General features: G+C 36.8%; 2 protein-coding genes across 2 annotated transcripts; both read right to left on the bottom strand.

Moving 5' to 3' along the window:
- Positions 1–15126: 15126 nt before the first annotated feature.
- Positions 15127–34182, bottom strand: LOC129259081 (dnaJ homolog subfamily C member 8-like). Its single transcript, XM_054897349.2, has 8 exons — positions 33896–34182; positions 27888–27989; positions 24789–24845; positions 23315–23381; positions 20952–21046; positions 20556–20627; positions 19293–19460; positions 15127–17769 (listed from the first exon to the last, which is right to left on the bottom strand). Exons 1-8 carry the CDS (start codon positions 33971–33973, stop codon positions 17650–17652), a joined length of 759 nt encoding a protein of 252 aa, XP_054753324.2. The 5' UTR covers positions 33974–34182; the 3' UTR covers positions 15127–17649.
- A 7568-nt stretch (positions 34183–41750) lies between these two features.
- On the bottom strand, positions 41751–46285 carry LOC135153868 (uncharacterized). The gene has a single exon (XM_064098307.1). The coding sequence runs from the start codon at positions 45655–45657 to the stop codon at positions 43717–43719; it is 1941 nt and encodes a 646-aa protein (XP_063954377.1). The 5' UTR covers positions 45658–46285; the 3' UTR covers positions 41751–43716.
- Positions 46286–72089: the final 25804 nt, after the last annotated feature.

Below are 72089 nucleotides of genomic sequence, written 5' to 3'. Positions count from 1 at the left end.
TTTGTGCTATAGCACGATAGGATTAATGATATAACCCCCCCCCCCCCTTTGGATCCACATTATCATTACGATTATTAGAAGCTTTCTTCAGTTGGCCTATATAATATTGATATTTTTCTCACTCACGGTGTTGGCTCTTGAAATCCATATTCTAGGGACCCGTTCATGGGCGGAAATCCCAAGGGGACGCGTCCCCCTACCCAAAATAGTAGGAGGAGGGCACAATATCAAATGTCCCCCTACTATTTTTGGTCTTTTATGATGGAAACAAATACATTATTCAAAATCGAAATAAAACTTGTATTTTTGACGAGATGACCTTATTTTTGGGGTGATAACTTTTTTTTTTGCTTGTTAAATTTTTCAGCCCCTGGTCCCCTCTACCTTTGGGGAGAGATTTCCGCCCTTGGACCCGTTGCATAAAACTTTTGTCATAAAAAACTCTGGCAAACCTATTGCCACTCTTTTTATGTGTAATTTTCAATGGCATAATTTTGTTTGTTTTGTTTTTATGGCAAAAGATTTATGCAACGGGTCCCAGATGATTTCTGGCAGCTATCCCTTTCTAGTAGCATGGTGTAGAGTATTGTGAGGTGTCGGTTATCCTCGAATTATACTGAAGATGTAGGTCCCCATATATTTTTCGGATTACGACAGTACATTGATTTTGTCTGTTGATCATCCGCTTGTCGGTAGATAAAAAAAATGATTTGAACGATCATTTTTTTCTAAATAAACTAGGATGGCCCATGGTTTTGCTTTTCCTATATCTTTTCTTTCCTTTTTTTTTTTGGGGGGGGGCAACTAAAAGTAAAGCAGTTGCTGATATTACATCGTTGGCGAGGGATCGAATCCTTCCTTTTTTCCAATTTACCCCCTCCCCCCGTTTCCACCCCCCCTCTCTCTCTCCTTCCACCCCTCTTTCTTCCTGTCTCATTCTTTGTCTTTGAATATCTGCCAAGATAATTCTAAGAAAACCGGCAGTACGTGACATTCCAATTGTATAGTCAGAGAGAATCCAAAGAATCGTGGAAGAGATTATTGTTCATAATCACCGAACAGCCCTGAGATATGACGCATAATTTCCTTTCTTTCAAATCTTCAAAAGACACTAAGAACTAAAAATAATAAAAAAATCAGCCGTGAAACAGTATGGACACCTTTCCTGAGACCCCCCTCACTTCGGAAGCTAGATGATAACACCAAAAAAATATGTGAATAAAATATATCGTTTGGTACGAAACATGATGAAAACAAAATTTATCTTACCAAGTCCAAAGTCACTTATGATATCGAGTAATTCCATTATAAATCCAGGGTTTGTTTAGAAAATGGAAGCAATGTTCGAAATCACTAATGGAGTTTTAAAAATATTTGTAAACATAATCATGAGCAATATTGTTATAGCCATATCGCTTGGTTACACAGCCATGCGCGCGCATCAAATGCGTCAAGATTTTGTTGCGTCATAAGGCAAAAAGTTATTACGTCACAATTAAGGTTTGGAAATTTTGGGCAAGCCCATGGAAAATCAACTCTTTTTCGTCTAGTATTCAATTATCATGATTACAATCATTGTTGCTTTAGCCAAAGTTTTGATTAATCTTGCCATTTTACTGAAATTCATTCAAAATGATATCAGTGATGATTTTCGATTCAATCTTGCCACCCCGCTGTCGAAAGGTGAAATAAACTTAACCATCAGGCGGCACGAAAAGTGACATTTTTTCATAATATTTTATGAACACTTGATACTTCTTTGTGAAAATTTGATATCCAGAAACTAGTTTGGAGAGTACTGGGGGGGGGGGGGGGCAAAATTACCTACTTGTCCCCCAAAGTGTGTACAGCCTACTGAGAAAGAAAATGGTAGTATGATGTAACCCCCTTTTCTCTCAAACATAGACAAATGAGCAGATTTATAAAACGCCCCCCCCCAAAAAAAAAAAAAAAAAAAAAAAAAAAAAAACGCATCATTTCAAGTGCCCGAACTAGCAACAACATGAAAAATTTATTGTCAGATACCGATTTTTTCTTATTTTTTTATTTTTACGAATCAGTTTTCTCTTTTTCCTCCATCGACTGGCGGGGATCCATCAGAGAAAAACGGTGGTATGAACTTAAAAGACCAATAGACATGATATATTGAAAAAAGGGGGGGGGGTAGAGCTGTCGGATGTGGTACAGTCTGAATTCACATGAACATGGCGAAGGGTACCACACAACAACCGCGAAATAACATCAATATCATGAATATAGAATCTGATTCACAGTGAAATATGGTTGTAATTAGACCACTGTTCTAGATTTTAAGGACTATGATCATCCGGTGGTCATAGATCCGATACCATCTTGAAAATGCAGACAAAAGGGATGAACAATCTTACAATAGATCTAAGAGCACATTTTATCCTGATTAATATTATCAAAACAAAAGATTAGCATATAGGCTGGTTGTCAGGTACAGTGGCTCAATGAGGGGTAGGAGGCGACGAACAAGGGAAATGTTTGAAAAGTCGTGAAAGGGCAGATGCAGCCGCGAGCAAGAGAAAGAATGACCTTTTTGAAATGGAAATATCCAGGAAATAAGTCAATATTTCCTCCTACCATTTACCCCCCGCCCCATCGATCGTGGAACTTTTTTGGTGGGAAGGGGAGGGGGGGGGGGCAACGGTCCCTGAGTCCCACTATCTGTACACCAGTAATAATAATATATGGACATTATAATCGTGTTAACAAACATAACTTTGATCAAGAACAAAATGAGTTACGTTATACTGGTGATCAGGAAAAGGGTCTGGATACTATGGAAAGTTATTTTTTCCCCTTTGGACTTAGGACATTTATCATGTAGTACGACAGGAGCTTACGTATGCTTTTTCCGACAACTTAATTCCTTCAGTTTTATTCAATTCCTAATATATTTCAGAAAACCAGACTTTGTACATGTCTTCAAAGCATGAACCTCATGATGTGTTTTACATGAGGTATTTGTTTACCATTACCATGGGTTTGGGGCTTCCTCTGTCATTATAATACAAACAAGCCATAGAAACAGACAGGAAATGTCACTATTCTCAAATAAATACCAAATGTAAACTTCGAGCCCATCCAGAACTTGCCCCTGACCCGTCAGCCCTTTCCGCCCCAACTATCGGGGTTCATTAATGTCTCATCACCGTGAGAGAGGAGTGGGTCCAGTTCAGTAGCACTTTCTGCATTCATTGCATTGGAAGAAATGCTTGTATGAATGAACATCTCCGTTTCATCATTTCTAATTATCACATTCGCACAAAGTCCCTCTCTATATCTCTCTAACGTTAATCATTTGACAGATAAGCAAATAAATGATGAATCGTATGAGTAGGTGAATGAATTAAATAACTAAATGAAATATTGAAGCAAATTGCTAAATGAAAGAAAGAAATAATGAATGAATGAATGAATACACAGTTGGATTCATTAGGCTGATATTAGTGTGTGTAAATGCCAATAAGTTGTATGACACACGGAATACGCAGTAAAATAGCTATTGTGTAACATTTTATAAATACATGAACTACATTAACTCGTTTAAAAAGAAGTTATCAACACTATTAATTCGAGAAAAGTTTTAATGTCTGAGACATAATTGTCTTTAGACACGTTCCGCCTTATGAAGCAATCAGTTTGCAAACTTCTAAACATACATCTTAACATGTTTATGAAAAGCTCGAAAAAATAAAAGGGACTTCCAAAACCATGCAGGAGGGAATAACTTGTGATAAGTTTTCATGATCTAATAATGTGTTTAAGCGTGTATAGCTTTGCATAAAAGTGTTTATAAGATATACTTTACAGGTTTTACCCCAATGTGAGTCTTTGGGACTCATGCTAGATAGGTTGCCGTGACTTTTCCCCCTTTTGGCATGCCTGCATGTTCGACACAAAAAAAACCTGCGCAATGCCGTGTGTCGGAAATGGGACCCACAAGTTTCGCAATCGAGGAAGTCGAAACAAGTAATTGGAATAAATGATTGAATTTCAAATACGAACTTGGAAAATTATGATTTATCATACAAATTTCAATTTTAATTTGCATGATTGGTGACTCAAAAATGTATTAAAATTGTTATTTTTTTTTTTACAAACCGTGTATTCATGAGTAACCAATGCAACGGGGTGAATATCATTACAGTTTCATTACTAAAAGCTTGTTTAGTAATTTTATTCAAACATGATGTTTATTACAGAACTCGGTCAAAATTTCTCTGCCCGGTTGAAATGGGATTTAACAGGAAGTGTCCCGCAGCCTAAATAGATGTGTCATAAAATCATCGGTTTTCATCGCGCCAAAGATTTGACACGAAATGCGAGGAAGGGGTGTTGTGAAATGGATGAATACATCGATTACTTGCAGCATGGACCTACTTGCAGGGCCCAGGAAAACTCCTGACCGATTGAAGAATTTTTTAAAAGAATTTATTCAAAGCTAAGTAAACATGAAAATGAAGCAGAATTATGGGACTTTTGCAGGGGCGTCGATCTATTTTCCGGATTTGCAGGGGGTGGCAAATATGAAAAAAAATCGGCTCTCTCTCTCTCTCTGCGCATCAAATTATGATACAGACTTTTGAGCACAAAGTGCGCCGAAAAAGCATTGTATATTATGAAGTTTTTGAGATTTCAATTTTTTCAGATCGCCTCTGGACTTTTGATAATACCCCTTTCAACCATGCAGGATACTTAATTTTACATCAAGGGAAAAAACAAAACAAAAAGACAAATCCGTCAAAATCCGTCAAATATTTAGTTTAACAAATCACATGATCATTTTTATTCTGAGGTACGAGTTTGTGTTTTTTAACTTGCAGAAATAAATGATAATCAAATCGAGAGATACTTTTTTTTAAAAACAAGTTCACACCTAGTTACCAATAATGCATATAGCATTTCCATTTATTTGAAAGCAGGATAAAAGAGCATTGCTCACGGGCATAGCTGCCGCGGCCGGGGATCGAACTCCGGACTTTTTCATGTATAGCCAGGCGCCTATATAGACCACTCGGCCACGGCACCTCGGCCATGGCGCAAAACATCGATTACATCGATTTTATTTTTTATTTTTTTAAAAACGTTATGTGTCCTCTCCTTGTTAGAGAGCACCTGGGAACAATTTGCTAGACAGGATATCACTATATCCCCTCAAACGAGAGGAGTGATATTTTCATATATACATGTTCTTAGGAATGCATTATTTTGGTGAATCTGTTTCAGTATAGCTAGGATTAAGAGGGGTGCTATCACCCTTCGATAGAGATCAAGAGATCGATTTGATCTTAATTAGCCAAACGAATTTTGTGGGGCTACATATCTAAAATGGATTGCGATTAAGAATGAGAGGTAATTTAGGGGAAACGAACTTGGGTGCAAGTAGGGGGCGTGTGTTAAAAAGGGAAAGATATGCATACGAAATAGATACAGACATGGAAGATAGACCTGATATATAGAGGGAAGGTACGGGTGAAAAATAAGAGCCATATTAGGATGTCATGCTAAAACACAAATAAATCATGCCGTTGGATCGAAAAGGAATGACCCCCCACACACACCCACACCCACACGCATATTATTGAAGAATAAAAAATATCATATCGATAAGTTAGAGCGAGCAAAATCAAATATGTACATGTAGGTTTATGTTTTCTTCGTCTTTCTTTTCTTTTTGCGAGTAGCCACTTTCTGTGAAGAACAACATTCGGGCTAACGGAGATGGGAGGGGTATAATTTTACACCCCTTCATCCGGAGTGTCGATCCGGACCCAGAATCGATCTGCTCTTATGCAGTTAACACCAATATAATATTGATATTAATACAGGCAATGCCCTTAAGCTCTGCGTCATTGTACACACATCTGTATTGAATTCTAGCTTACCCCTCTGCTTCCCCCTCTTGATCGGTTGTACTTTATACAGTCACCCAAATCAGAGGGAATAAATAAAGCAGTCTCTTGAAGACACACTAACAACACATTAGGAAGTAATGAATTGCTTCTGCCTAAAATATTACATTGACGTGAATGAATGATTTTTGACATTATTATCAACATGATCAACATGGAAGGTGATGACTCTTCCCTTCTTGAAGGAATTGATTTAATGCACGTATGACGTCATCATGACGACACTCTTCTCCAAAATAATGTTCATTGATCTAAATAAGATGGTGGTAATGAGGATGCCACTTGTCTTTTCAAATGATGATCCAATGTGGTGAAACATGTGCAGAAGGGCGAAAAAAGCTCAACAAGAAAGATGAATTAAAAGGGAGCGAAAAAATAAGAAAAAGCACGGTGAAAATAGCGCAAGAAGAAGATTACATGGTGGAAATAGAGCAAGAAAAGAAAAGTGAGAAGAGGCGAAAGAAGGAGAAGATAAATACATGATGGAAATAACAGAAGAAATGAATTGTGACCATTAATAGCACGAGAAGGGCAAGAAGCACATGATGAAAAAACCGAGAGACAAAATGCACTGTTTTGGTGGATATATCACAACAGGAAGAAATACATGATGAACATTTTCTCGGGAAGAAGAAATGCATGGGAAGATTGCGCAAGAAGAAACATATGGTGAAAATAGCGCACGAAGAAAAACATGATGGAAATGACGAGAGGAGAAGAAATATACGATGAAAATAGCGCATGAAGAAATACATGTGAAAATAGCGCAAGAAGAAGAAATACACAGTAAAAATGGCGTACGAAGAAGCAGCACAGACGATAAAATTACCGCCCCAAAAACATGGTAAAATAGCACAACAGGAAGAAAAAGCATACATCGTGAAAATACCGCAAGAAGATGAAGACACTATATCCAATGTAACAAAACACAACAAAAAGCGAATAAATTCAGAACATAAGATTCAATTTCCCTACATGATTTGCTCACCTCAAGAAGATGCTTACACAGTTACGTGACTATAAAGAAAATATAATTTTGAAGGATAATATTAAGATAGGGAAACCGATAAAACTGACTCACCGGTATGAGGGGAGACCTTATACTTATTATCATTCTCGAGTTTGCTGATTTCTATCTTTTTTCCATTGGTTAAGGACGACATCATCTCAAATTCTTCTCAAGGAGTTGTTTCTCACCTTCACACAAGAACCGCCGCGGATATTGAATCACAGCCGGGAGGGGTGAGGCCTCGACACATCTCATATACTTGTTCACATTGCCATTGATGAATGGGTGGCACTACCATATTAATATACCATATACCATATTTATTTAATTTCATATATGTATTTTTTCCTTCCATTTCATAGACCTCTTCATTTTTGTACACATATATTCTTACAAAACAAAATTATGTTTTTTTTTTCAAGATGGCGTAGATCCCTGAGCGGCAAAAGCTAATAGTGGAGGATACGCCTGTATACATAATTATACAGTACAAAAATACCCAATAAAAAGAAGGGCTAGAAAATTGACAGGAAGAAGAAGGAGAAGTGAAGAAGAAAAGAAGGGAGGGAATATGAAACAAAACAAACCATCGAAAATTACAACAATATACACTGCAGTACAATTTATGAACATAAATGAATTAAAAACAAACCCCTAAGGATAGGCATATTAACTTTCATATTATTATAGAAAATAATCATGGTGATTTTTTTGGGACCATCGTAGAAAAGGTAAGACGGGCTTCGGCACATCAGGGGAGGGCATGTTTGCTCCCCTCCATTACACTGAATACATTATTCAGTGTAATGGTTGGGGTGCAAAACCTTTTTCAACGCACCGATTTTTGACACCGCCCCTCATTTGTGATGCGGTTGCATTTTTAAGACAAGCCTAATTTCCAGGATCCCCAGCACCCCCGTTTCCCAAGGGACACGGAGCTGGGGAGAAGTCCTCTGGGAATTTGTCATTTGGGATCTGTGTGTCGGGCATTCAGTGGAATGGTATCGGTGGAGTTGTCCTCCCGGGGTAGTTGTCCTGTTACAGTCACTGGCGGATCTAGGGGACTGGGGGAGGCAAAGCCGGCCCGTGCCCCCCATTTTGAGAAGCACAATTAGAATTTGTAATGTGAAAATGTCGTTGAAACAGAAGTGTGCCCCCCCCCCCTTTGAAGTGAAGACCTTTTTTTTTTGCATGTCAATTTTTTTCGTGGGCGAAATGTCCTTATTTTTGGCTGAAAACCTTTTTTTGGGGGGGAGGGAGGCTTCTCAATTTTTTCCTCGGGAAAATGTGCCCCCCCCCCTTTTGGAAAATCCTGGATCCACCCCTGGTTACAGTAACTCCACGTTACCACTATTACACCGAATTTATTCAGGGAAAAGATAGAATTGTTTTACAAAACAATTTTGTTCCAAATACTAGAAAAATAAAAATATCAAAGACACGCAAAAATATCGTCTATTACATCCCTATGGATAAAAGATGAAAAAAATATATATGAATAAAGGAAAGAAAGAAAGAAAGGAAGGAATGACTGACTGACTAACTAACTAACTAACTAACTAACTAACTAACTAACTAACTAACTAACTAACTAACTAACTAACTAACTAACTAACTTACTAACTAACTAACTAACTAACTAACTAACTAACTAAATAAATAAATAAATTAATAAGTAAATAAATAAATAAATTAATTAATTAATTGCTAAAAAAATAAGCAGGTGGTAAATACACCCATTTCTGATTTCATTGCATCCTCCGACATGGAGATGAGAATTTTTAATGAAATTGAAACTCGGCGAATCTTTATTAAGCCCCCTAGAGCATTTCTGTCAGTGAGAAATATCCTGTAATAGGTCGGAAATGGGTTCACTTGGTTGTCATGGAAACAGGAAAAACTGGAACGCGCCCTAGTGAGGAGCAATCTTAAACTTGTCAATTTCCCATCGTCTTTCAGGGGAAAACGGAACGATGAAAATGCCAACCAAGAACTGAAGTGCTCCAGGGTTTTACAGGTTGATTTCGTAATACGTGACGTCATCATTCTTTACCTCCGGTCAAAGTCGGATTATGACGTGTCTTTGGCAATTTTTAGATAAATCCTTGGCAAAGTAATGTCTCTGAACATCTCCCGTCTCCCGCTTACTCTTCATTGCACCCCCTCTCTCTTTATTGCCCTTGCTCATCCTATCTTGGCTACCCCTCTCTCTAACAAACCCGTTTGGAGAATCATAGAATTTATCTCCCAAAACATGATCTTAATTTACAACCATGACATGTTTCAAGAAGTGGATAATCACTTTTGTCGTAAGATCATCACTGATATAATTTCGAGAGTATATGAACTGACAATTTGTAATCTCTTTTTGGCTATTAGCATGCATTTAATACTTACATTACAAAATGAGAATCTTATAGGGACGCAGGGGCGGATCCAGCTTTTTATAAAGGGGGGGTCGGGGTGGTATGCGAGGGAGCGTAGCGACCGAGTCCAAGCGAGCGGAGCGAGCGAGGGGGGAGGGTGTGGGAGGGGGGTGTCCCCCCTCCCACAGTAGGGAAAATTTTTGAAAATCTGTGTGTGAAAATGGCGTTTTCAACCCCCCCCCTCCCCCAAAAAGAAATAATAATAATAATAATAAATGAAATAAATACATAGAAATAGAATAAAATAAAATTACAAGTTTAAAAAAAAAGATAAGATTTAAAAAAATGGTCCCCGGATTTTTTTTTTGGGGGGGGGTTGCAACCCCCCAACCCCCCCTCTAGATCCGCTTCTGGGACGTTCGTAAAAAAAAATGCTGGTAATTTTGAGTAACTAGTCATACAGTGCAATACTGTAGTCTCTGTAAAACCATTAAAAAAATCCAGAAAAAGAAATACAGATAGACAAGAAAAGTCTGCTACGAGCGAGTGAAAGAAGACAATTTTAGATGTTGTTACAAAAGGCTGCATAATACCCTAACTCTTTACCCGATAAGGTCAAATTATTGACATACAAAAAAGTTATATGCAGCAACAAAAGAGATACATATCAATTATCCGCGTCACACTGTTTTTGTAAAAGTATTGTGACGTAACAACGATAAAGGGCCTATACACACGTGAGAGATGGCGCGCATGAAAATTCATAGCAACACATTAAATTCAGCAAGATACACATTATCCATAACAGGAGACTATTTTTCCATGCCATATAGCGCAGGATTACATGTATGGATTTATAAAGGAAATAATTCTGGAAATAAGCAGCTAGCATTCATCGCACAACGATAAGGTAAAGTTAGATAATATTAAGAATTAATTATTATATTATATTTATTCTCATTCAGGGGCAGAGAATTAAAGGCTATAGATCTAGAGGTAAAGCGTGGGCTGAATGACAACATAATGGACTTCATTTCGATCTCTCATTCTTATATCACTTTCAGTGGCGTATAATGAGCCAGTAATTTTGAGATGGAGGGGGTGGGGGATGGAACATGGTGTATGGGGCAAATTTTATTGAAAAGTGGCGAGTGAAGCAGGCAAGCAAAAAAAATCTTGACCCTCTTAATATGAAAGCTAATGAATACTATATACACTACTCAAAAAAAGTTAAGGACCACTTTTTAAAACGTACATAAAGATTTTATACAAGGTGTTTTATTTCTGGAAATACCTCAGTACAACTGTCCTAAATGTCCTTAAACACGCTGTAATCAATTTCACGCATGGGTGGTTTCAGTTGTTGCACAATGTCTCTCGCATCACTGCACATCCTGAAAAGTGGGCTCCGAGGGGTATCAGCTACCGACATGAAGTGGTAAAAACGAATGTCTGAGTGTCTTTCAGGCAGTTCAGTAACGAGTGTGACCACCTCCTGCAGCAATAACGGCTTCACAGCGCTGTCTCATGGAGCTGATGAGGCGATTGATGTCTCTGACGTCCAGTGCATCCCATGCAGCCTCCAGAGCCACACCCAGCTGCTGCAGTCCAAGTGGATGGGCTTCGAGCTGGTCGAGACTCCTCCCCATCATGTCCCAGACGTGCTCTATCGGGTTTAAGTCCGGGGACCTCGCTGGCCACTCCATACGCTCAATCCCCTGGCCCTCAAGGAACTCGGTCACCACCCTAGCTCGGTGGGCACGGGCATTGTCATCCATGAAAATGATGTTTTGTCCCACATTTTCTGCAAATGGCACCACTATAGGTTCAAGGACCTCATCCCTGTACCTCACTCCTGTCATTGCTCCCCCTGGGACCACGTAGAGACGAGTACGGTTGGCGTAGGTGATGCCTCCCCACACCATGACGCTGCCTCCCCCATAACGGTCATGTTCTGCAATACAGGGGTCTGCAAATCTCTCTCCTGGTCGCCTCCAGACTCTCGAACGTCCATCATTGTGGTCAAGGGAAAATCTGCTCTTACTGTGAACAGAACTCTACGCCATTGCTGTCTGGTCCATCTGACATGCTCCCGGGCCCAGTTGAGACGAATTCTTCTGTGAGCAGGGGTGAGTGGGACACACTGAGCTGGCCGTCTGGCATGCATATTGGCTCTGTGAAGTCGGTTACGGATTGTTTGAGTGGAAACAATCACTCCAGTTGCTGCAGCGAAGTCATTGTTGAGGCGGCGTGCACTGTGAAAGCGGTTGCGGAGGCTGAGATTCGTCAAGTAGCGATCATCTCTAGGGGTTGTCGAAACTGGTCGGCCACTGCGGGGTCTCTCGGAGTATAGCCCTGTCTCTCGGTGTCTTTGATTTGCTCTGCTAATGACACTGTGTGACACGCCCATCATTCTGGCTACTCTTCGCTGACTGAGGCCAGCTTCCAGCATCCCTAGGGCTCTGGCTACATCTGTTTCACTTAGGTGGTGTCTTGGCATTGCTTTTGTAGGCAAGTTGTTGATTGTACAGACTAAAGACGGAAAATGCTTTGGAAGACACTTGTCTTATGGCCCACTGCAATGATGCCAGAGACATCATGAAAGAACTGCATGTGTGAAATTGATGTCATTGTGTTTGATGGCATTCTGGACAGCTGTATCTTGGCATTGCTATTGTCAGCAAGTTGTTGATTGTAGAGACTAAAGACAGAAAATGCTTTGGAAGCCACTTTTGTACGGGCACATGATGCAAGAGACATGTTGATTACAAAGGGACTCTTATCCATCATTACTTGGTTATATACACTACTCAAACACACATGAAGTTCTTTCATGTCTCTTGCATCATTGCAATGTGCCCGTACAAAAGTGGCTTCCAAAGCATTTTCTGTCTTTAGTCTCTACAATCAACAACTTGCTGACAATAGCAATGCCAAGATACAGCTGTCCAGAATTCCATCAAACACAATGACATCAATTTCACACATGCAGTTCTTTCATGATGTCTCTGGCATCATTGCAGTGGGCCATAAGACAAGTGTCTTCCAAAGCATTTTCCGTCTTTAGTCTGTACAATCAACAACTTGCCTACAACAGCAATGCCAAGACACCACCTAAGTGAAACAGATGTAGCCAGAGCCCTAGGGATGCTGGAAGCTGGCCTCAGTCAGCGAAGAGTAGCCAGAATGATGGGCGTGTCACACAGTGTCATTAGCAGAGCAAATCAAAGACACCGAGAGACAGGGCTATACTCCGAGAGACCCCGCAGTGGCCGACCAGTTTCGACAACCCCTAGAGATGATCGCTACTTGACGAATCTCAGCCTCCGCAACCGCTTTCACAGTGCACGCCGCCTCAACAATGACTTCGCTGCAGCAACTGGAGTGATTGTTTCCACTCAAACAATCCGTAACCGACTTCACAGAGCCAATATGCATGCCAGACGGCCAGCTCAGTGTATCCCACTCACCCCTGCTCACAGAAGAATTCGTCTCAACTGGGCCCGGGAGCATGTCAGATGGACCAGACAGCAATGGCGTAGAGTTCTGTTCACAGATGAGAGCAGATTTTCCCTTGACCACAATGATGGACGTTCGAGAGTCTGGAGGCGACCAGGAGAGAGATTTGCAGACCCCTGTATTGCAGAACATGACCGTTATGGGGAGGCAGCGTCATGGTGTGGGGAGGCATCACCTACGCCAACCGTACTCGTCTCTACGTGGTCCCAGGGGGAGCAATGACAGGAGTGAGGTACAGGGATGAGGTCCTTGAACCTATAGTGGTGCCATTTGCAGAAAATGTGGGACAAAACATCATTTTCATGGATGACAATGCCCGTGCCCACCGAGCTAGGGTGGTGACCGAGTTCCTTGAGGGCCAGGGGATTGAGCGTATGGAGTGGCCAGCGAGGTCCCCGGACTTAAACCCGATAGAGCACGTCTGGGACATGATGGGGAGGAGTCTCGACCAGCTCGAAGCCCATCCACTTGGACTGCAGCAGCTGGGTGTGGCTCTGGAGGCTGCATGGGATGCACTGGACGTCAGAGACATCAATCGCCTCATCAGCTCCATGAGACAGCGCTGTGAAGCCGTTATTGCTGCAGGAGGTGGTCACACTCGTTACTGAACTGCCTGAAAGACACTCAGACATTCGTTTTTACCACTTCATGTCGGTAGCTGATACCCCTCGGGGCCCACTTTTCAGGATGTGCAGTGATGCGAGAGACATTGTGCAACAACTGAAACCACCCATGCGTGAAATTGATTACAGCATGTTTAAGGACATTTAGGACAGTTGTACTGAGGTATTTCCAGAAATAAAACACCTTGTATAAAATCTTTATGTACGTTTTAAAAAGTGGTCCTTAACTTTTTTTGAGTAGTGTATTATATATTTAGACCAAAAAAATACATTTCACCTATTTTTCCCTTCCTTTTATTTTTAGATTTTTTTTCATAGTGACAAAACTTTTTTTTTTTTTTTTTTTTTTTGGGGGGGGGGGGGTGGCAAACCCATTTATTCGGCAGTGATGTCTTTAAGATACATCTCACGAGTAATCACTACCAGTTTACCGAATCCTAACTGGACATGGTAGCCAATCAAAAGTTCAAATAATATACGTTTTCCTATACTCTATGGGCCTTAATCTTTTTCAAGATTGTTTTATATTTTGTTGTCCTATAAATAAGGATGAGTATACTCATCCTTATTTATAGGATAACAAAATATAAATCAATCTCGAAAAAGAATAATATTAGAAATTAATGAGAGTTGTAGGTCTAATAATTATAACATATGCCTACGTTTAAACTTGGATGCCTTGATGGGTGTTTCAAAGAGAGAAGTAATGCTGGCCCACCTTTGCGTTTCAAATTCTTAATCAAATTCATGTTGTCATTTCCTCGTTCCATGTAGAGGCATATGAATGCAAAAGAAAAAAAAAAGGAGTTCCGAAAATGGCATATTCTCTGTATATTCTCCCTAGTATGTTACATGTACTTAGGCTCTGATTTACTCTATTTGCTTAACCACAGAGTTGGCACATTAAAACTTGAAATTTCTTTCTTGACACATTCATTCCACTTTTTCATTCTTGTTTGTGTATTTCTGAGGCTGGACAAGATTGAGACAATCCTGCAGGCCCAAGACCTGTTTCATAAGAACCTCTGGTATACCGTTTATCATTCATTTCCAACATGTATAGACATGATTACTGGCCTGGGGTATATGAATGCTGCAAGCTTTCCTGTGGGCATACATTGAATGATACATCAACTCTTTATCTCCGAGTCTGCGCTGTATCAACGTATGTCCGTGCCATATACTAGTATATTATCATGGCACTGTGTTCCATGATGTTGTATCAGTGCAGTTACATACTGAGACTGCGCCATCTCTCGTTGACTGTTGGAACAACTTATGCCAGTAAACTGATTGGCATTAATTCATAATGGATGTAAGATACATTAAATAAAATTGAGAAAACTACCCCAACATCTACATGTTAGTTGAACTATTTGTACAAGGATATTCACAAGGTTTCTACAAAAAATTCACCCAGTTTTAATGATCAATTATAATAGTAGGGCCCGCTGGGAGAACAGTTTTCGAAACTGAAGTGGCTACCCTGGGTAAATACACCGTTATTATTATCAAATCGAAATGTAAATTATCAAAATATGCAAGGTTTTAGAAATAAAACCTAGAAGAACAATAGAAACTTCAGTTTTTAATATGAAATTATATCAAACTAGAATAATGCAATTACAGAACTCAGAAAAAGTAATGTACAACAAAAAAGCATGGCATTCTTTTCATCCATTCTTGTAATGACATTTATTTTACAAAACAAGATACATCTTAACAATATTTTGGAGAAGGGCTTTCCATACATGTACAGGAGACTGCGACCTTAAGATTAACCCTAACTTAACAATCCCAACCCTATTCCACATTGTCAACATACAATTTTGCAACAAGCACATATCTGACAAAACACTTTCATTTTAATTAATTAATATTAATATTGAAATTAAAATTTAATTTAAAAAAAGGTCAAACAAAATATGTATGCAATGATAAAATAAATAGAAAACTTACTAACCATCTCTACTAGTTGATGTTATAGCTTTTTTTAATGTTGTTTCAAAATGCATTCACTTTTAACATACTGTTGGCCTGAAATAGAACAAATTGATACATAATAATACACCTACATGTATTACGGATATTTGCAATACATAGCACTTTTGATATAACTCACCAAACACTAAATTTGAATAAAACATATATTACCTGAGAAAATCAAAATAGAAATAAAATGATATTCAAATAAAATTTTAATCAAAAAGAGTGTATATTGACCAATTTCATGTGTTTTCCTCTTCCCTATTCCATGAAATATTTCTAGGTTTCCTTTAACCAATCTGGGGACTTTAACTAAGTGAAAAAGTGCCATGTTAGAATATCTGAGGTGCATATTGTAAAGAAATTTTGCAATATACAATACTAATAGTGGCAAAGTGTGCAAATCCCACTCTCAGTGCTTATGGCACTTCAAGAAAGTAAATGTGCATGTGAACAATAATTGAATAGGAATAGAGCTTGTATTCTCCTGACTACACAACTAAATGGATAGATCGTTAATGCTCTCACTAATGCAGTAGGTATTGAAAGAACAGTATACAAAAAGTGAATAGGCATGAGTGCGATAGCACACACAAGATTTCGTATGAGGTGAATGAAAGATGGCCAATTTAACGAGGCATAGCCGGGTTGAATAGAGTGCCATTCTTTCAACCAATGCAGATCTCATACCAGGGAATAATTTTCCTGGTATCCCATCGCAATTTGCTTCACATAATTTTATGACCGCTACACAAAATTTCACTTGTGTAGCAATTTTTTACATAGAACTCTTAAGAGCATACTTGAAAGCTTTTCTATAACAACCACAAATGCTAATCAAATTAGAGAAGTAAAATTATTCCCTGCATACCATTGCACAAATAAGAATATGCACCTTCTGTGCACTGTACAATGCCTCAGAACTTATATTTTTTCCCTCCGCTCATCCATGATTATATTATTGAAAGCAAGAGGCAACATCTCTCCGAGATTCAAGCGCACATCATATCTGCAGCAGTGCACATTTAGCCAGTAGGCCCTATGCCTGCATTAAGCACAATAAATTGAATCGTCTTGTGATGTAATCTAACCATGCAACGCTACGCGTTGGACAATGCATGGTCAGTACATGTGCGATGGTATATACATGTATGTCGGGTGTTAAGCCCCCCATTTGATTGCGTACAACTAGGCATTGTAAAATAAGAGTTAATCAAACTTACATCTGCAACTGATCTGAAACATGAACAACTCTGTATAAGATGTGATGCAAGAACGTATCATCTCAAAGAAGGAAATACATTTATTATAATCTATTCTATGAAATACACAGTAGGAGGATTTTCAGTCAGGCACTTTGATAGTTGCTGCCATTCACTCGACATTTGACAGCTCACATAAAACATGAACCATGCTAATAATCTCTGGGCAAGCAGAACTGTGACTTTATCATTATCAACTTGAAAAAGAGATACCATACAGTATATGAGCATTGGAAATCTGCATAAACTAGGAAACATAAACAAAAAGTTGTGGACATTACAAGAGATTGATAGATAACAATGTGATAGAATATGTAAATGCATACAGTTGGGCATCTCTTGAAAAAAAAAGAAAAACATTTCAACTGGTCTTGATTAATTAACAGAGGCTTGACCTGAAACTTGTGGAGTCTCCTTTGATAATGAGTTTGTTGAATCAGAGCTGTCTTTGTAGTGCAGGTTACTATTTGGTTTGAAAATTCGCTTTGAACTTGGCGATTATCCGACTACGAGAAGGTTGACTTTACTGTATGTCGCAATGAGGTTTGCGTCATGGGTCTGAGAGCTACTTTTTGGTTCATTCACTGTCTTTCAAGTCTGGCATCTGTAACACTCCATCTCCTTCTCTTACAAAGATTCGTCATGAGAAAAGGTCACGTGTTTTCAAAGAGGGTTACAACAACACTAACTAAACAGATCTTGTAGAAGGGCACTCTCCAGATAAGACATTCAAAGACACAATGTCCAGTTTCCTGCCGTTTCAATCTAAAATACCAATTAACATCTGTACAGCTACAAGGACCAAGAAGGTTTTATACCTGACCAAAAAAAAGGCGATGTCCTGGAGTTCATGTCTTTATCCAGTGGGTTTTTTCCATTAAAAGCCAATCTCAATCCTCATTGTTCTATTATACACATGTGGAATTGTTCATAATAGTTAGTCTATCTCTGCTCAAGCTTAGGCTTTGGGGGCTTGAAGGTCATTCTGTTTTTCTTCTTTTTCTTGGCGGTGTTGTGGTCGGTGAAGTCCCTCCAATTGTGAACCCTCTTGTCCCTTCCATCCTGTTCATTAAAAAGAAATAATATAAACTTTATTATCATTTTCTAGAGTAATTTTCACAAGAAAATTATGAAAATTCACTGATTCTGAATTTGATATAACCCTAAATTGCATTTCATTTCCCTTAACCTGATTTTAACTGGGCTATTTCAGATTAGGTTCAGCCTTAAAAGAGCAAACGAATAGCCACATGAATTCCCCACCTTAAATAGTTCTGAACTACATGTAAAATTGTAAAATTTGATAAAGTTTACATGGATTTTAATCTAAAAAGACTGGGCTATTCAACGCCTAAGAAGACTGGGGTGGGGGTTGGGCTGCCGCGATCGCGACAAAAATCAGGATGCACGTTACCCATGGCATAATCTACAAAACTGTTTTAAATGAAATTCTTCAAAAAATCTCATTGCTAATTAATTTGTCTAATTCATGCATAAAATACAAAATTTGCTCTAATTGAGTAAAGGCCCCGAACATGCTTATTTTTGGTTTCATAGACTCTTTATAGGATTCTGATCAAATGTCCTAAAAAAATCAATATCACATTTATTTTTCATGTATTCTATTATTTTCTAAATTTCTTATTTCTTTGTTTTGTTTTTTTTTCAATGGAAATTGTCAGTGACTTTATGTTGACCATAAACAAGATGAATTAATTGAGTTTAATCAGTAAAAGTAAAAATAATGTTACATTTATGAATTTTGGCTAAAGACACTACTTGTCTTAGATTTGTACACAATTTCAAGTTTTTGAGCAATTTTGGGTCTGCATGCACTTTATACAAAATTAAAATATCCAGGGGTTGCGCGAGAATTGAAAGTAAAAAGTCAGTGAGCGACGTGGTCAAAAAATTTTGTGAAGCGGATTTACCGCGAAAAAATGTCGAGGGGGGGGGGGCTGAATCAATGTCTTTTTTTGCATGTATGGAATATTTAGATACTAAATTAACTCTGGCTGATGTGGTTTACGGTACACCATGTGGAGTGTTATAGAAACAGTGGAAAGAAGAAAAGGAAATGGATACGCGAGAAAGTGGAGATTTGAGAGTAGAGTATTCTTTTCTTGAATGTAGTCCTGAAAAGGACTGTAAACCAGAAGAGATTTATCAGCCCGAAACGTTGCGTCTCTCTACTGCTTCTACTCATCATCTCTACTCGCCAACTCAAGCCAGCATCTCCTCATCCATCCTACTACTCAAGCTGTTTTTTCAACTCATCAATCTATTCTGGTTTACAGTCCTTTTCAGGACTACATTCAAGAAAAGAATACTCTTCTCTCAAATCTCCACTTTATCGCCTATCCATTTCCTTTCTTCTTCTTTCCACTGTTTCTATAACACTCCACATGGTGTAACGTAAACCACATCAGCGATTGTACATGCCACCATGCAAACCTTCAAACAACATCTAAATAAACTCTGTGCATAAAATGCTGAAAATGACATGGATTTTATTTAAACTGTGGAATGTCCCAAGATCTTGTAGATATAAATTCCCAAGATCTTGTAGATATAAATCCACCTACCTCCCAGTCTTTTTGCCATTCTTTCTGTTTCTTGCTCTTGTCTTCCTCCTTGATCTCTTCTTCTCTTTCTCTCTTCTTAATCCTTGCCTCCTTCTCTTCAATCTCCTTCCTCCTGATGGCGTAGTCGGCAAACAACTTCACTGTTGTCTTGTGGAGTGTCTCCTTGTACTAGATTGCATGGAGAAAAATTGAATCAGTCAGTTCATTTCCCTTTAAAAAAATATGGTAATTATCTTTGCGTTACATGGTGGTTTTGCAAATGCATCGCTTTTTGAACTTCAAATTCTTTCTCTCACCAAGTATACACTGAATGATAGTGAAAGTAAACATTATTTTGTCTGAAAGAAAATTTCACAAGAAACCCAAATATGCACTCAGAAATAAACTGTATTTCTTTACAGAATGGATTCCCAAAATGAACTCCAGGAAAGGTCAATGATTCACAAGTTTCACAGGTCATTGTATTTGGAATATTCTCCCCAGCAACTTTCAAGTCATGTCCTTCAGTATAATAATTAAGAACAAACTAAACACCATCCTTATCATGTATTGTAAGCACTTGGAGAACATGAGTATTCTGTTATTTAATATTGGAAAGCACTTTGGGCATATTCATATGGAAAAATGCTACCTTAGCATCCAAAAATGATGAAATGTATGTGCATGTATATGTATAAAAGCCAATCAACATCTCACCAATAACCTGAAAATGTGCTTTTTTTTAAAATATACATACAACTTTTTAAGCAAAAGTTTAGCTTTTTGTTGAGTTAATCAAACATAGTAATGTTTCAATGTCAGTACATAATAAATTCATGTACCATCATGATCGGAAAATACCCTACAATGTAAATAGCAAATCAATAAAACAATAAACCTAGAGGTCAGGTGTTGTTTCTTAGCCTAGGTTACACATGACTTCATGCACAGTTTAGGCACAACTGGTATAGTGGTAACCCATTTTTGTGCTAAATGACATACATGTATTCTGATGTAGCGGACTCAGCACCTAACAACACGTTCCAATCTGGCATAAAGTATATTAAGGAGGCGCGAGAGCTCAGTCGGTAGAGCGGGGGGTTCGGATTTCGGTGGCCCGGGTTCGATTCCCAAGTGGTGCGCTAGTGCCCTTTGGTAAGGCATTTATCCTCATTACCAGGTCCCTCGGAGAGGACCTTAAGCCGTTGGTCCCCTGGTTGCTTGCTCACAGGCTTCGTGCTTTCTTAGCAGTCAGGTAAAAAAAACATCGGTATATCAACATACCTTGAGGGGGTCATCTTCTTCTATTGCAGTAGGTTTGCCTTCACGTTTCAATTGCTTTCTCTTCTCTCCGAGCTGAAAAAATAGAAAACGTCCAGTGTATTGATGCTATAAACATAACAATAATGGTGAAGAAAACATCACCTTCAAACATGCAAAAGGATATTTTCGGATTCAGGAAAGTCAAACGTTTCATCCAAACAATTACAACCTGTATTTCAACATCTTTTTCAGTACTTCATAGATTATTTATCAAGCATTAGAGGAAATCTCTTACCAGGAATTCAGTCTTCTACTTGGCTTTATGAAATTTGTAGTATTATTGTACTTTTCAAGTAAATTTTGTTTGTTTCAGTATATTAAAAAAGATTATTCATCACGAATAAGAAAATCTCGTACCAGGAATTCAGTCTTCTGTCTGGCTTCTTCAATCGTGTCTAGGACACTCTTTCTGCTTGTTTCATCTTCCAGAATCTTCATAGCAGTGCTCAGAGCTGAAAACAAATGAAATTGAAAAGAATAGGAAGGAAATGAGATGGTTTTAAACCTCACTGGAAAATTCAATTGTATCACTCTCATTGAGAGTTTACTTGGTTCTCCCAAGAAGAGTATCAGTAGGTGGTTTCGGACCGCCTCGAAGTTCGTCAGTTTCAGGTATTCTCTGATCGGGAAATTTACCCCGATCAGAAAATACCAGGTATTTTGGTAATGTGAAAGCAAACTACGCGTAATTTCCCCGAAAGAAAATACCCGCTAAATAGTAGGTACTTGGCGAAATTAGGAGAACTTTCGCTGGGATTTTTCCAAGGTCGCAGGTATTTTGGCAATGTGAAAGCAATTTACGGGAACTTTTAGCCCAGCGTGTCGTTGGGCGCGGGCGCCGTGGGTGGCTGCTGGGCTAGTGGTTTTGAATCTCGCGCCTTGCCTGCTTATTAGACCATACTGCGCATGCTCCTAACTTCAGGAATTTATCCCGAAAGGTATGTTTCGGGTCGGTGTGAATGCAGGAATAATTAATGGGTATTTTTTAGCCTAAAAATGTTCTCGTAATTTAACGGGGATTCTTGTGATCGAGGCGGTTTGAAACCGCCTAGTGACCAGTTGATTCAAGTTTGGCATTGACAGCTGGTATTGTTGCTAGAAAATTGTGTACCAGTTTGCACGAGGATGGTGCTAGGACTGACAACATCTAGGGGTATTGCCAAAAGGGTAAAGTGTGACTTAGACTCGCACTTAAATTCTAGTTGAGTGTGGTAATAACATACTTCCGCATTGGTCAGATTATGCACACTATCACGGACCAATGAATCTGATTATGTGTTTAAAAAATATCTGCTTGGTGGCATTTGAACACGACTCTACAGTGCATATAGATTACACTCATAAATATTCCTGTAAAAATAATATATTTCTAATATCCTGAAGCTTTTTCCACATTTAAACATTGGTACAGATCTCTTTATAAAGCAAATGACGATATAACTGTCAAAAAATCTTTCTGCGTAAGTGAGCACCACTTACTTTTGAAAAGTTGGAAAACTTGGAAATTGTTAAATGGATAAAAGTAGACGTTAATCAGAAGGAACACATGAATTTTAGCAAGGAAGATTGATTTTCATATTTCTTTTACCTGTTTAACTTGTTTCCTTGCCCAAAACATTTCATAGAGCGCCATTGCCCCCCCCCCCTCCCCAAGCAGCGAGGCCATTGTGATGATATCTGTTTACATGGAGCTGTGATTCACATGATGGCTTTGGCTTAATTTTTGTTTTCTTAATCATTGTCAATCTTTGGAAAGGTGTAGAGAAGCAAGTATTAATTGAAATTTAAACCCACTTTACATGATAAAAACTTAGCGAAAAAATGCTGGAGATGTCTGGAATAAACTTTTGTTTACATTCAGTTATGTCCTCAGATCCATTAGGCACAAAAAGGTAAATGTTGTGCTTACCTAAGGTTAAAATGTTAATTTGTGTGGCAAAGTTGTTACAAAATGTTTAATTGCATATTTATTTATTTTGATTGTCTAAAAATGCAAGAACATCGTATGAGAAATGTTCCCCGCGGACATTTTGATTTCACCTTTTTTCCTTGACACAGCGTGAAAATTAGCATTTCTGCACAAACCGATTTCTGTGAGCGTTAAAAAATGGACAGTGCTCATTCAAGTGTAACATTCTGTCAAAATTTTTACTTTCATTTGATACAAGAGACCCAAACCCAAGAATAAATGTGAAAAAATTATCCCCATGTTGTATATTTTTCATTTCCCTGGACTTTTACAAAGTGTAAACTTTTATTGATACACACTTTACATTACACTTAACTCTCTGTGAATTTTTATTTTACCATTTTTAAAACAGAAATAGAATAAACTTTGTAAAATTCTCATCAAATCTTGACAAATAACAAAGTTTGAAGTCAAAAGTTGGCAACTGATTAGAATTTTAATCTAATAAGATTTGATATAAACCACCCATTAGAGTTGATTTTGAAATTGCTGACGTAAAATGATGCAGGTAGATGGTTTAAATTAAACTACCTTGGTGAATTATATGAAGACAAATAATTATTATAGGAAAACATGAAAGTCCTGCGTCCATACTAGCAATGATATAGAAGCATGATAATGACAAAGCCATTGGTCGCATGGACACAGGATTTTGAAGCTTTGATGTAATATTTTGATATTATTTATATCAGATCCAATTGTGAAATTAAAAAGTGAGCAATCTTTTACAACATCAGCAAAATGAGTTTACCATCGAAGGCCTTTTGTGCTCGATCTCTGTCATCCATGTTCTTGTCCGGATGCACCAGTATGGATAGCTGAAGAAAGAGAGAGAGAGATGAACAAACAATCAATTATTACATGATGAAAATTATCAATGACTTGAAGTTCTTTGGCAATAATCAATGTGCTTTGTTCAGATGTCTAGGTGGCGTTTTATTCTGTATCATGGTGAGGATTGGGATCAAAATGAGGCACCCAAGCCTGTGAAAGATAACAATGTAGCTTTTCCTGCACTTGACTAGAGCGAGTAATCCCCATCAAAATCTATACAAGCAATTTTCTAGAGATGTTTCAAAATTGAAAATCATGCATTTTCAATTCAATTCAATGCAATTTCAATTTATTTGCTCATAAAAATCCATACATAAACATTACATATATACAAAGAATCATATTCACAAAGTAGAAAAAAAAATACAACTAAACATTGGATTAGATATGAGAGGGACAGCAAGAAAGCCTTGTGATTTTAGCAACAGTACAAATTAGCTGAAAAAATATTGTGCGATGTGATGTCATGTGTAACAAAATAGTAAAAAGTAAATACCACAGCACAGACTTTTTGGTCTTCATTACAGGAATAGCAAACCTTTGAAAGAGTTACCAGCATGCGATATTGACATCACCATTATAGCGCCCTCTTCAGTTTCATTGAAAACACATCTACATGTATTCTTGCTTGGAGCTTCTCTTTGCTTCAAACCACTGAAACACACAATTTCTGCAGATGGAATGGTCTCTTTGAATTTGCTGTCAATAACCTTACAGCGTCCTCTTGTGCTTCAGATCTGCATTACCCAATGTGGTTTATAATCTAGAGTTACATGTGTAAGGCCTCATTGTCTCTCATTTTCAAGTCATTCAGACATATTGACCACATACCACAATTATACAGGAAACACAAAATTTGCCTTTCCTTCTGAACTAATACAAGAAACTCCTATACTGAGAGAACAGTTCAGACATGATATATTACTAAATTATACAAATGTACAGGTAAGCACCCTAATTAATTGAAATGTAAGTACTTAAAATTCTGTGAATTCATCCTTGAAACCAAACAAACATTTACGTTCTGCGGTAATCGTGTGAACGCAAGTACCTTATTTATTCTACCCTGTGTTATAGGGAATGATTCTGTGCTATATGTAATTTTTCAATGGATGGAGAAACATTTGGAATAATCCTCTCCTCACAACTAAACAAAGGCATTACATTCCAATGGAATAGCAAAAATCTTCTCAGGCAAATGAAGGTCCATTGTCCTTATTCTAGATTGAATACGATGACCAGGGAAATAATAAATCTGTAGAGCGCTTAGACACGTTGTTCCGATGTATTACATGCTATATAAAAGCGGATTATTATCATTATTATTAATATTTTACTGCTTATTATAGTTGATCATCCTCATTCCAGGTGATAAAGTTGAATTGTCTCACCCTTCTAAATTTTTTCTTGATATCACCAACCTCCATGCTTGTCTCCACTTGTAAGACCTGTACATTTCAGAAGGTAGACAAATAATAGTTAGAAGTCATTCAATGACATTAAATGTTCAAATATAAAGATGTTCGTAACACTGACTTTGTTAAAGGAGAATGAAACCTTTGGAACAAGATAGCTTGTGTGAAAAAAAAAAATCAAAGAAACAGATCAACGAAAGTTTGAGAAAAATCAGACAAATAATGAGAAAATTATGAGCATTTGAATCACTAATGCTATGGAGATCCTCACATTGGCAATGCGACAAAGATGTGTGATGTCACTTGTGAACAACTCTCCCCATTACTTTAGTATATATTTCACTTAAACTGCCAGTTTTATCACATCTATCATTAGATCATGTGTACTTTCTATGGGAGGGCATGTAATACAGACTTTTAAAGTATACACAACAAAAAAAGTAAGTTCCCCCTAAATCAAATTGCTGTAACTTTTGAACGGAATTATTTTGAGATATGATATTCCATAGGTGGTTTTCTACACTCATTAAGCAACTTCTGGAGAAAAATAAGATTGATCGGTTCAGTCATGCATGAGTAATTAAAGATTGAATTAAAAATGACAATTTTTGAAAGTCACAAGAGTCGTTTTTCAGATTGTGCAAATACAAAGTTGGGCAAATGTTGTCTTTAGGTGAATTTTATGGATTTATGCTGTTTTACTATCCATCATTTAGCCACTCCACACACAATTTTGATATCAATGTTCATGGTTGACTGAGCACAATGTATTGCAGGGGCCGCGGAAGCGGGGAGGGGGGGGGGGGGGGTGGGTGGGGAGCTTCAGTCCCCCCCCCCCACTTTTTTCCAAAAGCATGTAAAAAATGTAAAAATAACCATACGATTGTGATTTTTTGCATGGTCAGCCCCCCCCCCACTTTGAAAACCCTTCCCCGGCCCCTGTATTGTGACGTATCATCATAGGGGTTTATGGTAGTATCCTCTGCAACTTGTTAGAATTTGAAAATGTTGGTGGCTCCCCCGATTATAGGCCCCTCCCCCATTTTAAAATTCTGGATCCACCACTGATTTGTCCATAAATTAAACTGATCATGAGAAAATAATACATTTATGCAGTATAAAGAGTATTCATTCCTAAGTTTTCGAATGTGCTCGCTCAACCATGAAAATGTTTAAAGTTCGGAAAGTGTGTGGAGATAGAAATGATGGATGATAAAAACAATAGCAATTAAAGTCTTATTTGAAACCGAATTTGCCCCCAATATTCACTTTATTACCCTTTAAAATGAGCCTGTGACATTGAAAATACCAATTTTCCCACTTTGATGCGTGCTCACTCATCCATAAATAAACAAATCGATTTCATTTTTGCACAGAATTCTGCCCATAGATTGATAAACATTACTGCTAAATGACATTGCTAAAGACAGCCGTGAAAAAAAGTTCCACCATATTGAATAAGGGGTTACTTATTCTTAAACATGTGCACCCATAATGTACACAAGTCTATGAGAGACGAAGTCAAAATTTTAACAAATATGAAATGAGGGTTTGTTTCATGGACAGTTTTTGTTACTTCTGCCAATAGTTATTTCATGAAACTTCGTACATGGCTTCAGAGTAACACTATCCAAAAGGCGCGCACACCAAAATAACCATTCGATGCTACACAGAGTGGGGCCAATGCCTTGAACTTTCTTCTCATTTGCATAATTTTCGAATATTGTGTGCTCAATGATGCATTAAACATCGGGATTTTCATAAAAATCAAATCAAATGAACTATGCAAGGAGGTTTGTGACAGATATCCATAGTAACAAATTGCATTTTTTCCAATAACGTAAAAAAGAGCTAATCGCATTCCACATGTTCATTCAAGCGTGGATATTTAATTAAACGCCTTTGAATCATTGAAGCATGTTAATTGGTCTTGAACATAACGAAAAAGTTGAGAAAATATCATTTTCAGTTCCCAAAATGAACCAATACTTGCCTATTATATTTGAAAATCGTATTTTTTGTTTTCAATAAATGTTCATTGAACCGTGAAACGATGAATATTGTTGAAGAAACTCTTCCAAAAATAACTGTCATCATATTATATCATTTTTATTGATATAAATGTGTAAAAAAATCCAATTATAGCAAATTTGGACTTGTGTTTATTCAACCGTGAAATTTAGCCAAAAAAGTTGTATCGTCTTTTAGAGAGTACCTTTTACAAGTCTTCTGACTATTTTTTATGATGAGAATGTGGAATTAGTTCCAATAAAATAGAATCAAAGTCATGATATTTGGCTTGTGACTTTTGAAAAGTGACATTTTTGCCTTCTGATGGTGCTCACTGAAGCATGAAGTGAAATACGTCCATAACGTTTACTCAGAGGGTAGCTTATAAAATTACCTACAGGCTCATGTAAAAATATATTAAAAACTCGCATTGGTTCGGAAATTATTGATGTTTGTTTAAGGGGGGACTTACTTTTTTTGTTGTGTATATATATCATGGATAAAGAGTTTGTATCACCATAAGAAAAAGCAAAAAAGAGACATTTGGGAGGTATTTTTTAGTCCATCAAAGGGAAAGTTGTTCACATGAGACATCACGCATCCTTGTCACATTGCCAATGGGAGGATCTCCATGGCATTAGTGATTGCAATATTCAAATGCTCATAACTTTATCATTATTTGTCCCATTTTTCTCAAAATTTCTTTGTTCTTATTCTTTGATTTTTCTGTTTTGACACAAGCCTACTTGTTCCAAAGGTTTCATACCCCTTTAAGACACTGCCTAATATTAACAAATAATGTGAATAACTTCCTCAACACTGTATTATTCTTTAAGAGGTAAAGCAAGTTTACCCCCCCCCCTATAAAAATAAACAATACAAATAAAATAACGAAATACCCGGTAGAACAAAAACAGCAAAACAAAACTTAGCAAACATAAAACATAGAAATATAAATGTGTAAATAAGGTTATGCAACATATTTCCATTTAAATGCATTTTATTGGTCCTGCCTTTAATGTTTTGTTATTTATCCAATACAAAGGGTTAATAAAATGTAAATACCTCATATGGATTCAGGTTAAAATACGTGCTTCCAGGTCTGATCAATCTTTCGATTTGCTGCTTGGGCGTCAGGGAAGAATCTCTCTTCTCTATTGCCTTCACCTGTACAGGTAACAAAAAAAGGTTGAACAAGAAAGCCTCTCGGGAGGATCCTCAACTCAAAAGAATGTATATAGTAGTGTTTAGACCTACTTCTGTGTTAAGATGGAGGTTGGAGTAGAGTAACGCATCCTAATTTGAAAGTTAATCTTAGTTTCACAATCCAGCACAAACAACCACCATAACAAACCAATACAGTACATACACAAAGGAAAGTACCAATTTAAACTACAAAAATCAATCTAGAAATCCGAATTTGACAAAGAACCTGTGCCACCTGCGCCATGTTTACAAAGCAAGTGCAGGCTTAGCCCAGATTTAAGAAACAGGCTCATCAAAATACATTAGAAATATGGATGGTATACTGAGATACTGTAAATGAGATATAACTCTTTCATTCAAACTAAAATATTTTACCTCCATGAAAATCACAGAGATTCATGTAAAATACCCTTAAAATCCCTTTGAATCGGTACAATATGTATGCTGAGAACAATTTTATCTTCATTTTATTTCTGTAAGACACACTTATTTTGGAAACAAAATCCAATGAGAAAGTCTGTTTTATATCACTTTCATCTCATTCAATCAATGAAAAACCTTTCTGCCAGGGGGTGCGGGAAAAAGTGAGATCGTAGGAAAAAGTGTGATCACGTAAATTTATTACATTCAAATGTGCTTCCACTATAAGCCAGTGCCTCTTCACAGGGATTTCTTTAAACAATGACAATACTGCCATCTTTTGTTCAATGTCAATATCACATCATTACAAGCATCATTTCAAAGACAATATTAGTCAAGAAAAGTATTATGAAATAATTTCTTATTCTACATGAATAATGTTAAAGTATTACTCTCAAAAGTTTCTTTATTTTCAATTTCAAAAATTTGGAGCTAATTCATCTAGAAATATTGCTGAAATGGATGTAGCTGAGATAAAATAGCCCCAATCCTATTTCATGTTTAATTATGATTTTTTTCATGGGCGAAAGCACATCATTCGTGTTGAAATGGTTAGACATGCAATGGATATATCTACGCAGGCACTGCACATCGTCCTCTAATAGATACCCAATATAAAATACACAATCTCAGATAAAATTTCATTTTTTATCAGAGGTAAAAATTAATCTCAGAAAACTATACCATTCTAAGACAAAATAAAATATTCAAAAGATAAAATGGCCACAGAATACCAACAGTGTAGTTTAGTTTAGATTTTTGTAACATTTCTTGTGAGTTGAAAATGACTAACCAAAAAACTAGATAAAAAGTTAAACTCATTGTTTTGTACATAAAATAAAGTAAACTGAAACCTCTTGGTCAATGGTTGCCTTTATTCAACAGTGATTTGAATGTGGTGCAGATGCTAATGGCAACTGAAAAAGTTGCATTTTGCGTGGGGTGCAATGCCCAGCAGCTCTCGCATTCAGTGACCTTTGAACGTGTGACTGAACTTCGTGTGTAACTCGAATGACATCCAGGGTCTGCCGGATCGCGACTGTGATACATTGCATATTTTAATATACGTTAACTTGAGTTATAACTTGAAAGTGAACATTTAAAGTGAAATCAAACAAATGCATTTAACAAACATGGTGGAAATATAGATATGTGATATTAAATTAAGATCTGGATCTGGATGTATAGCCTACGATGCAGGGCCCTCCTGGGCATAAACGCATCGGGTACTTGGCCTGAATTTTGCTGGGACCGGCAGGTGCAATACACCAGGTAAAACACCCACTCATTCAATGAACAAGGTTCCTTGTTCTCAGTCATATCTTCATGTGTGGCCAAATAAGGTTGGCAATGTTTGGCTTATTTTCACTTTTTTTTGGGACAAATGCTTAATTTTTTTTACACTGTCAGTTTCCATTACAGCTATTCATCATATAACTTGGCTCTTAAGTAAATTTGATTCTTTAAATCATTTTTTTCTTAATTAAAAATAGAGATTGAAAAATGAAAATTTTCTTGCCATATTACTTTCCACCAATAGAGGGCGTACACAAAAATATGCCCAAAATTCTGGTTTTTGAGCGCTCTGGTGAATGCAAAAATTATTCCCAATTTAAAAATAAATTGCAACTGTATGGAAATTAGTAATTTTGGTCACAAGTGATATTTTAATTTTTTAAAGTGTGTGCTCTGTACAGCATTGGCAATAGTCCTACATGTAGATTCCCCACAGGCAGGATGGTTGCAGTGAGCAAGTGAAAACACCCTACTCTTTGAAGAATAGTGTATAGGTTGTGACTCTCCTATACACGGGACCAACATTTGCGCCCTTTCCGATGGACGGAATGTTTTCAGTCTTCTGGCTCCCTCATGGTTGTGAAGCTGAAGTAGGCTGGTTTAATGAGCCGAATACAGTGGTGAGGCACGCGCTAACACACACCATTATAACATCAGACTTTTTTGTTAGGCATGAGAAAGACTCGAACCCCCCACGTTGAGATCGACGATCTTATCCGAAACATGCGCTTTAACCGACTGAGCTATGCTGCCTCCCCAAGATCACTCCTAGTACCAATGAGGTCCAAACATTACATGTATGGACCTCATAGGCGACATCAGTAGTATTTTTGGTTAGAAATCTCTGAGAACAGGATATTTATATATTATATCACAAGTACAAGCTATATTCCTTTCTCTTATTTAAATTATAATTTTATAGTGTAAATGCATCGTTAGCAACAACAAAAAAATGAAAGAAATGAAGGGGAACTTACATTTTCACGGCTTTTTCCTGATTTTCTGGGCAGTTGCTCTTCACTTCTGACTCGCGATCGAAGCTGATATGAAGATCACGTGATTCGCGTTCTCGTCAGCTGATCGGTTGGTTATTCTTTTCGTCAGACGTTAATAATATATATTTTATAATGCTAGCATTCATCGCTAATTTAGGTGAAAGAGATTGAAGTTAAACAGCGCCAGGTCGGAATCATAATTATTTTGGAAGAGTGTATTTATACACTCGATCTCATACCTGACGTAGACGGCGCTATTCAACAAATGCACAATCTTCAATATAAAAAATAAAACAGAAAGAACGCCTTGAACACATGCCAAAATGCCTAACGATTTCTCCGCGGCATTAACAACTATCGTAAAGGGCGCTCCATTTATTAATAAAGATGGATGTATAGCTGTCTATGGCGACAAAATTTGCCGCAAATAGTTACGAAGAATTGTGAGAAATGGTCTGAAAATGCAACAAAAGAACCGGTGAGTACCGATTAAACATTATCAATTTATTTAATAGAACATATTTCATGACTACAATTTAACAATTTCTAGATAATATTGCTTAGTTCTAAGCTAGGGCGGCCCAAATGCGCGTGAGTGGAGTCCCGGTTTATTAGCACGGGTAAGTATTGGGGTGTCGCCTAGAGTGCCCCAAGATAGGTGTCTAACGTTAGATTTTAATATTTATTTTTAGAACAAAAAATATTAGCTACTTACTTATTCATGTTATTAGATTGCTTAAAAAGTAAGAGGTCATATCGTAGGTTACCCCACTCCTAGTACCAATGAGGTCCAACATTACATGTATGGACCTCATAGGCGACATCAGTAGTATTTTTGGTTAGAAATCTCTGAGAACAGGATATTTATACATTATATCACAAGTACAAGCTATATTCCTTTCTCTTATTTAAATTATAATTTTATAGTGTAAATGCATCGTTAGCAACAACAAAAAATGAAAGAAATGAAGGGGAACTTACATTTTCATGGCTTTTTCCTGATTTTCTGGGCAGCTGCTCTTCTCTTCTGACTCGCGATCGAAGCTGATATGAAGATCACGTGATTCGCGTTCTCGTCAGCTGATCGGTTGGTTATTCTTTTCGTCAGACGTTAATAATATATATTTTATAATGCTAGCATTCATCGCTAATTTAGGTGAAAGAGATTGAAGTTAAACAGCGCCAGGTCGGAATCATAATTATTTTGGAAGAGTGTATTTATACACTCGATCTCATACCTGACGTAGACGGCGCTATTCAACAAATGCACAATCTTCAATATAAAAAATAAAACAGAAAGAACGCCTTGAACACATGCCAAAATGCCTAACGATTTCTCCGCGGCATTAACAACTATCGTAAAGGGCGCTCCATTTATTAATAAAGATGGATGTATAGCTGTCTATGGCGACAAAATTTGCCGCAAATAGTTACGAAGAATTGTGAGAAATGGTCTGAAAATGCAACAAAAGAACCGGTGAGTACCGATTAAACATTATCAATTTATTTAATAGAACATATTTCATGACTACAATTTAACAATTTCTAGATAATATTGCTTAGTTCTAAGCTAGGGCGGCCCAAATGCGCGTGAGTGGAGTCCCGGTTTATTAGCACGGGTAAGTATTGGGGTGTCGCCTAGAGTGCCCCAAGATAGGTGTCTAACGTTAGATTTTAATATTTATTTTTAGAACAAAAAATATTAGCTACTTACTTATTCATGTTATTAGATTGCTTAAAAAGTAAGAGGTCATATCGTAGGTTACCCCACTCCTAGTACCAATGAGGTCCAACATTACATGTATGGACCTCATAGGCGACATCAGTAGTATTTTTGGTTAGAAATCTCTGAGAACAGGATATTTATACATTATATCACAAGTACAAGCTATATTCCTTTCTCTTATTTAAATTATAATTTTATAGTGTAAATGCATCGTTAGCAACAACAAAAAATGAAAGAAATGAAGGGGAACTTACATTTTCACGGCTTTTTCCTGATTTTCTGGGCAGTTGCTCTTCTCTTCTGACTCGCGATCGAAGCTGATATGAAGATCACGTGATTCGCGTTCTCGTCAGCTGATCGGTTGGTTATTCTTTTCGTCAGACGTTAATAATATATATTTTATAATGCTAGCATTCATCGCTAATTTAGGTGAAAGAGATTGAAGTTAAACAGCGCCAGGTCGGAATCATAATTATTTTGGAAGAGTGTATTTATACACTCGATCTCATACCTGACGTAGACGGCGCTATTCAACAAATGCACAATCTTCAATATAAAAAATAAAACAGAAAGAACGCCTTGAACACAGGCCAAAATGCCTAACGATTTCTCCGCGGCATTAACAACTATCGTAAAGGGCGCTCCATTTATCAATAAAGATGGATGCTAAGCTGTCTATGGCGACAAAATTTGCCGCAAATATTTACGAAGAATTGTGAGAAATGGTCTGAAAATGCAACAAAAGAACCGGTGAGTACCGATTAAACATTATTAAAGTTGTAAATAGATTATACATACCTTGTAGATTTAGTTTTTAAGGTGATATTAGTGCTTAGTTCTAAGCTAGGGAGGCCCAAACGCGCGTGAGTGGAGTCCCAGTTTATTAGCACGGGTAAGTATTGGGGTGTCGCCTAGAGTGGGTTACCCCTATATACTATAGGGCATTATCCTGGTTTAGTCACCAGTCCATTCACTGCCGTTTATTTCGTCAGTGGCAGCGAGCGCTGCTGGCGACTTCTTTCCAATTCCACTCACATTGTTTTGACTTTGTTTGTACTAATGAATAAAAAATGAGTGCAAACACACAGGCAGCCGGCAGGGAGGTGACTAATTTCATAACTTAGGCCTATAAGTACTATAGTATAAATAGACCAAGGATATCAGATGTAAGGTACATGTATTTCTGTTAGTTAGTGAGCGAACACGGAACAACATAAAACAGCCACAAATGCAAAGCCAAAGTCAGTCACAAAGTTCCATTCATCGCACCTCACAAAAGTCAATACGTGGGACAACACAGAAGAATAACGACCGAAGTCAACATAGTTTATACCTTAAATACGCGCATTTCCTGGACAGGATTTTATTTTTTCTTTCACAAATAAGAACACTTAAAGATTAAAATTAATTTCATGGTAGAAAATAGTTACCTCAGTCATAAAATTTGAGAAAGCTGCTTCGGGTTGCCCCGAGCCCGAGGCCGTCGTCGCAGATGAGGAGGAAGCCATTTTTCAAGTTTCTTCTCATCTAGATCTAGCTCAAGCTCAGCTACAATCTCAGCTCCTCCTTATCCTGTTTTCTCGATCTCTTAATTATTAAGTCTTAGTTCTTCATCATTTAGCTGTCTTTTAATGAGGTGTTATTATATGTTTCACATTTATATACACGGTACTTCAGTTCCTCTTTAATACTTCATCCATTGCATTTTTTTTTTGGGGGGGGGGGGCGAACAGAGGCACAGTGCACGTGGCGTACCCGTACGCAGAATTTTTGAAAGAATTTTTGATAGAAGTATGTGTGTGTGTGTGTATTTGAGTTTTGTCAGACGTGTATCAATCAGATATGATTATTTACGTCTGGGACCGACCTTTAACGTCACCATCCGAAAGACGTGACCAGGGCTCGAACCTCGAACCTCTGCATCAATTTGTAACTTCCCCGCATAGCTTGGATTACAGGCGCACGCCACAACGCCCAGTTGTGAGTGATAATTAACCAACAAAAAAAACAAAAAAAATTGACATTTTTTAGGGGGGGGGGGGGGGGGTTGAACACCTGTAACCACCCGCTGCATACGCCACTGCATATGTGCGAAGGGGAGGGAAAAGTGCTCCGTTTTTTTTTAAATGAAATTAAAGCCTTGATTTACATGTATGCAATAAATTTAGCCTCGATTATGACAAAAATGTCTATTTCTTTAATTTTTACACCGACATGTACCAATCGATAGCCCTCGTTGTGGTCTTATAATCCCATTCATTACACGCCCTTTTCGAGTTCAGTTTGAATAAAAAATCACTTTCTGTTTTAATTCAAATTTCGCCTATTCATTTACCACTGAAATATGACTATATAACTTTAATATAACAAAATACAATGCAGTAGAAAGGATTGTGAAAACTTTTAAAGCCAATGCTTGTGGTTGGGGCCAAGAGCACTGGCGGGGGCTTGGCTTCCTTTCACGAACAAAAAAAAAACAGAAATTGAAAAAAAGGGCAAGGAAAGGATAAAGAAGGTTGAAATATATCATTTTCTGAATCTAGTAACAAATTGGACTTTTGTAACAAAAGTGTCTAAATCGTTTGCTCGCTCGCAATTTTTTTGTTTAAATAAATTTTACATGATAGACAATTTCTAGCCCCCTAACATCTTTTTAGATAATTACGCCACTGGCCGAGAGCATGAATAATATTTGTTTTCGAAAATACAAATAAGCAATTAATCTCCCAGTATCAGAAATTTCGTCGCAACGTGGGAGAGAGAGAGAGAGAGAGGAGAGAGGGGGCGGGGAAGAGGGGTAGAAAGATTGAATGAATCAATATTTATTATTAAAGTACCCTTTTCCTGATTAATATAACTCATGTCTTTCAATAATGGTATGGTACATTTTATCATCTGTACAAAAGGTCTAGACATTTTATTATCGAAAATCATCGCAGGAAAATAATAGAAACCTCATGAAGACATGGCTTAACAAATATATGTTGGAATCTATTGCGTAATACAAGTAATAGGGATATAAACTGCACCATACAATTATTTTCAGTCTATATGGACATTGATGTGGTGGAATGACACAGCAAAACGGTCACATCAGGTCTAGTCGTACATCCATGGTTGGGGTTGGCAAGAAATTGGTTCATTAGATAATGACCCACACGTGACCGTATCGATGTCGAACGAAAGAATCAATGATGGCAATTTATGCACCCAGCCCATTAATAACTGACATAAGAGAGCATTTCCAGAGCGACAATTAATTACAGTATCAAATCGACCATGAACAATTAACACCACTCCCCCCAAAAAAAAATAAGAACAAAAAAAATACTCATTGTTTGAAGTATAAATTTCAAGTTTTACAGATTAAGGACCAACTTGACTCTTTGAGCTTCGAGATTCGACAATCAAGAAAGTTATTTTATTTCCATCATACATCAGAATATAGATATACAAATCAAATGTGTTAAACAAAAATCAACTAAAAATGAATTGTAAATATTGTAAAATAGCTAAAATTTATAATAACAAAAGCTTGTGCAAAATAATATCAAATGTGCATGGAAATGAAAGGATCCATGCTTGTGGAGGTAATGAAACGGCCAATTCGTCTACTGCCTCTCACCACATGGCCTACTTTCATTTAGTCTAATGCCATTCTGTCCATCAAAATTTCGTCTAACAACCATTTGGTCCATTAAACATTTGGTCCAATCAAGAATTCGTCTAATCACCATTTCGTCTCCTAAACATTTGGTCTACGTCTACTATCCATTTAATTTTGATTCATTTTGCGCAATTTAACACTTAGTCCAATTAGATGGTTAAATGATGGTTAAATGGTTATTGGACCAACTTGGAGTAGACGGAATGGCATTAGAGTAAATGAAAGTAGACCATGTGGTGAGTGGACGAACTGATGGTAGACCAAATAATATTACACGAGTTGGCATTAGACGAACTGGAAATAAACCCTAGCGTGGTTCCCCCAAATAATAATTATTTATTAAAACAAAATTATGAAATTTGATGACGTTAAACAATGGCAATTCCGCATGTTCAGGTAGAAATAAAACTTTTTTTTTCTCATGCCAATGAGGAGAAAATTAAAATATACAAAGGTGATGACATCATTCCCTTCATTTGCATACCGAGCAGGATGTGCCACATGATTGTTTTGTGAAATTAAAAGCAAAACTTTCACTCCTGTAATTTGTTGGCGGTGAGGGGGTGGGGTCGTTTTCCCTTCATTCTGTAGAATTTGATTATCTTACTATTAAACCCATAATTGTCAACATGGTAGCGAGCTTAATTCTGAACTAATAAACCTCAAATACACATGACCATTTTGCGGTATATATCACTACGTCAATCGCCGCGCGGAATTCACTAAAAATACATTGATCCTTCCCCTGACGCATTATTTCAGCTCAAAGTTTAGTTGAGGTGCAGGTTCGTTTTGTTTTTATTTTTTTATAAATTATTATTGTGAAAAAAAAACCGTTTGTAGTTTAAAGCTTTAATCGACGTGATCGAAGAATTGCTCTCATCAAAACAAAATTCTTTAAAAGAAAGAAAAATATGGTATGAGGAAAAAGAGATTGTCTTTGCAAGCAAACTTTCCTTGTAAGAATGGAAACGTTTTGTGAAACACAGTAAAATTCGTTTTCATTCTTTCCCTTTCGCTCAGAGAACAATGTCAGTAAATCAGTCTGCTCTGGCTCCGAAAGCGTTTATCTCTGAGGTCACTCCGAAAGGATTTGAAAGGATATGAAAATAACTCTATTAAATTATTCATATACGTCATACTTTTCAAGTTATGTCCAATATTTCAAATTTCCATGCAGTTATAATGGCGCTGTTTGACCATGTTTACTTCAATGCAACGTAAACCCCTTAGATTGCGGCAATGAAATATTTGCGTATTCTTTGACATGTTCGAAGCTTTGACCCAACTAAATACTTTTCCATTCAGGGTGGACGATAGGTTATTATTCATCCTGTAAAATAATAAAAATAGAATATAGCCAATCATTTAATCCGATTGCTTTCCGATATAGCTATTGCCACATACAATAATAACCGCAGAAGACATCGGGTAACACAGGTGTTTCATGTCCACACCATTCCTATCATGATCATCATCGATGTACCCCAGACATCAGACATGCATGCCAAAGATAAAAAAAAGCTTTGTAGGGGAACTTCAACTCTATGCAAACAGTGGTTTGCTAATTTGTCACTAGTGTACAAATGAGGAAGAGGGGGGGGGGGGGGGGCTTGGTGGGTCATGCCCCCATAAAAAGTTATACGACCCAACAACACAAAAGGGCAAAATATCATGATGGAACTTTTTGTAAAACTCTATCACAAAATTACGTTTTCAGTTTTAAAGGTCAAGAATTTTTCTCGCTCTCTTCGCTCTTTGGGAACTTTAAGGAAACCTTGTCACATACACCACGTATTACTCCCTCAATATTTTGAATCCGGTTACGCCAATGGCATGTGTTTTATAATTGGATATCCATGGCCTTTAATAAAAAACAACAACAACAAGGAATATATCATTTTCATAGAATTGAGGATAACATTTTCAAACGGGTAACACATCTTAATCTACAAAAGCATGAAGACGGAGGTAATTTATTACATTTTAAACAACTCTCCTAAGATGTTTGAACTTGGTATACGCAATTATCATGGGTTATTCCAACTATTGCCCTCGCTATCGATATCTATACTTCGGGGCCCCAGTATATCTGAAGAATTTCGTTTCTAAATATAAATTCATGGCAGAAATCCCATCTGAAATAGAATAAAACAAATTTATATAAAGTATGTAATCTCTTTAGGGCCCTTCTTGAGCGGAAAACGATCCGATGTATAATTAAGAAGTATGGCAAGTGATAAGGAACATCTTGCCATGCGACGAGATGCGAGAATAAAAATATAACAGAACATTTTTACGTTCTTACTTTAGGACACCATCCATATGTTTCATGTAAACGTTGCCCCTTTCAAATCGAGATGTATTTTATTAAAAGAAAAAAATATTTATTCATATCAAAATTTTAGAGTTTCTAGACAATAAATCTAACATCGTTAGGGGTAGAATTTATTTCAATATAACAAAAACTGAATTTGATCAAGCTGTGTTAATATTCATATCCAGACACTGATCAAAAGGAGCAGTAATGGAGCTCCAGGGGCGGCAGGGGCTGCCGCCCCTGAGGTTTTCCAAATAGTAAAAAATAGGAGAAAAGGAAGAATAAGAACAAGAAGTGGTATTAAAAAAGAAAGAAAGAGATCACTGGGTTGTTATCATACTTATATAGTAATTAAACTATCAGTAGTACACTTTCTATCCAATCGAAAAAACAACAACAACAAAATACATGTCCCTTCTAGTCGTACCTGGTATTACCCCTGATACGGAGTGCATGAATTATTATTAAACTTTATCTATTTACTTATTTACCTTTTTTATCAATCAATTCCTGTAGATAATTGGTTAATAAACAGACTAAGTTGTTCTGTTCTAATATCCTTATTTATTAATGAAGAAACTGTGATATAGACCCCAAAATATCTATAATAATAATGATAACACATGTACTCACTATTTATCATAGGCAGCACTGGCGTACTATTGGAGGCACTTGGAGCCTGCATTGGGGGCAATCCCCCTACCCATGGCCTCCCGTAGTTTCACGAAAAAAGAAAAAAAAAACAATAGAAAATAAAGGAAAGGGAAAGAAATAAACACCATACTATTTTCTAAATATTTTTTTGAAAAATCTATCAAAATTTAGATTTTTGTATAAAAACGGTCAAAAGAATTTCTCACTCGCTTTGCTCGCACCTTTCTTTCTTTTAGAACCTTTGCTTCATCCTCCATGACTGGTCCCCACAAAAAATGGCTCATTTCTCTATTCATAGGTAGACATGATGGAGTTTCAACAACGAGCAAAATTACCCTTCACCCTTGGTCACCTCAACCCCCCCCCCCTCCTACGTGACAACCATGGACATCGCTAACTTTCGAAACCTGATATCAAGTAGTGAACAAAAGTAGATGTCATTATCGTTAAAATAAATGAAATAATATTCTTAATATAATTATGTTACCAAGTTTATCGAAGGGGGAGGGACGTCCAGAACAGTCGTATATTTGCAACAATATTAGTTTCTGTTACATATATTTTCTGTTGGTGTAATATTTTATTGTTCTTCTTTATACATGATGGAAATTGAAATAATAACTTGAACTTAAAACATACTTGTAATAAATCCGTGTGTAGGTAATTCCATCTTATTCTGAGGCAAACCAAATTGCAAAATTTTGATAAAGAACAAGAACTTTGGATTTCATTGTTAATATTTATGTTCACTCATTTACGTGTTAATCATTCTTGTATTCTATGCATGTACGTGTTAGATTGACAAAATTTATTCCTGAATCTTCGTGAAGCGCCAGGAAGCTAGGGTGTTATACCTAATTGGAATTCATCCTCTATAGCGGATGTTTGGCTCAATAGCACAATTCAAGGAAGCCAATATGGTCGTCTTGCGTCTATTTTCAGCGCTTCATACATACGTGGTTTGGCCAAGCCCATGCGACTCACCTGCCCTAGAAGTCAGGTGATCGGAATATTTTCCCGCTCTTTGTCTTTTCTTCCATTCTGATGTATCATAATATAAACATGATAAAGATAATTGATCTAAACAATGCGAGCACACCTTTATCGAGGTGTATTTCAGTTGTCCATTGTTGGTGACGCGTGACTAGTCATTTAGGTGACGGCATTGTGACGCATCAAGAGCTAGTGGGTCAACTTTTGTAAAATGTAATAAGCAAACCAACAGTATCTGAAGGATAAAGACATTGATTTTTATTAAAAAGACAATACAAAATGTTTCTTGGAGACTGGTAATGATGACAGAAACCGGAAATTCACCTGGCAAATGGATAATCATTTTGTCCAGGGAGAAATTGTAAGCCTTTTCTGTATGATCTACCATTTGAGTAAAAGCTGGCAAGGTATGTTAGCCCCTGTCCTTATCAGTCCCTTATGCCTATATTTGGTGTTTATACTGGTCAGTGACTTGGTCACTGGACAACAAACAACCCTAATGACGCATGCAATCTGGCGTCATCTGGGTCACGTTAGTACACGCGTTAATTAAGCCCTGCGAACATGATGATCTCACAAACTCTGAATAAAATTCGCAATATGAATTTGCGTATTATGACTCTCTATTCAGACTTCAACGATTGTGTCAGCCACGCAATGACGCCTGACTGACGCCTGACTGTCGCCTGACTGTATACGCCAAGCTAATGACGCATTTATTATGCCACAGACCGACTAACATACAGCCGGTAACATACAGCTCATAACGGAATGATCGTAAGGCTGATTTCTAATATTGATTGCATTGATTAATTGTAAAAAAATCAACATAACAATCGATAACTAAGATTCTTGTTACGGGGCCAGGACCGAAAAAAAACCTTCAGTCGGTCTTGAGTCGGTTTCGTTGGTGTAACCAAAAATCAAAATGGTGGCACGACATTTGCTCCGGGCTTTATTTTGTCTAAGATATATAGGGTTAGGGTTGCAACAGGGTTTTATGTTAGGTTTAGGGTTAGGATTAATGATAGGGTATAGTGCCAAATCCAGGGTTGAAGTCGGTCATTCCATTACTGTGTGGAATTTTCAGCGGAGCAATTGTTGCCGAAGCAAATATCTTCGAACCAACTAAAGCACCTATGTACAGTATATGCATGGGAAATAAAGTTAAATGGAGTGGTTATAAAAAACGTAAAAGGGGGAAATAAACAAAAAGCAAAGGTTTTTCAACATATCAACTTGAGGGGAATTTAAACAACATAAGTGAACGATAGAAGACGCTCATCGAAATGGAAGAATACAAATATTGTAGACTATTCGCGCAGCGAGGTACAGAGGATTCCAAAACAGAGAAAAAATATCGTAAAATGCCCTTCATGAGAAAAACAACCAGGAAATCCTTGTCAACAATTGGTGAATCAAAATAGCAATTTCGTCCTGGACTGGAAGAATTACATATTTTTATTTTTTGTCAGCTCCTGTTCATCTATTTTCGACAAAGACCCCTCAGCTATCTTTTTGTCATTAATTTTCAATACATTTACTGTGTCTGTGTTCTTGAATTATCCGTACGTCGCAAAACGAAAACTCCCTATTAAAAATAGATAAAAAGTGAAAATACACGATGCAAAATCAGAAGAAATCAATCTCGTTAATGTTTGTACGAAAATATTTGTCTTTATTTGGGCTAAACTTGTTCATAGACAAGCCAAAGTCCGTTACTCAATGATCACTTATATTGTGTCATCAGGCACCATATTGAAACACGTACATACTGTAAGAAACATTACAAACGATGTGATGTCGTTGTATGCTATCCAGGAAAAAATTGTGTCCGAAAAACTATAACGTGCTTAAATCATGTAATTAGTCGAAACAAAAGAATATCAGTAATTATCCTGCGTAATATTTTACTCGGTTATCGCTGAATTACCTCGTTTAGAATAGCAGACCCCTCTAGGTTGTCTACATCGATTTTTTTTGCTTCCAATACAGTATTACGCCAATAATTAAAACAAATAATAATCATATATGTATGGTGATATGTAATTATTGTAGTAGTTAGAAATCATTTCTTAATTGGGAAAATGGGTTGTTTCAACGATAAAGCTGGCATTCCATCATTCATTTCTGGTGTGCATAAAATACACGCATCAATCCTTTGAATGAATAATGATAATAAGGACCCATTTCGCTAACAGGGTAATTTTTGTTGTTACCTTAATGAAACTACCCGCAAGGAAGATAGCGTTTGTCTTTCTTCATTAATCTCTTAATACCCCACAACTTAATGAAATGATAGTAAATATAAAAGTGCAAAGTTTAGCCAACATAATCATAATTGAAGCCTCCAATAAAATTCTACAAACTTTAGAACAAGTTGACAAATGTAACTTTTACTTACATGACATCATTTACGTTTTTTACTATAAATCCAGTAGACAGTAAGATTCTCTCACAAAAATATAATAGTGCATAGAATTGTTTATCAATTAAAAAAAAACGCTTTTAATCATGATTCGTAATAAACAATCTAAACATTTAAAAATATTTAAAAGACAGGGCATGGATGACGTCACAAGGTTTAACATGTAATAACGTCGCTATCTTTTCATGGAAATTTTTGTCGACCCTGCGATTGGTACCCCTTTTCTCCCTGATTTATTTGTCCAACAAGGAGAATTTCACCCCAACGTTAGATTCGTTTTAACGTATTTTATACATTTTAAAGTTTAATTATTCGAGACAATTAAAAATGTAAAAATTGTTACAAATACAAAGAAGATAAATCTAATTTAAAGGTAGCATTTATATACAAATTTTGATTAATATCATACACATTAACATCTGAACATTATTTACCTGTATCATTTTATTTATATGTACATTATCCTAAGCAATACAACGACAAACCACCAAGTAAGACATCGTCGATTATATCACATTTGGAGAGACCGACAATCATGAGCCATTAATACATATAGGCTTGATCCATTCATCTGTAATTTGTAAGATAATCATATAGGACTCTCTTTAATCGCTTTCGGATTTGTCTTATTGGCTAATTGGTAACGCTGGTGAGTGTACCATTTAGATACAAATTATTCGATTTTTTTGTGAATATAGGACAAAAACTTCTTTTCACATTCAACAAGATCATTATTTATCTCTGAGAATCATTTTGCTTGAAATTTGATGTCGCCTACCGCCAACTTGAATGTAGTTATGTATATTAACATATTATCTTTGGCGACAACGAATGTCTTATAATGTGAAACGAAATACGTCACGTGGCTGCATTACGTCCTCGAACCGTTCAATGATTTTGAAAAGGGTATGCTGTTGAATTCTGAGTTTAATAACATTTTTGCAATAGCATCTGGAAGCAAAGAATCAGACATTTTGTTTCAATCTCTTTGTTACAAAAATCATTGCATGAAAAATGGAGAAACAAAATTTTAAATGAATTTTATATCAAATTACAAATGAATGATTTCAATATTGCAAAGACTTGAAGACTGACGGAGGTGTAGTGTTTGAACGCCAATGAAAATAGTTTTTATAAGTTTATAGTCTTGAGTATAAAAAAGTGTTTAAAGAGTACATCATTACCGATATTATTTCCTTATCTGTGCATACAATGTCTTCTCGTCACTATCAACGATTTTACCACTGGGTGGCGTTCGGCCACTCCAATCAATCTCTGCATAATGGAGGCTACGTTTCTTCATCACTTCTATGGTATCCTTTCCTCGACTGTACCTGACGGTCGAAAGTAGCGAACCTACGGATCCGTAGCACGATTGCGTGTCCGAAGTCGCGTTCGAGTTGGACCGCGATCCCAGGGCTGATACACTGCCCAGGCTGCAGGTGAGGTCATCGTAGGCCGAATCTTCAGTGGACACTCTCGAGACGCAGTCATCGTCGGTAGCGTCATCGGGTTGTAAAGTCTGTTGTGTTGGTATGGGAGTCTCCATCAAGGATGCATAGCTCTTCGATCGAAGCGACGCGGATAGCTTATCAGCAAGATGCTGTCTACTGATGTCCTGGTTGGTTCCACTCTTCCTTGAGGATGAACTTGGAAGGTTATGCAATGACTTTCGATATGACGTCGATTTCAAGACAGTTTGGCTTTGTGGTGTTGTTTTGGCTTCTACCAACGCCACGTCAGGCTTCTCAACGTCAAAAGCGGTGGTCAAGCTGATGATGCTGATAGGACGTCGCTTGGCATCCGACTTGATGACGGCTTTCTGTCGCTTAGTGCGTTTTCGCATGACCATGGCGAGGAGCAGGACAATGAGTGTCATGAAGATCACAAAACCCGTCGTACATCCGACGAATACGGGAACGTTGGGTCTTTTTCCTCCAAACCCATTTTTATCTATTTCATGCCTCCCATTCTCCGGGCTAAAAGGAAGGAGTGTTCTACCCGGGTCACCTCCGTCGCCGTAGAACACAAAGTTTCCATCTCCTTTTCCACCATGTCCATGCCGTGTCCCGATCCCGTCACCTCGAGGGTGTGGCGACGTCGTGGCGGGTTCCGTGAACAACGTACCCGTACTTGTCCCTTCCATGTTCATACCGTTGCTCGCTATGCACTCAACGCTCGAATTGTTATCTTTCAAAGTCACAGAGTTTATTCTCAGTAACGCACCGCCTTGTTCAATCACATATCTTCCACTGCTACGATCAACAACTTCCTTATTTGATCCTTGGGTGATGACCCATGTGTACTTGCTCGTTGCCGGCACTGATACGGCCAAACATATGAATTCCGCTGGTTCTTTTTCCTTCACTCGCTGCGTCGACGTTACGGTGACGTTCGTATTTATGACAAACGGAACTACGGAGCACGTTCTGGTCTCGTAACTTAGTGCTAAACCAGTCGCAGTGCAAGTGAATGTAGCGTTATTATCCCATTCTGAAATAACATGCTGGTATGTCACAACATTAAACCTTCCAGTGGAGTTCGAGCTCTTTGAAGGAAGTCTTCTCTTTCCTCTCGACCAATTCAATGTGAGTTTCGGCGCCTCTCCGATCGAAAAACAAGAAAACGTTGTCCGTTGTCCCGGTAACGGATTAGCCGGCGATAAGGCACATTGCGGGGCTACGGGACTAGCCGGTATGACATCGTTCACGTAAACTCGCGTGAAAGTAGAACTGTGCTGGGTACTCCTTGGGGCTCTTTCGATTCGCAGGCACTGAAATCGCCCGATGTCAGCTTTGGCCGCCTTTACAACAGTCAAAATAAATTCCCACCTCTGATTTTGTCCTGATCCAGAGGTCTTCTTGTGGATACTGTACCGAATTTGTCTATTTGGATCCAATGTCCTCGCCACCGTCTCATCGTTGGTCACGTACGTCTCCCTACCATTTTTTGGATGATGGAGTAAATGAATGGAATGGTAGCGTGCTTGGTACTCTCCCGTCACCACGCAAGTCACTCTAAACGTCTGCCCCTGGTAAACATGAACAAGAGGCGGCGTCATCAGCAGGTCCACGGCATACGCCATCCTGCTCATAGCTAACATAATCCAGCATGATACCAAGACCCTCATGATTCAAGGTCGACGAATCCCTAGCTGTCAAGAAACTGATCAACCCTTCGATGAAAATCAACAAATGGCAGCTCCTTATTGCATTAAAAATATCTCCCTTTGACACAATATTATCCTCGTCGGCTTGCCCATATAATCTTCATTCGAATAGAACTTTTCATTTCTATTCCACCAACGCACCGATTTCGATAAGTCCTCTCTTGAAATGTAAAGAGAGAAAGACTTGACTTGAATTGCAATCAGTAGGACTAACGGTAATTACATGTAATGCCCTTAGCTGTGGGTGAAATCCGACTGAGATCTGCTGACGGCAGGCAAATATAGCTCCTGTCACGAGTGTATCTGTCCAGCTTATCAGATAAATTTAGCTTGATCGAAAGACGAACGCCCAGATCTCAGAGACAGCGCTGGACGAAGTTTGCGAAGTGATTCATCATTGGACAATAAAGTGTGATGACGATGGCCAATCAACGAAGAGCAATTATTAAACTCTGAATAGATGCTGCGGCTTGATAATAGTTTGGTTTGGTCGTGGTTCAGGTGTGACTTTGAAATACGATTACTAATCGATGGACAAACCGTCATAGCTTCTGCGATAATATACCAATACCAGAATCCCGTGGGGGTATTTCAAAAGGAGAGCGCCCCTAAGCCCCCCCCCCATCTGTACGCCACTGGTGTGTATGATGAACTCGACGTTCCTTTATCACTGGACGTTTTCTTCGCAGGTGAAATTAAACACATGTTGGGGAAACAATTTTATTTATTTCATTTTGTCAGACAATGTACTCCATCATGTCCATACAGGAACATTCCAATATCCTTTATCGAAACAACTATTCATAGCGTCTACATACACGGGTCGAGCATAATCGTACTTCAATATTCCTGAAAAGGTATTAACACGAGTAAATTATTAATACCCTGCATCCCCTTCCACGTAATAAACCGACAATAGACCACTGCCTGTGTCTTAGCTTACTCAAACCCCTCTTAATAACTACCCTTAATCCATTAACTAGACGTGAATTAGTAGCACCCGCCCTATAATCAGAGCCTTTAGAGATTATCAGGTTCATGGCCTTTCGTATCGAAAGAACTACTTTTGGTTATTTATTTATCTGTATGCATGCATGTATGTAACTTGATTTTTCAGAGATTAAATCGAAATGTTTTGTATTAAATATTTAAGTCCATTCTAGTGTAGCTTGGTTTAGCGTAGTCTAATTCAGTATCATTAAGTTTAGTTTTGATAGGTTTATTCTACATAGCCTTGCTTACCTACATTATGTAATAACTTTATTTGATTTTGCATTATCAAGATGAGTTGAGATGAATTAACTTAAATTAATTTAGTTTAGCTTAGGTTTAGTTTAGTTTTCGTTTGTTAATTAGTTTAGTTTTGTTCAATTTTGCTTAGTTTAGTTTAGTTTTATTTGAATTAGCGTAGTTTTATTGCAGTACGGTGTAGTTTAGTTTACTTTGGATTAATGTAGTGTTTTATTGTAGTTTGGGTTAAATGAGTTTAGTTTTAGATAAAATCAGTTCAGGTCATTATCAATATCATCTCACCGTTACTGTAATTTGTACACTGTAAAAACGCTGTTAAAGTGTTAAGCAACGCTGTTTAAGCCCGTCAGTCTAACAACTATTGCTTAAGATTTTAAACAATTGTTTAAACTTTTTAACACAAGTTGTTTAAAAGGTTAAACAATAGTTATTAGAGTGACGGGCTTAAACAGCGTTGCTTAACATTTTAACAGCATTTTTACAGTGTATAATTCATTACTAGATTCGTCATCATATTGAAATGGTATTTAAATAGTTTAGTTTAGTTTTATGCACTTCTTTCTTTATACATTTATTTAAAGCTTTGCATGATTGTTTCAATGTTTTATACAAATATTACGACTTTGCTCTTCGGCTGTGAATGGAAACAATGAACATAATAATGCAAACCTTTAAAGGAGAAGTTCACCCTGACAAAAAGTTTATTGTAAAAATAGCAGAAAAAATAATAAAAAATATTGCCGAAGGTTTGAGAAAAATTCATAAAATAATTAAAAAGTTATTAGAATTTCAATTATTTGATTTGTGACGTCATATGCGAGCAGCATTCCTACATAGCGAATGGTAAAAAAATCAATGAAATGTCATTTTCTCAGAAAATTGAAAATGGTTTTCTGTGTAACTTTTGTATATCAATAGACAAATCATTTCACACCCGATCATGAATAGAAAACAAAATTAAGTCATCAGGAACCATACAAAATTTGATATGCATGCATTTTATATTACATAACACATGGGGCAGCTGCTCGTTTATGACGTCACAAATCCAAAACTTTGAACTCTAATAACTTTCTCACTCTTTAACGGATTTTCCTCAAACCTTCACCAATATTTTTTTACTATTTTTTCTGCTATTTTTACAACAAAGTTTTCTTCAGGGTGAACTTCCCCTTTAAATCAACTTAAGATTATCATGATCATAGCCTCTCTATTTGTTTCTGTCCTTCATCTAAAAAAGGAAGACAAATTCCTTGACATCATTCTGATGCAACCGGAAAACTGGAAGATGAAAACGGTCACGAATAATTTCAATTGTTTATGAAAGTCAGAGAAAATTATAAGATGAGTCTCCCACTCTCTTGGGAACAATGCCAATGGGGGCGATTCATCATAACCAACGGGTGCATTACTTACCCGCCCAGCCACCACAGGGGTGCATGACTACCCCCTTCTTGTCACAATTAGCTCCTTAAGCAGTATTAAGGTTAGCATTTTGACCTGGATATCATTACTTCTCGTTATTCCTTATTTTTATTTTCATTCTTGTATTAAATTGCAGCAGCTGTCGGGCGTTGCGTAGAATTGTCATACTGAATCCATGATGGGCTGATCGAATAATTGTCACTGTAGCGAGTCATTCATTCATTTATTGCAACACATAGTACATTTATTTCTTTTCTTTCTTTTACTTTGACATCACTAAACAAAAAGTTCGGTGAAATATAATTTGCGTATCTCTACCAGTGCATTCAAAAGCTTAAACAATGTAAAAGGCTAATGTTGTTAAACTTAAATAATAATTTGAAATATAAATCCTTAGATTTGAAATTGAAGAAAAATATGTTTATAAGTACATTTTTTTGCTTTTGCGTGAGCATTTTAATAATAATAATAATAATAATGGATATTTAGAGGAGCTAAAAACAAAAAGTACCATAGCGCGTACAATGTATGAATAATTTAACATGAATAATAATTTAATAACTACAATATTCAAGATAAAAAGGGAAATTAATTATTGAGAAAAAATGTCTTAAGGGAAGATTTGAAGCCAAGAACACTGGAAGCATTTCTTATTGAAAGAGGGATAGCATTCCAAGTCTTGGCAGCTGCTACAGCAAAACGTTTTTCGTTTTAAATCTAAATGAAATATTTGGGTTTTTTTTAATTTCCTCTTCATGGGAAAACAATAGCATATTGTTACGAGTTTGATGAATGGGGGAACTTTAGCACATCGATGGATTATCAAACATCTCTTTTAAAGTTCAATGATGATTTTACACACTCTCGCTAGTTGTTCTCAGATAATGACATCTCATCCAAGCTTTTGGAAACCTATCGACCGATGGTGTGCTTTGATCGGTCTAGAGTCAGGAATCGGTTTCGTTTGTGTCACTGAACAGTATAGTGTTAATGTATGTTTAATAGAGTCCCTAGATATTCTATATCATGACTACTCTATGGCTTGAAATAATATATGACAATAATTCAAGGTTCGGTAGCATATCTAATCATGCTAATAAAGAAAAAAAAAACGGACGCATATAGAACTGCAAACAGTAGTAGCGTAACATCAAATGAGACCAAAACATTTAGGATGCAGGTATAGCGTAATTGGGTGAAAATTTGGAACTTTTATAAGGCAAATCTAATTTTGTGGTAAATTTGACCTCATATTCAGAAAACATATCACATTTTACCCTTTTCACCTCTTTTCTTTTCTTTTTCCATTTCCTACTTTTTTACCTTTTTACCTTCTAAATTCCAAGGATTTGAAATAAATCCAGATCGGCTGTGATTAGTGACCAGCCGAATATTACCTTGTTGATTTAAATATAGATCTGAATATTTGAATCTAAATCTTTTGAGATTTAAAAATTAATCCTTAAGATTTAAAATAAATTCAAAATTCGGCTGGTCACTATTCACAGCAGATCTGGACTTATTTTAAATCCTTGGAATTTAGAGTGTATGGTCGTGATTTTTTTGGGAGGGGACGCCCCCAGCAGCCTCAGCGTAAGCCAGTGGACATAAATCTACTGTTATAAAGTTGCTACCAGCCGATTAACTGTCAAGATTTCATTAGTGTTTCACAGTTATGGTGTTTCTTTTTTTTATTTCAAATAATTAGCCAATCGATCTTGCGAAAAGATAACGAAACACTTGAGGACAGGAAAAGACAGACAAACTGAGTCTTCGGAGGTCCTTTACCATTTATGTAAGACCAGCTGGTTGGTGGTCAGTTGACCGTGATGCCATGATTATGATGACATAACAGGAATTCCCTCAAGCATTTTGATGGTCATGCAGATCAATTAATTAATTAATAAACATTGGTCATTGACCACCGCACCAATTCCTTCTCTATCAAAAACATCGTCTAATTTTTTTTTGTTCTATCCATTAGGAGTGATGTATGAAATCACACGATTCATACACTATTAGGGTGAATCAATCTACTTTGGAATGCCTCGAAATTAGTGAATTATCCATTCCTTTTCATTCTGAAGATGATTTTAGTGACCATTTAATATTTGAAAGAAAGTTTTATTTTGAATGGCTTTCATCAAATCATTGAAATAGAATTTAAATAGATTTTCATATGTTTTATAATATATTAATTATACGATAACGAATATGGGAAGAAACATTTCAAGAAGAATAACCACGCACACTTTTCATTAGTTAATAGTCCACAATATGTTAAAAACTTTAACCCCTAATTGTTGCTTCTTTCATTTTTTTAAATGCCCTCCACAGCAGCCTACAAAATGTCCAGACTATTTCATTCTCAGACATGTTAGAAGTGGTTTGCAAGAAGTGAAAAAAAAATTCTGGACCTAAGTTTAAACCTATTTTTGTTATTTTCTTTATAAATTTACCCATAAATTTAAAATATTCAGATGGCAATTTTTTAACTCACGTTTGATGACAATATTTGTTTCATTTTATCTTCAATTAGAATAGGCACGGAGTGGCAGCAGTGATGAAGTTTGAATCCACCTTTGTTTCAGACGAGGGTGGCAATGTAAAAGTGCATGGTGCATTTTTTGAAGAAAAAAAAACGAAACATGAAAAATATGAAAAGAAATAATCACTGCGTGCACTTCCACGTGTCAACAATGCACTATTCAGTCTAAAAGCGTTTATAAAACGTGACATGTTGCCCAAATGTCAATCAAATCAAAACTGCGTTGTATCTTTGGAATATAAAGTATGGCATATTTATGTAACGGATCTTTCTAATGCTTTTTTTAATCGGTAGGTAGATAGGGAGGGGGCAGTCTAATGAAATTTTCTAAAGTTTATTTTAATGAAAACATGGCCGTACGCATAATTTTTTCGGGAGGGGGGGGGGGCAGGACGCGTTAATATTTTTGAAAAAAAAAACTCGAAAGCGAGCAGGGAGCAAAGTGATTGAGCTTGTGATTGGGGTGCTTTTGAATTTTGTGAAATGAAATTAAAGGATTTCGTGCATAGGCCGACTTGGTGAATTTTATGAAAATTTTCATTAAAAAAATGTAAGTTTTTAATATTTCTGGTGAGGGGGCTGCCCCCCCCCCCCCCCGCTGCGAATGACCATGAATGCAAGCGTGCATCTTTCAAGCAATTTCTAGTCATAATGAATTTGAACACTGAGTGTGTTCTAGTCAAATGTGACAAGAAAAGCAAGATGTGACTAAAATAACACATACACCACACTGAAACTTTTATCTAGTCATAGTTGACTAAATGGATCATTTTTTACACTTCAATATCTTTCATTGGTAACCTGAAAGAAGTTGGATTGATTCATCTCTCTCTATATACCCCTCTATTGTTATCTATTAAGGAGCAGTGGCGAAGTGAGCAAAACAAAAATAGGGTGCCAGATGTGGCGGATGGACGGAGGAAAAGTTCTTGGGGAAAAAAGATGCAAGCGAGCAAAGCGAGCGCCATTTTAAATACAAACATCTAGTTTTTGATATATTTTGACATGGTTTTCTAAAAATACTGTAATACAATATTTTACTCACTCACTTCCATTTTCTTTTACTTTTTCCTCTTTTTCTCTTTGTTCCGATATTTTATTTATTTATTTATTTAATTTTTTTTTTTTTTTTTTTTTTGGGGGGGGAGGGTGGGGGTGGCAATGGCCCCAAAGGAACCCCCAATATGAATGCTAGTGTCCGGGAGGTAGACATACTGCATGTTCTAGTCACTTCGCTTATGAATGACTGCGAGTTCTTCAATTTAGTAGCAATCGGCATGATGAATTACACACCTCATCATCTGGCTTCTAATACATCCATTCATCAACACCAGTTAGCTTTGATTTCCTGTCAATTTGGGCTTCACTGTCATCATGAGCTTGCAAGAAGGGACGGTAGGTGCATATTTTTTTCTCTCCCCCCCCCCTCTCTCTCTCTCCATCCCATTCCAATATCTATTACGCCTTTTTTCTGTAAACCAGTACGTGCTATTCAGCGGTGCACACTCTCTTAATTGCAAGTGGGAGAAGATATAATAGCGAAAAAATCAGCATCTCTGAATGTTAGGCTAGAGATGTCATTAAGTAATAGTAAATAAATGTAGTCTGAAATCCGTAAATAGGGGAGCTATTCAAAGAGTCGATGTAAAATGATGCTGAATCAGTGATAAAGAAGAATGGTTCAACTGAAATCATTATTTTTGTCAATGTCTTGTTTTCAAAGGGGTGGGGCGGTCTCTGCCCTCTCTGACCTCTTCAATTCACCCATGTACCCTACCCCTCCCGTTTCTTTCCATCTTTGCGTCCCTCTTCTCCACCTCCATGACCTCACTCTTTTCCACTTTCCTTCACACTCTTCGCCGTTTTAATTAATTCGAATTTCGTCCACACCATAATTACCATTCCTCTTACTAAAAATGAAATATATTATTTTAAGAAATGAAGCGTGAACATACTTGCACTTGACCATGTTTACAGTCTGGCATACATATTTAGAGGATACGATGCTTAAATGGATTATCGAGGATTTGTACTTTAAACCTCCTTAAGCAAAGATGGATTCAAATTATTTTTGTCTAAAGACACTACAGGGGAGTCAGGAGTATGGAACCCCCAATTGAAAAAATAAAACCTCACATTATTTTATTGTCTAATTAATAATCTCTGCCTTTTTTTCAGGGTAATTATTTTTAGGCATATAAGGGTTTTTTGATTCCGGATGACGCGTCGTCTTTGTATGCTAAAAAATATTCCTCTGTAAACCACTGCCTTTTGATTTTCCTCATACTATGAAAACCGCCATATCACAAAGCTTTTGCAAAAGTGACAATTTCTTTTATACTGTATTATGTCCAGCACTTTGGTTTTCATTAAAGCGTTATTATCGATAGTTGGGTCGCTCGCATCGTTTGTTCGCAAACTTCCCCAAGAATGAACCGTAGATCCAACTCAGGGGCTGCGTGGATTGAATTTGAAAGTGGGGGAGGGTGAAGACCATGCAAAAATCAAAATCAGATGGTAATTTTTACGTTTTTTAATAAGTTTATGGAATATGCCCCGATTCCGCGGCCTCTGCAACACATCCTGGGTCCCCTTAATGTCTGTCTGTCACATAACCATGATAACGTCAGTGCCCGGACTCAAAACATAACATGACAAAACTGCCAATAGTTATAAAAGCATCATTACCTTTATGTTGTAATAATTATAATCATAAGTCGACTTTTTCGTGGACCACTCCTTATACCTCCCCACTGCAGAAAGTACTGTATAGAGGGGAAATACACCCCCCTCCGAATCCCTGAATCGAGGGATACAGAGTGGTTTTTAGAGCTCATACTACAGAAGGATCATTTAATCTTTGTTGTGGTTTACATTTCAACCTGAACCCTTAAATGTGTTAACAAGTTTTATAAATAGAACCATGGAGCTATTAGTAGCTCCATGATAGAACGATGTGATGTGGTGTCCTCTGTTTTGGGGAAACAAAGTCAGCAATATCCGGAAAAAAGTTTTCTCGCAGCAGGGAGTCATTTCAGCCCTAAAACATATAAAAGGATCGAAATGGTAGAGGAGGGTTGTGGTATTTAAAAAGAACAGGTATCCATCCTGGAATATATTGTAAATTATGTTCGTCAGACAATGTATGTTTGTCAGGTTTGAAAATCTGAGTCTATTTTAAGAAGTTGGAATAGCGTTGTTCTGTACAAATGTATGAACTAACAATTGGATAAATGTTATAGAATAATCAGAACAAATATGACCTCCACCCGTCCATACATCAAAGAGGGTTGAGCTACGAACGGGTGGGGGTGGGAGGCTAGGGGATGACGGGGCAGAGGCGAGCTGCCCTTCAAAATTTTACTAGTGAAAAAAGAAAAAAAAATTCTTAAAAGAATTAAGAAAATAGAAGGCGGAAGAAAATTTAAGAAGTTTATATAAAATATGGATATGGTTCATGTATATTACACTCCTAATATCAAATGAATATAAAGAAACTTTTTCGTATCCAATTACCCGAGTCATCGCCCCTAGTACAAAAACAGAACATCACTCAACTTTTCTTGTTGTCTTCGGTTTGCCGTCGTTTCGATCTATTTAAATGAGAAAGGTATTAATCAGTTGTAATAAATATCACAAGTATCGAGTTTTGATGAAAAAAAAAACATGACGAAAAGGCTTGATGCAAAGCTCAAACAAAACAAAAACCAACATACTCTCCTCTTCTTTTAAGTAAAAAAAATATATGAGCGTAAGTTTGGGGAATAGTGATTCGTCAACCATATTCACTAATAAGATTCGAAGAACTCCTCCTTGTTTTTAATTGAGTCATTGCCGCCACCCGTCACGGCTACTATTGAATCAAGATATTGATGATCTGTGATAGGTGGGCTTAATGGCTTGTTAGACCATTGGTCAGACAATCATTAAGACTATCTAATCATTCTTAATAACCAATGTCCCTTTACATAGTGCCTGGTGTTCAACAACAAGCTCTTTAATTCTCATTTAACATGTTTAAAGCGAATACGTCCAACTTCGTGGAATATCTTTTGGTAGTCTAAACGCACGGTCTGCGCGTAATTTTTCGACTTTAGGTCGTTTTTTGTCAAGACTGATTTTGCTTATTGTGATATTGTAATCTGCATTTTATTTGATTTTTTTGTACGATCTTCTAATATCTGAATTATTTTTGAACATGGCTGAATTATACTTGGCACATTTCCATATAGTCAGGTTGTTTTGTTTTGTAGACTTCCGAGTATTTTTAGTTCATGTACCAGCCATGCCAATGACCTCATAAATCTGGGCTTCATCCCATTTCAAATTTTACAAAACTTGTTTCATATTTAATATATTAGAAAACAATAGAAATAAAATGGATGGAATATCATTTATACGTACATAATTTGTGGACGGTGCTTGTATACAAATCTCCATAGTTATTTTTTATGTTTCCTTTGTTTGTTTGAAGTTGATTTTCTATAAATATTTTTCGTGCAAGTTTGCACAAAATATCGATATGGTCCGGTTGCCAGGGCGGCGCCAGTCATGTGCAGTGCACATGCACAATGGAATCGTGCGCATCACCATTGTTACGTCAGAAATAAAAATTTCCTTCATCTCTTATCAAATTATATTTCTGGGTGTGTGCACAGGGAGCATAACATCGAGAGAGAGAAAAAAAAAAGAGTCGAATTGAAATATTGTGATGGGATCAAATAAATTCACACCAAGTAATGAATTGAATACATCATTTTGAATATTAGTAAACGATATGCAATCTTTATTTTGTCCTATTTCTCGTTTACTTGCCTTTGTTATTTTCCCCAGGTTTTTTAGGTCGATGACTGTCGTAATTACCTCGTTTTATTTTTTAACCCATTCCGACAAGTAGATCAATAACTGTGCTCGAGTGCATCTACTTTTTCAGGGACATTTAACACAGTCTTGCAATTGCGCTTTTAAAGATACACTGTTTTAATGTGTCGTTGTTAATTGTTTGCAGCAGACAGACGTATCTCCTTTGGGGGGAAATAAGACCTTAGCATCGGTAAACGACGGGATCTATTTTCATTAATTTTTATCTTTATGCGTCTCAAATGGGGCCGTGGCCAAGTAACACCCTACCGATATTACGTAACGTGGATATGGAATAATACGCGCGTAGGAAATGATAAATTGTCTTGTTGTTATGTTGGTGCTTGCTGGAGGAGGGGGGGGGGGGGTGGTCATATTGCTTGAACCGGAAGCAGAGGTTGAAAGTCTAAAACAGGGAGGTATATCTGTAATTTAATTCAATTCAATTCAAGGTTTATTAAAAACATGAGTCGCAGCCAAATGGCTGAATTGTTCATGTATACAAAGTAAAAACAATTAAAAGACTCATTACATATTTCAAACATTAAAAAGTAGTAACCTTTGTTACTAAATATGTGTATAAGCAAGAATACTTAGGCAATGAAAATTTACATACATGTACATAAGATAATGAGGAAAAGGTGAATTAAGAATAATAAATACAAAATAAGTAAGCTGTTAAAGATCAATAAAAATATATGGATATTAAATAAAAGAGTTGATTTCCTCATTCATGAAAAAACTTGATATTGCAAGTAGGCTGGTATTGCTTTCAAATGAGCAATGGGTTTATTGATTGGGCATGTCTTTATTCAGGAGATCTATGAAATAAGGTATGGGGCTATTGCGAAATCCATTTGTCTTACATTTGTATTGCTGATATCTAGGAGTACGTCGGAGATTGATGGTTAAGTTTTTTGGAGGAGGTAACCAGGTACTGAATGTTGGATGTTTGGTTAAAGACATTGCGAAATCCAGGCCGAGTTTCTCCCTTCTGTATTCCAGAGTAGGAATTTCACATGATAGGCAAGCAATGGCATAATCTGTGTAGTTTGGGCCCAACATGATTCTATAAGCTCTTTTTTTTTATTTGCTCTAAACTTCTTACATGTTTCTTTGTAAGACCACCATTACAAACTGGGGTGCAATATTCCATAACAGGACGAATGTAGCCCATGTATACCAATTTCAGATCCGATAGAGACGGTTCTCATTACGCTTTCTAAAACTAGTTTACTGGAAACCGATTCAGGAAACCAGTTTGGAAGATCGCTTTGCTAGCGTTCCCACTTGATCACACGAAAGTGGTTTTCAAATCACTTCACGTAAAGCGCTATTGTTGCCATGGAAACGCTCTTATAGGGGTGACATGTTTCGCGCGAAATTCGAAACCGCATCATTAGCATTTTACACCTGTCGTGTGGAGTAGCGCGCTCAAAATGTGCGAAGATCGCTTCCCGAAACGGTTGTGTCCTCACTTACGCTAAAACCAGTTTAACGAGGCGAAGCGATCTTGAAAACTACATCGCGAGGTGGTTTTCCAAAATGGTTTGGAAGATCGCTTCCAAGACCGCTTCGACCGTTCTCACTACGCGTTAAACTAGTTTCCACTAAACTAGTTACCAGTAAACTAGTTTTAGGAACGTAGTGAGAACAGCCTCATAGAGACAGCCCATATCGCTTTAAAAGCCTAAACATGTACAACTTCCTGTTACATTTTTTGATGATTTCCATGATATGTAGGTCCCATTTTAGATTGGATTGGACGATTACAAGAATAATTTTAACAGATTGAAGTTTTTGTAGAGGTAAGTTAGTAAGTTAGTTAGATAGTTGTCTGATTAGTTTATAATTATGTACGTGAATTAATCTCGTTTGATATATTAAAATATTAAAGATATAAAGATAGGCCCCTTTAATTTATGAGAATTGAAAATGAAACCAGAACTCTCTTTGCGAAATGCACTTCATTACAGTTAAGCCACGGTCAATGACCCCATAAGAATATTGATTTTTGTTTTAAAATATATACATGTATACATAAGAAAGAAATTGACTTTATCAAATACAGAAAAAAAATGAAATTGTTTTTATTTGTGAATCATATCTCGCGTAGTAGGTTGATCATGAAAAAGGTAACTTTGTTGTTGCTGTTATAATGATGACGTTGTTGTTATTGCCGATGTGTTTCTTTTTTTTCTTGATTAATCAGGACGACTTAACATGTCCTTTATCCCCCAAGGTGTAAGACGCGAGGGGAGGGGAGGGGAGGGGAGGGTTGCGAAGGGAAGAGATGGGAAGGGAAGGAAAGGAAAGGAAAGGAAAGGAAAGGAAAGGAAAGGAAAGGAAAGGAAAGGAAAGGAAAGGAAAGGAAAGGAAAGGAAAGGAAAGGAAAGGAAAGGAAAGGAAAGGAAAGGAAAGGAAAGGAAAGGAAAGGAAAGGAAAGGAAAGGAAAGGAAAGGAAAGGAAAGGAAAGGAAAGGAAAGGAAAGGAAAGGAAAGGAAAGGAAAGGAAAGGAAAGGAAAGGAAAGGAAAGGAAAGGAAAGGAAAGGAAAGGAAAGGAAAGGAAAGGAAAGGAAAGGAAAGGAAAGGAAAGGAAAGAGGATAAATATCATATCATTTGTTTTAATATTACGTTAAAATCAATTAGATTTGTTTATTAAAAAGGTTATTTTTTGTTCACTCGCTCATAACCTTTTTTAAACGTTCAACCCCATACGCCATGTCAGGCCCCTTAAAATTTGTTGGCTCCCTACGCTACTGCAGTGATACCCATTTTCTCAACTACAGCATATCAATGATTCAACATTCTTCGAACTAATATGACCTTGTTTCTCCAATGAATCCCCAAACAACAACAATACCTCGTTAGATAGTAATTAACACTACAATGTGCTAATGTCTTGTTTCTTGCCTCGTGCATGCCTTTATTTCTGAGGAGTGGGGGTGGGAGAGGATTCTGCCCTCATTAGTGTTAAACAGGATAACATGAAGTCGTTTGTCATGAAATAATTTACTAATAGGTAGTTAGAAGTGTTGATTGAGGACGAAGGTCTAAAGGTGGAACATGATCATTTGATCTGCGAGGCTACACGTTCATGTTTGAAGATTTAGGGGCTATACTTTCTATTTTTGTTGGTGATTTTACTGCCACTGTATATGTTGAAGGGTTGTCTTTTTTTTAGGGGGGGGGGTATAATTATATTGAAATAAGGGGGTTGAAATAATGATTGTTTATGCATTTTTACTCCACGCTAAAACATTATGTTATGCGGAGAGAATATTAAGTCACAAACATCTGCATAATGGTTGTGATAATAATTACAATGATAACATGATAATAATGACAATGAATCATACTTCTCCTACTATCTCTACTACTACTACTACTACTACTACTACTACTACTTCTACTACTACTACTACTACTACTACTACTACTACTACTACTACTACTACTACTACTACTACTACTACTACTACTACTTCTACTACTTCTTCTACTACTACTACTACTACTACTACTACTACTACTACTACTACTACTACTACTACTACTACTACTACTACTACTTCTACTACTTCTTCTACTACTACTACTACTACTACTACTACTACTACTACTACTATACTACTACTACTACTATTACTACTACTACTACTACTACTACTACTACTACTACTACTACTTCTACTACTACTACTACTACTACTACTACTACTACTACTACTACTACTACTACTACTACTACTTCTACTACTTCTTCTACTACTACTACTACTACTACTACTACTATATTACTACTACTACTACTACTACTACTACTATACTACTACTACTACTATTACTACTACTACTACTACTACTACTACTACTACTACTACTACTACTACTACTACTACTACTACTACTACTATTACTACTACTACTACTACTACTACTACTACTACTACTACTACTACTTCTACTACTACTACTACTACTACTACTACTACTACTACTTCGACTACTACTACTACTACTACTACTACTACTACTACTACTACTACTACTACTACTACTACTACTACTACTTCTACTACTAATTCTACTACTACTTCTACTACTTCTACTACTACTACTAATACTACTACTAATACTACTACTGCTACTACTACTACTACTACTACTACTACTACAACTACAACAACTACTACTACTTCTACTACTTCTACTACTACTACTACTACTACTACAACTTTTTCTACTACTCCAACTACTTATACTACTTCTAATACTACTGGTAGTACAAATACTATTATTACGATCTCTACTACTTCTGATAACAATGATAATGATAATTTCCAACAAAAAATGATCATAACCGTAGTAATCATTATAACCATAATAATTCAAAATTTATGCATGCTGCATATTAATAATAACTACGAGGCAAAAATATCTCTTTTAATTTTACCTCATCAATATCGAATACCACCCCCCTAAAAAAAAATCATTATCAGGCCCCTATTATTATTTCAAAGTTTTTTCTTTCCTGTCAATGAAATATCTAACAATAGAAACATCGATTCGTGATAATTGATGAAATAAAGAATGATGGCTGTAGTTCGAACTGCCAATATAATGATGTTCTTTGTCAATATTAGTTTGTCATTTAGTTATGTTTTCTTTTTTAAAGAATGTATGGATATGATCTGATTGATTTTAAGGCATATTTCAACGCAGATGGAGCTACGTAACGAAACGTTAAATGAAGAATAGACATGTGCAGCAGAATCATGAGGTGATGATGAATAAATGAACACAGAAAGTGATAACACAAGACAAAGCTTATCTGTATCTTTTTTATTGTATTGAACCATCGACTGCGCAGACGTATTCAGTGTTCCTTGAAACGTTCCCCGTTTCATATCTCAATATAAAATATAAAAACTACAGAATATATAATTCAATTTTATTTTATTTTCGTTTATTTTCATTTCAAACAATTATAATAAAATTTTTCAATCCGTACATCTTGAGGAAAACAAAAATTTCCTATGTACAATAATAGTCAAGCTTATGATACAAAGAGGTTTGGAACGGACAAGGTTGCTTAAAAAGCGAAAAAAAAACCATTGCATACGCCAATTTCTAAAAATGATGAGAAAGGCTGAGAGTATGAGTTTTGTTATCAGATATTATACAAACATAAATTCCTCAAGCGTCCGACTCAGATGTCCACTATGTATACAGCACTCACATGGTCTGATTTCCGCACGAGTATGTGTTAAAAGCGACGCAACGCGGGGGAAGTGAAGTTGGGGGGGGGCGTAGTATAGGGCCCCCCAATATTTATATTTTTCGAAGTGATTAGTTGAAAAAAGGTGACGAAAGGGAAGACAAGAGTGGAGGAAATATGGGTAATGGGCTTTGTCGTGGACATCAATTATGCCGTACTCCTAACAGTGGCGTAGCATGGGTCACGGCATGGGGGGGGGGCACCAGCAGAATTTTGAGTCACTTAGTGTGCGCGCGAAGCGCGATCATTTGCTTGGTATACTGACCTAATGTATACATTTTAAGGACTGTGCCATTAAACGGATATGTATCTCACTGACTGACTGATCGAATAATGCGAGTGCGAAGCGAGCTGAAAATTTTTGATATTCAAACCTAAAAAGGGACAGATTTTTGTAATCATGATACGTACTTAAGAGTATACATATCTCACCATAGTCATCTAATGCGAGTGCCAAGTGCATGCTTATTTTGTTAAAATTACATCTAAACACATGAAACACCTTTTGTAGTCATTGTAATCATGATGAAAATACGCATTTCAATAATTCGAAGCACGAGCTGAAATTTTTGGAAATTCAGACCTGAAGAGTGGCATATTAAGGCTTGTTTGTAGGAATTCACGAAGACAATACGTATTTCACTAACTAAATGATGCAAGCGCAAAGTCCGAGGTAAAACTTTTTGATATTCAGATCAGAAAAAGGGACATTTAAAGGACTGATTTTAGGAATTCATGAAGAGCAGACATATCTCCCCAATCCACTAATGCGAACGAAAGCACGGACTGGAAATGTTTTACATTCAGACTTTAAAATGGGGCAATCACTTTAATAATTAATGAAAAGAAGCATATATCACTACATAAAACAATAATAACTCGAAGTGCGAAGATACATATTTGGTGTATATTGACTTGAAAACGGGATGTTTTAGTACAACAGGATTATATATCTCGTTAAACAAACAATGCGAGCACCAAAAACGATGAACAAATAGGCCCTGAGCTAATCATGTCTCATAAAGTTTTGAAAAAAAATCTTATGTAATATCACATAATATATATATATATATATATATATATATATATATATATATATATATATATATATATATATATATATATATATATATATATATATATATATATAATACAATATAACATAATACAAAGTACAGTAATTTCTTCTTTCTCACTACGTTTCTCTTCATATCTCCCTCTTTTTCTCCTTTCCCCCCGTTTTTTTTTGTCAGGCGGTGGGGGAGGGGACCCCATAGTTACGCCACTGACTCCTATATTTATCGAGAAAAAATATAAAGTCACTTTTAAATGTTTACACTGCCCTCTATCTGTTCATCTCGGTGTCGCCCTTGAAAAAATCTTTCTTTGAACTAACCACTGAGCAATTATTTACTCGAGTTCGGATACATTTATTCTTCAATTATTCAGCACTGACATTTTCGAATCAGTTGAAAGCTTGCTGCATTATAATAGATGGGTAAACAGTAAATGAGGATTTTCTCACGTTTGCATGCTTTAAAAACTTGTTTTTGGAATCGCCACATTGAAAATAATCGTTAACTAAGTTTGTTTGACCATGCTTCTCAATTTCAAGAGACCCACACTGTTGAATCAATTTAACTGACATTTTGACGAAGAAGGTAGCACATCCGATTCATGCATTTTTAAATTAAAGAAACCCAGTCCTAACCGGCAACATTACCAACATAAGCTTCTGATCGTCCTGTCGTGAAGCCACCACTTTCGTTTGCATAACGATGGCCGATCAAGGATCGACGAATGTAACAAACGTCATGGACGTGGAAAATGAAAGCATTATTCCGGGCGAAGTTGGTTTCTATCTTCTCACCGTCGCCCTTTCAGTCATGTGTAACGGGATTGTACTCGTGTTGGTCCGTCAGCAGCAAGAGCTTCAGGAGAACATGCGAGTTCTTTATCAGACTCTCGCAGTTTCCAATCTAGTTGCAGGAATCGTCTGGGGCTCCTGGGGATCATTCTGGTTTTCGTTTAGTGACCGAGAGACATGCATGATCCTCAGTCTGGCCGTTCCGTTTATATTCCATGTGGCATTTTGGACCATTATGATTTGCCATCTTGGAATCAGTGTTAACCTCTACATCCTCGTCACCAGACCGTTACGATATTCTGTCATCGTGACCAGAACCAGATTTGTCTCGATGCTCACAACTGCATTATTGTGTATCATTCTAGTTTGCGGGCTATACCTTCCAATTCCGGAATCCCCATTTGTAATCTTGCTTGCACAGCGTTGTATGGGTAAAACCACTCGTCCTAGAGCAGATCTGGTCTCGATTGTTCACACGCTGCACTTTGCATTTCCAGTTTGTCTAACAATGTGTCTTACAACAGTTGTATACTCGAAGCTCTTGTTTATTGCGTGTGGAATGGCAAAAGTGACGCGAAATTTTGGGACAACCCACCGTTCCGGTCGTGAAATTCGTGCGCATTTGAAGCCTCGGAGTGACAGAGGAAATATTGAGCAGTTACGAAGCCCGGGTATTGAGCCAGACCTTCAACGCTTGCCAAGCCGAAGAATCAAAGGACTCACAACGGTTGTACTTCTGATTGGTTCATTCTACCTAGTATGGGCATCTTTTATTGTCTACTACACAGTGCCATTGAGTCCAGAAGCTATTGCTGTTCTTGACAAACTTGCAGTTAGCAGCACATGGATGCAGCCCATCGTCTACCTTCTGACAAACCCTGAGGCGAGGGCGTTGTTCATGAAATTCTTTGGATGCGTCAGGCCACTTCCGATAAGCATTTGATTTTATGTGTGCTTTCAACGCTCTCGAGTCATATAAAAATGATAATGCAGTATACAGACATGTTGGTCTTTGCATTATTATAATATCTGGGATTATTCAAAGAGCAGGCATTTCGGTCACCTGCACTGCGTGCAATACCAATTGCATCCATTTTAGAATTCCTAATTCAAAGTAGAAATATATTGCCAATCACCCAAAGCGGATAATTATATATCAAATTAAAGCGGAAAATGAGGAGAGCACGGTGGTGTAATCTATTTATCATGGACATATATTTACTAGATAAAGACAGTGACAAAGAGGTCTTGATATTACACATTATAATATTGCACGCTATGGTAATTATGTTAATTACGATGGTGACATTGATTAGATATTCTGTTCGTATTCAGTAATTCGTTTTCAAGAACGTACGGATATGATCTCATGGATTCCCTGTCATAGAAAACCTTAGGATAACTCATATTTCATATTTCCAATTTTTCTAGATATCAATGTAACAGAGATAAAAACAAAAGCAAAGTCGTGCGAATTGGACCCCACGTCCCTTCTGAAGAGTGTATGTCTGCTATTGTTCCGACTGTCACAAAGACTTTCAATACAAGTCTTGATACTGGAGTTGTTCCTGAGAACCTGAAGGCGGCGATTGGCCAACGTTGAATAACATAAATATGGAATGGATGCCGAGTCTCTTCAGAGCTACCGTCTCATATCAAATCTTCCATATCTTTCAAAGGTCCTGGAGCGCGTAGCATAGTCTGCAGGCACAGACCCTGATTGGAACTTTGATCAACAAGTGTGCCTCCATGCAAAGACTAGCACATACAAAACCTGCTGTTCCACAAGGCATGAGTAGGCTGCACATTCAGACCCTTAAATCGAGTGAAGGATTTGCCCAGCACACTACGCGTAGCATGCCCCCGCCTTCTTAGACTTCTCCAGGAAAACACACTTATGGATAATTACCAATCAGTCTACCGGTCTCACCACATCGTGGAGACATTTCTGACCAATATAACTGATGATGCCTTGCGGCAGATGGACAAATGCAACATCTCGGCTCTTGTCCTTCTTGATACATGTATGTCGTCAACGTTTGATACGATCGCCACTTCTTGACCAGCTGCGATCCCTTGGCGGTTGAAGGTTGGTTGGTATGTTGGTTCAGGTCTGCTGAATTGCTCTCAGTGTGTGCATATTGGTGAAGCTAAATCTAAGCTACTCCTCTGAAATAAGGCGTCCCCAAGGATCAGTACGTGGTCCCCTCCTCTTTTAGTCCAGTCAATATAGGGTTTGACCCACCACTAATTGCAACACTGGATATTCCACTGAAATGCTTTCCAGGAAGGTCCCTTTAACAACATACTAAAAGTCCCAAAAAATCCAAGCAGTGGAAATTTATTAAATTTGCATATTATGCAAATTAGCCATAAAAAGTTAGAAAAAGAAGGAAGATAGTCCAAAAATTAGAATTAAGTGTCAAAAACATTTTTATTTGAGCGAAAATTCATGATAAATAACTGTATTCAATGTTTTTAATCAAAAGTGCAAACAAATCTACCTCATTTGCATAATTTGCAAATAAGCATCCTTATATGGAAAAAAATCACAAGATATTGTGATTTTTTCGCATTGACTGCTTGAAAATGTCATTAATGTTGAAATTTACATGCCGCTATTACAAAGGACGTTAAATACATTGATATTAAGCTTAGTGTCTGTAGTGTAATTTGCATATTATGCAAATAAGTATCTAACATGCTATAAATATTCAAGAAAACCGTCACACTGGTGATACATTCCTCAAAAATTGCAAGTAGATTATCTATTGAAATTGGAATATGGCATTGCCTTATATGAAGTTTTCCTAAACACCATATCAAAAGTCCTAAAATAGACAAGCACAGGAAAATCACAAAATTTGCATTTTATGCAAATTAGCCATAATAAGTTGCAAATAAGGAATATAATCCAAATAATTGGAAATCAAGTGCACAAAACAACATAGATTGAACGGAAGCTCGTGATAAGTATTAAAATTTATTTATTCTTTCAATACAATTTTTTTTAGAATAAATCTACCTCATTTGCATATATATATATATGAGCATCCTTATATCGAAAAAATCCAGAAATCTTGATTTTTCTTACACAAACAGTTATGAAAACATTTCAGTCTAGATCAATATGATGTGATCACTAAGAATGCCCAATACATTACTAATCAGCTTAATATCTGAAGTGTAATTTACATATTATGTAAATAAGCATCCGGTATGTTATAAATATTCAAGGAAACTCGTAAAACTTTCCTCTAAAATTCCATGTAGATTATGTGTAACCATGATGACCATCCCTACACTTCTTGCTTGGTTAATATTGACTTTTTTCGTGAGCAGTTACCCCCGGGGAAGTTACCCCACTCATATTGTGCAATGATGAGTCAATTCTATATGGGTCCCACTGCTTGAATGCTTTATATTTCCATCCAAGTCTTGCTCTCCTCTTGACTTGGTAGAGTCTTTGCGTTTCTTGCTAGTATAGTTCACGCTAGCAAGCTTCTGGATTGTCAAGTGATCAGCACAAGATTTCACACTCAGTACAAATAAAAGCCTTTTAGTTTCGAATATTTGGTCCTTGTAGCACACCACTTGTCTTGGTGTTGAATATGAGTACTTGCTTGGATCACGAGATCTCTGGGCATTGTTGAAGGACAAGTCCACCGCAACAAAAAGCTGATTTGTATAGAAAGAGAAAAATCAAACAAGCATAACACTGAAAATTTCATCAAAATCGGATGTAAAATAAGAAAGTTATGACATTTTAAAGTTTCGCTTAATTTCACAAAACAGTTATGCACACCCTGTACGGTATGCAAATGAGGGAACCGATGACATCGCCCACTCACTATTTCTTTTGTATTTTATTATATGAAATATGAAATATTTTGTTTTTTCGTCACTGTCACGTGAAAAAAAGTTTAATTCCTCCCTGAACACATGGAATTCCATTATTTTAACATTTTGTGGTTCAAGCAAGGGGGTCCTAATTGTCAAATTCGTAAAAATTGAAATAATGTATAATTCAAACAATAAAAAACAAAAGAAATAGTGAGTGAGTGACATCATTGACTCTCTCATTTGCATGTCACTGAGTTAAGCATATAACTATTTTGTGAAAATTAAGCGGAACTTTAAAATGTCATAACTTTCTTATTTTACATCCGATTTTGATGAAGTTTCAGCGTTATTAATACTTGATTTTTCTCTATTTATTTAAATCAACTTTTTTCTGGGTGGACTTGACCTTTAATAAGAGTACCAATGAGTATTTGCCCATACGAGCGACATGAAAGTCATTCATAAAGTCATGATAAAGGCTTAAAGTGTATATAGACATCTTTCTCAGAAAAAGGAATCGTGATTAGACGTTCTTGCTGAATCCAGTTGCTGCTTTAGGATGAAGCATCCATTTTCTGTTCTTTCCTCTTTGATAAATCTCCTCCTAAGGATGGCAACTATCTCCACATATTGTAGTTATAGTTTATTAGCAAATCGTATGCAAATAATACAAATTTCCTGATATCTATGGCAAATAGAAATTCCTCAGTGAGACAATGAACAACTAAATAGACTTTAACAGATGAAGGACTAAGCCAGATTATTGCCTTTCCAACAAGAGGACACAACATAATGGAACACCCTTGCATCACCATCAAATACCATCCAACATTGATTAGACATTGTGTACCCATTCCAGGATTTATTTGCCACAATGTGTTACTCATGGGTATACTGTGAGGGTATACAGAGGAATAAACCTTTCAGTAATTATGGTACAACTAAGGATGTTCTTCTGGAGGAATGCTGACTTCAAGAGTGTCATGCAGATGTCCTTTGGACAATCATACAACTCTCTGTACTGAAACCGACAAGTCGAGCATAGGAGATTGAATGCCAATCAAGAGGATTTTGACAAGAACCAAAGCGTTACCCATGTCTTCTTCCGACACAAGTTGCCTCAATGAGACACTGGACACAAGTTGTGTCGGGAGAAGACAAAGAGTTGTATAGGAAGGCTAGGAAAGCTTGCGCATATTAGAGCTCCAAAATCATCAGTAAGGTAAAGCTCAGAATTGCTACAATGCATTGAAGAGGACCATAAAAGGGTTTGCAGACAAGCCTATAATACATAATTTGTTGACTGGATTGACAATGATCCAGGCTGTAACAATTAGCATGTTGGGAGCCCTTGATATCAGGCTATGACTATTGACTACATTGGAATATCATTATTAAAGGAAGGCAAAGATTTTTTGTCTTAGTATTTACCACTGATCATGTTGATGATGACGCTAGCTGCTCTACAAGTCCTGGGACCCAGTCCTGACCCAGACATGGCCAGATAACATAATGCTCAGTCAAGCAGGTGTAGCCAAACTACTGAAGAAATTGTTAAAGAAAACAAACTGCATGAAGCTACTATGCCAGATGGAATCTCTGCTACACTTCTTATTGAGACTACTCATCAGATCTTACCTGCCATAAGTTTGCTTTTTCTGGCCTCCGTCTTTAAATGGTGAAATTTCAAGAAAGTCTTTGTCGTTCCCATCCATACAAGAAAGGGTTGTCAACTCTTACAAACTACACACCAATTCAGATACTGTGCTTTGTTCTTGCCAATCCCATCATCTTGTCAGACTAACAACATGGCTTTAGGAAGCGAAGAACATATTTCCAGTATTTTTCCTTCAATATATAAATTATATTATGATAAATTTGCATGCTTAGTGAAAGCAGCATATTAATTTGAACAACTGAAATGTTTTCACTGCAATCAATGGGAGAAAAATAAAAAGTGACATTTTCCACTTATTTGCATAATATGCTTATGAGGCAGATTTGCTAGCTTTTAAAAAATAAAAACATAGAACTTATTTATTCATCATAAACTTTTGTTCAAATTAATTGCTGTGGACATTAAATTTGTAATGTTGGGATTATTTTCCTTATTTTCTATTTTTTATGGCTAATTTGCATAATATGCAAATTAATGTTCAGGAATTGGGATGAATTCTCATGTTTAGTGATAGTAGCATGTAAATGTCAACATTAATGAAATGTTTTTAAGAGTCTATATGAGAAAAATCACAATATCTTGACATTTTTTCCATATAAGGATGCTTATTTGCATATTATGCAAATGAGGTAGAATTTTTTGCACTTTTGATCAAAAACATTGAATTCAGTTATTTATCATGAACTTTCATTCAAATTAAATTGTTTTGGACACTTAATTTGTAATCTTTGGACTATTTCCCTTCTTTTTCTAACTTTTTATGGCTAATTTGCATAATATGCAAATTTCATAAATTTCTACCACTTGGATTTTTTGGGACTTTTAGTGTGTTGTTTAGGAGACCTTCCTGGAAAGCATTTCAGTGGAATATCCAGTGTTGCAATTAGTGGTGGGTTACCCCCCTATTCTGGCTAGATTGACTGGACTATTTTCTATGTATCTTCAGCTTATGCGCATCATCATGACGTAACATGAAATTCATTTCCTCCCAACTGTGCAGTAATGTCATTGGCTGCAATGCAGTTAGAGACTTGTATCAATAATATTTTAAGGTGGATGGATGTGTCTGGTTTAGAGCTCAATCATCAAAAGTCAGAGTTGATTATTTGGAGTGGATCAAGGCAGATGGTCAACTATATACCCACAGAAGACTTCTGTATCCCTGTTGGGAACAGTATCTTTTACCCATCCTCCAAAGTTCACAGCCTTGGTGTGATCTTTTACCCATGCATGCCATTCGATGAAGATGTCTCCAATATACATGTATCAAGATCTGTTATTACAAAGTATTCTCAGATCAATTTATTGCTACGCTGTGTCACCAGTAATGAGAACAAAAGGGATCGCGATGGTACATTAGACAGAAGAGCTGGAAGAGATTTCAATAAAGCTTTAATTGTTCAAGAAAACTTACACTTTTCAACGTATTGCAAACACCTTACTAAACATGCTAAACATAAGAAAATCAGTCAGTCGTCGGTACACATTATTGTAAAATAGGAGAGAACAATTCATTTTGACATGCATTTTAAATCAATGCAAAAGTGTCTCTACTATTTTCTATTTCCTAAGAGAAATTAATTCAAGAATGGGAATAAGATAACGGTACCATCTTGTTCAGAAGTCGGGCCTAACCTACCATGAATTATATAAAGTAGCTATGATAGCAGAACCTCTGCAGCGATTTATTAGCTGATGGCGCTCTTCAAGATGTATTTTATACTGAATCAATCAGTCGTTGCATGGACTTGGTCTGGGCTCACATTACACAAGTGAGAGAAAGGCATCGATATCAAGGATGACGCCATGATGTTGATGGGGGGGGGGGGGGGGGTACAAGACGACCTTAGGATGGCGTCATTGTTTTCAATCACTTGAATACTATAGTTTCTGATGATATCAAGTAGAGAGGAGCAAGACCTACGCTTTTTAGACTCTTGTTTGACTTCTTCTTTTCTTTATTTTTTCTCTCTCTTTTTTTTTTTACCCAGTTTAACATATAATCTTGAAATATCATTAGGGGAGTCCCCCCCTCCCGTTCCCCTTTTTCAGAAGTGTCCCTGATCAAGATTAAAGGTCTAATAATGCAAGATGAGAATGAAAGATTAATTAATTTTAGGAGACACGTAGACGAAATAATTTTTTTTTTTTGTAGTCTGGTTATTCTGCGATGTGAAATGTAAATGAGTGAGTAACCCTAAAACAAAGAGTGAAATACTGTGATTTTTACTTTCTATAAAAAAAAAACCAGAAGATTGTTGGCAATGTACTCGGTTGGTAAACCATTTAGTATGGTGCAAACTTTGAATGATATAGTATTGATTTTAAAATGAGACCTCGATTATTCATGTTTACTCTGTAATATTAATTTCTTTGTAAATTATTTTTAATGGCTATAAAATAAGGAGTTCATATCAATCCAAGAAGACAATTAAAGATCGGTGAGTGGATTTTATGTATAAAGCGTTTTTAATAAGCTGCAGGTTGTTTGAACCTTTTCTCTTCCCTCCATGATGATCTGATCGTCTAGACCATGTCGACATCCCCCAATGGACGGATGTCAAATGATTCCAATCAACTTCATATCCTTCTTTCTTCAATCTCAACTGAATATATGACACTAAACATGCAAAAGGAGCAGTGTTCACCAAACGGGGGTCAGAACACCAAAACCTCGCATGTTGATGGCCTCTCCTTTCTTTCCAGTTTTCGTATGTATTACTTCTTACAAAAACGTTGATATCCAGTTTATTTATATCATGGTTCCATACACTCCATTCGTTATAACCATTGTTGGAAGAAGGGAACGAAATAAGAAATAATTAAGAGTCAATGTGGAGTTTAAATTAGTTCATAGGGAGGTTTAAACAACTGAGGAATGCAATGAATGTCTACACGTATACATGGAAATTTAGACTCCATTTTTTGTGTTCTATGGATTAATGATTGCAATAATGCAATAATAAATTTCCTTTCGAAATTTCGAACATTTAGAAAATATGACATATATACGGAAATAAATTTTAACTCGTTTTTGTTTTCAACACATTCATGATTAACCGTTTTCAAATATATTTACTTTTCTAAAAGAAACCCGTGTTTTTCCCCTTGCATAATTATGTCAAAATATCCTAATAGGATTATAGTATATTCCAGTATGGAGCTCTAAATTATGTGTTCCCGAAGTTTATTATCATCGCAGGATTGACATGACTGATGAAACTGACCCGTATTTGAACTTTAGAGGGCGGAGTTACAGAATTTGATCACAGTGCTTTTGACCATATTAATATTTATATACATGACCACGTTTTACTTCTTAAATTCTGTGACAAGCAAAATGAGGTTTTCAGTGTAATCACACCTACACCCCCCCCTCCATTGACGCAAGAAAAGGGTGGGACATTTTTGCACTGTCCTTTCACACTATTTTCACATCTTTCTTCCAAGGGTGGGCCCGGAGCCCAGCCTCCCTTGATCCGCCACTGCAAGCCACCCCCTTCGTCCTCACCTACGCCAGGATGAATTATTAATAATTTCGCAATGCATCATCGGATTCAGGAAAAGGAACCAGTTGAAACCTCAAAGCACATGGATAAACAGGATGGATATATTCCCTGACATGGCATGATGGCGGGT

Source organism: Lytechinus pictus, chromosome 4, assembly GCF_037042905.1.
Source record: "Lytechinus pictus isolate F3 Inbred chromosome 4, Lp3.0, whole genome shotgun sequence".
NCBI lineage: Eukaryota > Metazoa > Echinodermata > Echinoidea > Temnopleuroida > Toxopneustidae > Lytechinus > Lytechinus pictus.
The sequence above is the reverse complement of the archived record's forward strand: the minus strand, read 5'-3'. Positions and strand labels throughout refer to the sequence as shown.

Coding starts and splice junctions, on each gene's coding strand:
- LOC129259081 (XM_054897349.2), bottom strand. CDS start 33,973: ATGGCTTCCTCCTCATCTGCGACGACGGCCTCGGGCTCGGGGCAACCC. Junction 27,990..33,895: donor TCTCAAATTTTATGACTGAG/GTAACTATTTTC, acceptor TTACCTGTACAG/GTGAAGGCAATAGAGAAGAG. Junction 21,047..23,314: donor AGCACAAAAGGCCTTCGATG/GTAAACTCATTT, acceptor ATTTGTTTTCAG/CTCTGAGCACTGCTATGAAG.
- LOC135153868 (XM_064098307.1), bottom strand. CDS start 45,657: ATGAGGGTCTTGGTATCATGCTGGATTATGTTAGCTATGAGCAGGATG.